Source organism: Arvicola amphibius, chromosome 12, assembly GCF_903992535.2.
Source record: "Arvicola amphibius chromosome 12, mArvAmp1.2, whole genome shotgun sequence".
In the NCBI taxonomy this organism is placed as follows: domain Eukaryota; kingdom Metazoa; phylum Chordata; class Mammalia; order Rodentia; family Cricetidae; genus Arvicola; species Arvicola amphibius.
Window position 1 is genome coordinate 115,493,958 of NC_052058.2, and position 72,089 is coordinate 115,566,046.

A 72,089-nucleotide genomic window follows, 5' to 3' on the forward strand; every position below is an offset into this window, starting at 1 on the left:
CTGGTTTTGAAGTTGGACAATGGCTCTGTACTTCCCTAAATCCAAGTGTGTTGTTAAAAGTAATATTCAGAGTTTCTGTCTCATATTGGGAGCCATCTGGTATGGGACAAAAGAAAGACTTTGGGAAAATTCTTTACTTCTCCATGCCTTCTTTGTCTATATCATATTCTTCCTTGAATGTATGTATATATGAATGATGTTTAAGTTTTTCATGATGAGAAATAGGGTTTGCTATTGGATCCTTTTCCTGCAGTAATCTTTGAAGTTTCCAGGAAGAAGATGGGGCCCCACAGCAACTCTACCTAGTTGAGATGACATCATGATTCATACAGCACTACTATAAGACTGCTTCTTTGGGAGGGGGTACCAGCTGCTTAAATGGTGCACCTTCTCATGACATTCTGGCCAGAACTCCATATAAGAACTTTGAAAAAAAAACCTTATCTATCGACTGCTCGAAAATTGTTTGCAACTATATTGGACAGTAATTTTGAAACTTGAACCATCACTTTAATTTTGCAGGATCCCATTAAGAGAACATCACCCCCATGACAGCAGGAGGAAATTCTAGAAGATGATGCCTCCAACCCAAAAAAGTTTGTTCATAGGGTTGGGAACACTGTTTAGGGGTTGTTAATTATTACTTGTATTAGATAGAGGGTTGAGGTGAAAACTATGTTTGTTAAAAACAGGGGGATAGTAATAGTAGGTAATAGAGTGAATACTTGTGAGCTATTATACATGGATAATTTACATTGGTATAGCTTTTGTATATTGATACAAGTTCAAATTGTATTTGTTACTTTTTAAAGGAATCTATTGGAAATTAGATTAAAGCCTACTGTAGTAACAGCCTCATCAAGAGCTTCACTGAGTATGCATCCTAAGATTTTGGGTAAACTTAGTTTATTTAGTAAAAGACATGTTTTTTGTTTTTGTTTTCCAAGACAAGGTTTGTCTAACAGCCCTAGCTGTCCTGGAACCTGCTCTATAAACCAGGTTGACTCCAAACTCAGAGAGATCTGCCTGCCTCTGCCTCAGGAGTGCTGGGATCAAAGGTGTGCAATATCACACTTGGCTAGTAGATGACATTTTAAAGCAAGAAGTCATTCAGGCTGAAGCATGAATATCATAGGCCATCTTTACTCAGAATTATTTTGACAGCAAGAAGCAAAAGGAAACAGAATAGAAAGATTTGGAAAACCCACAGCTTTGCCCAAGCAGCAGCAAAGAATAAGACATCTAAATGAGTATATGCCATGTGTGGGTGCCCAGAGAGATCAGAAATATCAGCTCACCTGATCTGGAGTTATATGTGGTAATGAGATATCTTTTGTGGGTGCAGGGACCCAAACTTGGGTCCTCTAGAGAGTTCCAAGTGTATTTAGCTATTGTGCCTCCAGCTTGCTATTTCAACATTCTCTGAGGCTGTTTCTCCTACCACAGTGTTAGGAACGTTCAAAGGCAGAATTGTTTCAGGCAATTCCAGGGTGCTTGTCCATCAATATCCAGTCACAGGACCATTCTGGGATTTTAACCCAGTAGTAAACTTGTACAAAGAAAAGCTTAAGGTCTGACCTCCTTACTCAGAAATTTCTATCAAATATTCAAAGATATAAAAATCTTCAAGAAAGTATCAACAAGTTGATTCCAAGAGCATAGACATCATAGTCTGGTTGGGTTTATCCTAGGGCCAAAAGGCTTTTCAACATACAAAAAAACAATCAATATACCATAGAACAATGTTGCAGGAGGCCACTAGTTAGATCCCAGCTGCTCAGTCCCGAAATAACCACACAGAAACTGTATTATTTGCAATAATGTTTGGCCAGTAGCTTAAATGTATTTCTGCCTAACTCATATCTTAAATTAACCCATCTCCATTAATCCATGTGTCGCCACGAGGCTGTGGCTTACTAAGTAAAGTTTTGGCATTTGTCTCCAGTGGGGCTACATGGCTTCTCTCTGACTCTGCCTTCTTTCTCACAGCATTCAGTTTAGTTTTCCCTGCCTACTTCTATTCTGCTCTGTGCAGGTCAAACACAGTTTCTTTATTCATTAGCCAATAAAAGCAACATATATACAGAAGGACTTCCCACATCAGAAAAAGGGAGGAAAAAGGCAAACAACAACCTTGTAGTCATCAATAGAGGCAGAAAAATTTAACACTCAAGAAGGGGAGAAGGGGAGGGAGGAGGAGAACTTGAGGGAACAGGATAGTCAAGATAAAGGAAGGACAGAGATGAGAGCAAGGAAAGAGATATCTTGATTGAGGGAGCCATTATGGGGCTAGCAAGAAACCTGGCTCTAGAGAAATTCACAGGAATCCACAAAGATGACCCCAGCTAAGACCCTAAGCAACAGAGGAGGGGGCCCAAACTGACCTTGCCCTGTAGTCAGATTGATGAATTGTCACCATAGAATCTTCATCTACCAACTGATGGAAACGAAGGCAGAGACCTGCATCAGAGCACTTGTCTGAGCTCCCAAAGTGGGAGGAATAAGGCTATGAGCAAAGAGGTCAAGACCATGATGGGTTCACCCACCTGGGCTAATGGGAATTCACCAACTCTAGTTGGACAAGGAAGGAATAAGCATAGGACCAATTAGTCCCTTTGAATGGTGATAGTTGCATGGCTGGGGCAGACTGGGGGGCCACTGGCAGTGGCACCAAGATTTATTCCTACTGCTTGTATAGGATTTTTGGGAACCCACTATCTTTGGATGGATACCTTGCTTTGCCTAGATATTAGTAGGGAAGGCCTTGGACCTTCCCCAAAGCAATGTGCCTTACCCTCCCTGAGAAGTGGATAGGAGTGGGGTGGGAGGGTATGTGGAGGAAATGGGAAGAGGGGAGGAAGAGGAAACTGGGATTGCTATGTATAATGAAAAATATAGTTTTTAATTAAAAAATTTATGGTTCTTTTATGATAAAAATACTCAACAATATAGGAATTATAAGAGAGCTTTCTCAAATAAGAGGTGTTGCGGGAGCTCCTTCCGCTCCTTCAGCCAATAGCTGCTGAGATACCAGCCCATTGGGGCATGATCTCTCTTTAAAAAGGCAGCCACTACCCTCCACTCGCTCTCTAGCTTCCAGCTCTGCTTCCAGCTCCTAGACTCCTTTCCTGATCACACAGAGGGCTGTTGTCTGGGATGGTGATCTGTAAGTTTTCCCCCCTTAAATAACTATTCTATTAATCATAATTCCAAACTGGTGTGGGATCATTTGTGACTTACACCTTCAAAGAGGTATATATATTAAAAACAAAGCAGCACCCAGAACTAACATTATAATGTTGGAAGGCTGAAAACTTTCCCCTTAGACCAAATGCAGGGACATTTTCTTAGTTATGGCTTATTACAGCTTCTACCTAGAACAATTGGTAGAGAAAATGAAGTGTGTAGGTATGTGCATGTATACAGATGTACATGTCAACTTTGGGGATTGCTCCTAGGAAGCCAACTACTTTTTAAAATAGAATTTTATTATTCTATATTTGTATGAATGTTTTGTCTGCATGCCTGTGAAACACTGTGCCTGGTGCTTGTGGAATCCATAAGGTTGACCCCCTTGGAATTGGAGCTACAATGAGTTGTGAGCTGACATGTGGGTGCTGAGAATCTAGCCCAGGTACTCCGGGAGAGCAGTCAGTGCTAACTGCTGAGTCATCCTTCCAGCCCCCAACAATATATTATTATTATGATGATGATGATGATGATGATGATGATGATGATGCATACCACCACATGAGTGGGGAGGTCAAGGGACAGCTCTGTGGTATCAGTTCTTTCCTACCTTCACATGGGTTCTGGAAACCAAGCTTAGGTTATCAGTCTCAAGAGACAAACACTTCACTTACTGAAACATCTTGTGGGCCTTATCACAGTTTTTTGAGACAGACTGTCTTACTGGAACCCCAATCTGTAGAATAGGATACACTGGCTGTCCAGAGAGCCCCAGTACTGGAATCATAAGTGTGGTGGCCTACAAGTGACTCGGTTTCCACCTGGAGTCTACTCTGACTTAAGTCATTTGGGTTTGAGCTTGCTTGTTTCAGTCTCCTTGAGAGCTGTGAGAAAGTTCTCATTAAGCCCACAAGAGAACACATTATCTATTAAGGCACAGGCTGGTAAATGCCAGCTGAAGGCACATCCAGATAGAAAAAGAAACTACTTGCTGCTGGCAGAACTCACATGGTAGATAGTGAGCTCACTTGTACTTTCTCCCTAGGACAGTGCAGGAAGGTGGTTAACTGATTGTACTGCTTTGTTCTTCCTTCTGCCTTTAATCTGTGGTAAAGAATTGTCTGTATTCTGTCAATCATGTTTTAAATAAATGCTGACTGGCCAGGCAGGAAGTATAGGCGGGTCAACCAGACAGGAAGTAGAGGCAGGGCGATGAGAACAGGAGCATGCTGGGAAGGAGGAAGCACATTCCTCCAAAGTCCAGCCCAGACCACCGAAGAAGCAACATGTGACCTGCCCTGCTGTGAAAGGTACTGAGCTATGTGGCTAGCATAGATAAGAACAATGTGTTAATATAAGCTAGAAGAGCTAATAAGAAGCATGAGCTAATGGGCCAATCAGTTTATAACCTAATATAGACCTCTCTGTGTGATTTCTTTGGACCCTGCCAGCTCCTTAAGAGGTCCTGCCATGAAACACTTAAATGGTTTTGATGAAAAGCTGACCGCATGCTTTTCAGTTTTCAGCCGTAGCAGGTAAAATGCTGCACCGTTTTAAAATGCTGCCTTTCTGGGCTGTCCTGCCAGGGCAAACTCTGACTCTTTCAGGCAGGCATCCGACTACAGACCATTTGTCTGTGAGCAGAATGCTGCAGCTTGCTTGCTGGTAGGGACCTCAAAATGCCATAGAGTTGTGGCGATAAACATGGCTACAGCCGGTACCACCGCCATGAGGCTGGAATTGCAGAAAGCTAAGGAATGGGCTGGATATAGCTGTCAAAGCCACGGCTTTAATCCTACCCATATTGCTTGGTAAATTAAAGACTCACGTGGTCACAAAAAGAGAGATATACAGTAAAAGAACGATTCAAAGTCGAAGAAAACATCTAAATAGTTTACAGTGTGTCAAAATATATGCAGGATAAAGGTTAAAGGTTTTAAAAAATAAAGGTTTTAAGAATAAAGGTGTGGTGGTACACACCTTTAATCCCAACACTTGGGAGGCAGAGGTAGATTGACCTCTGAGACTTCAAGGAGCAGAGGTAGACTGACCTGTGAGACTTCAAGGTGTGGTAGCACATACCTCTAATCCCAGCACTTGGGTGGCAGAGACAGAGAGATCTCTGTGAGTTTAAGGACAGCCTGGTCTACAGAGTTATTCTAGAACAAAGATATACAGAGAACCTGTCTAGAAAAGCCAAAAGTTAAAAGTAAAAATAAAATAGAGACTTTCTCCCTCATGTTCTTGCTCCTTCTGCTCCTCATCAGGACCTTGGGAGCTCAGTCCAGTGCTCCAATGTGGGGCTCAGTCACCTTCCCCATCTGTCGCCAGCTGGAGGTTCCCTCACGGTCCTGACTTTCTTTCTCATGTTCTCCCTCCTTCTGCTCCTCATCAGGACCTTGGGAGCTCAGTCTGGTGCTCCAATGTGGGGCTCTGTCATTTTCTTCATCTATCGTCAGGTGGAGGTTCTATGGTGATATGCAAGAAATTCATCAGTATGGTTATAGGAACTGGCCTTTTCAGGCTCCCTCTCCTCAGCTGCCCAAGGAACTAACTGGGGGCATCTCCCTGGAAACCTGGGAACCCCTCTAGGGTCAAGTCTCTTGACAACCCTCAGGTAGCTCCTTAAATTAAGATATATGCTTCCCTGCTCCCATATCCACCCTTCCTATATCCCGAGCATCCCATTCCTCCGAGCTCCCCCCATTCTCCCATTCACAATTTTCTCTCCCCATCTTCCCTTGGCCCAGTCTCGCCCAACCCTCAAGTTCCCAATTTTGCCTGGCGATCGTGTCTACTTCCAATATCCAGGAGGATTACTATATCTTTTTTTGGGAGTTCACCTTCTTATTATCTTCTCAAGGATCCCAAATTTATAGGCTCAATGTCCTTTAATTATGGGTAGAAACCGATTATGAGTGAGTACATCCCATGTTCATCTTTTTGGGTCTGGGTTACCTCACTCAGAATAGTGTTTTCTATTTCCATCCATTTGCCTGCAAAATTCAAGATGTCATTGTTTTTTACCGCTGAGTAGTATTCTAGCATGTATATATTCCACAGTTTCTTCATCCATTCTTCCACTGAAGGGCATCTAGGTTGTTTCCAGGATCTGGCTATTACAAATAATGCTGCTATGAACATAGATGAGCATATGCTTTTGTTGTATGATTGGGCATCTCTTGGGTAGATTCCCAATAGTGGAATTGCTGGGTCCTGGGGTAGGTTGATCCCGAATTTCCTGAGAAACCGCCACACTGCTTTCCAAAGTGGTTGCACAAGTGTGCATTCCCACCAGCAATGGATGAGTGTACCCCTGACCCCACAACCTCTCCACCAAAGGTTATTATTGGTGTTTTGGATTTTAGCCAATCTGACAGGTGTAAGATGATATCTCAAAGTTGTTTTGATTTGCATTTTCCTGATAGCTAGGGAGGTTGAGCATGACCTTAAGTGTCTTTTGGCCATTCGAACTTCTTCTGTTGAGAATTCTCTGTTCAGTTCAGCGCCCCAATTTATAATTGGGTTAATTGGCATTTTACCGTCTAGTCTCTTGAGTTCCTTATATATTTTAGAGATCAGACCTTTGTCAGTTGCAGGGTTGGTGAAGATCTTTTCCCAGTCAGTAGGCTGCCTTTGTGTCTTTGTGACAATGTCCTTTGCTTTACAGAAGCTGCTCAACTTCAGGAGGTCATGAGGGAGAAAGTCAGGAATGTGAGGGGTGCGTTCACTCATGGAGACGGCGGGACAGAACTAAAGGGAGATCACCAACTCCAGTTGGAATGGGACTGATGGATCATGCGACCAAACCCGTCACTCTGAATGTGGCCAACAGCGGGGGCTGACTGAGAAGCAAAGGACATTGGCGCTGGGCTCTGATTCTTCTGCATGGACGGGCTCTGTGGGAGCCTTCTCAGCTTGGTCGATCACCTTCCTGGACCTGGGGGGAGTTGGGAGGACCTTGGACTTAGCATAGAGTGGGGAACCCTGATGGCTCCTTGGCCTTGAGAGGGAGGGAGGGGAGGTATGGGTGGAGGGAAGGGGAGGGAAGGGGGAGAAGGAAGGGCGGGAAGGGGGAGGAGGAGCGGAGGGAGGGGGAGGAGGAGGGAAGGAGACGGAAATTTTTAAATATAAAAAAAAATAAACCATGAGAAATAAAATAAAATAAAATAAAATAGAGATTAAAAGACACATAAAGATGGAAAATACACAGAGAATCTTGATACTGTATGATATTATGCTCTTTGAATTGTTTGAATGCTGAGGAAGGAGCAACAGCTGCTAAAAGATATTTGCTTATACATGCTGCTGAATTAATCCAAGATAGGTATTTTGAAAATACCTTGACTTCAAAATTAAAGTCAGAAGATATGTTACTTTGGAGAAGAGACTTTGCTTTTGTTTTCACAGGAAATGAGAGGCTGTGGATTCATTCTGAGTTAAGAAAACTCAGGATTGATCAAGGAAGACCACCTGAGAAATCTCTGGTAGGAACAGATAGCCCAATATCAGAGTTCACATTCAAAACAGATTCAAGACTGCTGCCTGAGGTGATCAAGACTCACTGGATACTCCAGTCAGGACTTGATGATAATTCTAAATTTTCTTTAGGTCCCCATAAGATTATCAGCACCCCCAATCAGCTGAAAGTAGCTTGGAATACTATGCCTACATTCCCAAAAAATGGACTATGGATATTTTCCTTTGGGATAAAAAAAGAGGGGGAAGTGGTATGGGAGAATTGTCTGTATTCTGTCAATCATGTTTTAAATAAACGCTGATTGGCCAGGCAGGAAGTATAGGCGGGTCAACCAGACAGGAAGTAGAGGCAGGGCGATGGGAACAGGAACATGCTGGGAAGGAGGAAGCACATTCCTCCAAAGTCCAGCCCAGACCACAGAAGAAAACAACATGTGACCTGCCCCGCTGTGAAAGGTACTGAGCCATGTGACTAGCATAGATAAGAACAATGTGTTAATATAAGCTACAAGAGCTAATAAGAAGCATGAGCTAATGAGCCAATCAGTTTATAACCTAATATAGACCTCGCTGTGTGATTTCTTTGGGGCTTGCTGGCTGTGGGGTACCAGGTGGGATAGAAACCCCTACAAGCCGGCCCTCATGTTACAAATCTGAATTAAAGTTCTGAAATAAACTCTGGGCTGCCTGGCACTGACCAACAGCCCTCCTGAATCTTTCCTGTGTCTGTTTCTTCCATCTGCCATTTCCTCAATCCTCGTGCCCCCTCCAGGTAACCAGGTTGACTCGTCAGTGGGCTCCAACATGTCTTATGACTTTTTATTTTAGTAATATTATTTTATATAATAATAATCTTTTTAATGTGGGTGCTGGAGATTAATGCTTGCGGACTGAGCCACATGCAGCACATAAAACTGTATTTGCTGATTACATGATCTCACACGCAGAAAAGCAGAGGAAACATGTACACATGGAAGAAAATTAGTGCTGATAAACAAGACCAGAAAGTTGCAGGATATGACTGATATAGACAAATCACTTGTGCTTATATATTAACAATTAAGAAAACAATTCAGCATTATTATAGAGAATACCCTGGGATAAAGTGCTGAAAGCAAGTGTTGAAAAGTGGTTTACACCTAACTACAGAGCAAGGACCTCACGTTTATGGGTCCAAAGATAAGACTTACTACTGTGAAGAAGCCAGCACACTCTACGTTGGTCTGTAGACTCAGTGTGTAGATTTCTGGGGTCTTTTTGGCAGCTAGAAAAGCTGATCCCAATATTCATAAAGAAAGGTAAAAGGTCTAGAGTAGACAAAATAATTTAGGTGAAAGATGAATAAAATTACATGACTCAAAAATAGATGTAAAAACACCCTACAAGCCTCCACTATACTACCCCAAATGTGCTTGATTTGTCTGATCTTGGAAATTAAGAACAGAATATAAAAGGGAATAGAGTTAAGTGCATAGGAAAAAACTCATATCCATAGATTAGTGAATTTAAAAAATTCAACGAAGAAGTCTTATTCTGTGATATCTTGGCTATTTACATGAAAAGAATGAATTAAAAACCCTATTTCTTACATGTATTATAAGAACTATAATTTCACTTGTTGCTTTGATAGTTTTTTGAGGAGGGTTTCTCTGTGTATCCCAGGCTGTCCTAGAATTCACTCTGTAGACCAGGCCGGCCTCAGACTCAGAGATCTGTCTGCTTCTGCCTCCCAAGTGCTAGGATTAAAGGCACGCACCACCACTAAACTGAAACAATGAATTCAGTCAATTCAACGTCTGCTGCCCCAGAGCTTCTGGGTCCCATCTGATCAAGACTCAAAGATACCAGGCTCCATGACCTGGGTAACAGGAGCAGCGCCGACAGCCAGTCCCGAAAGTCCCCTGCTTTGCTGCAGTGCTCTGGTACTTAGTCTCATAGGGACTTATATTTTGCCTTTCTGTGCATCTCCTGATCTCAGCAGACACAGGCCCACCTGGCTAGTTGTCCTATTGGACAGTCCATCAGCTGCTCCTCATTTGGTCATCAGTCTAACAGATTTTACTTCCTGTCAGTCACAGAATTATCCTGACTCACCTGAGTCTCTTTATAAGATCTTGGATTCAGTACTCTATAAAACCTGACACCTACAGTGCTTGTTATTGTTAATCTTACTTGCACTGTGACTGAGTATACTTTATGTGACTTCTATTCCTCTCTCTCCCTTTCTCTGTGTAGCTTTGGAGCCTGTCCTGGAACTTGCTCCTTGTAGACCAAGCTGGCCTCGAACTCACAGAGATCTGCCTGCCTCTGCCTATCAAGTGCCGGGATTAAAGGCATGTGCCACCACCACCCAGCGTAACTTCTATTTCTAAAGAGTAAGTCTGCTGTCTTGTTTTATGTCAGTTTGACACAAGCTAGAATCATGTCAGAAGGATCCTCAGTTGAGAAAATGCCTCTATAAGATCCATCTGTAGGCAAGACTGCAGGGCATTTCTTTAGTGATTGATGGGGGAGGATCTGGTCCATACTGGGTGGGGCTACCCCTGGTTTGGTGGTCCTGGGCTCTATAAGAAAGCAGAGGGAACAAGCCATGATAAACAAGCCAAGCCAGTGAGCCACTCTCTTCAACGGCCTCAGCATCAGCTCCTGCCCTGACTTCTTCCAATGATGAACAGATGTGGCAGTGCAAGGCGAATAAGTCCTTTCCTCCCTAATTTGCTTTTGGTCATGGTGTTTCTCACAGCAACAGCAACCATAACTAAAACAGTGTGTGTACACGTTTGTAATTTTAGCACTTAGGAAACTGAGGCAGAAGGATTCTAGGTTTGAGACAAACCTTGGTTGAAAACCAAAACCCCAAACCAAGAAACACCCTTCCTTTCCCCCCACAAAAACCCAAACCAAATACATACACACAAAAACAAAGCTGGTGGTACACACCTTTAGTCCCAACATCTCAGAATTTGAGGTTAACCTGGTCTACAGAGTGAGCTACAGAACAGTGAGTTCCTGGAACAAAGAAACCCTGCCTCAGAAAACCAACTAAATAAAAAAGCCAACCAAAAAAAAAAAAAAAAAAAAAAAAAACCCAACCCAACCGAAACAAACGTCACATCTATTTCATGCACAAAATCTACACACTACCTTGATGAATGTGTTATATAAACTTAGGAAGGCTGATCAGTTATGGGTGGATGAGGACTGTCAGTTTGACCTAGCTGGCTAGAGTTCAGTTCTATGTCCTTACTGAATTTATCTGTCTACATTATTCATCTGTCCCAATACAGTGTCTACTGAGCAACACATGAAAAATGTGGAAAACTGAATGTAGACATAATTTTATTTGACACAGTATATACATGGTTAGATATTATATACATTGGTATATGACAGATGGCCATAGTAAAATTAGGATTGTACACTGATATTAGTTGTTATTTTCCTTTGGGACCTTTCTGTGCACATAAAAGTTTAATACTTTAAGGATAGTCAAATCTAGGACACCTTTAGGGACAGATAAATGTAAAGCTTGCATGGCAATCTGCTGCCCTCTCATTGCCTCTGGGCACCCAGTATGCACATGGTGCACATATGTATAAGCAGGCAAATACTTTTATATATAAATTAAAAATAAAACAAATGAGTAGATAATCTACTTTTATATAATACATATATATATATAGTGCAATTAGATACAAAACCTTATATACATAATTCTACATACCTGCAAACAATCTCTAGAGAAAATCCCTATAATTCATTTGTCTAGATAGGATAGTAAATAAAAATAAAAAGATTTTTATTTCTCAGCTGCAAATGGTGAAAATGTACATGGACAATGATGAAGTCTAAGGTACTTGTTACGTTAGAGATATTTAACTTTGCTCCATGCCGGCCATGAGGGACAGTGCTAGAGATTCCACTGTAGAAAGAAAAAAAAAAAAGTTAAAAGTTAATTCTAAATTTGTTTAAGTGTTTAATTAAGGCAGTGAATTCAAAACTTAAAGTGTTCAAAGATCTATTATTGTTTTAATTAAACCATCATTTGTTTTAAATGTTGACTCATTTCACTGAAGCAGCACAACTCCCAGGAAAGCTCTTAATGCAGTGTCGTATGCTAATCTATGGGTGAACAAGGACAAATGCATGAATGTTTCCGCCTCAGCAGGCAGATCACAGCTCACATCTGGCTGTGTTTAGTAGTGTACTGCAGTCAGAGCATGCACAAATGGAGAAGAGATTCAAAGTATATACGGTCTTTACTAAAAAAAGGGGAGAGCGTGGATGCAGACACCACTTAGACTGTCTCCACAGCCTAAAGCCTCCTCAACCATTCTCCTCAGAAATCACTCAGCTCCCTCACACCCTAGATTCTGAACTGTAAAATCCACATGTCTTTGCAAGAAGAAAGTCTTGTAAGTTCTGAAATTGATAAGGGTCTGTATCTTACAGTGGCTTTACATGACAGTCAGGAGTGAGAAACTGACTCTCCAAGTTCTACATTTCCATGTTAGGAACCCACGGGAATAAAAGGCATACAAACGAGCAGGACCTTCAGGTTAGTGCCAGCCATCTGGTACTTACCCACCTTATCACAGTTCTATAACACCAATTCAAACCATGGCTTAGTACTTTCCAGTTTTGAAATGGGAGAAATGCAAACTCTCCATAGGATTACCAACAGTTACCGAAACACAGATTTAGTTACAATAAGATTACGACTTGGTGACAACATAGGACGGTGTACTCACAATGGGGAAAGGATCCTCTACAGACAGCCTTATTTAAAATGGTTACGAGGAACATGTGGCAGTTTTTAAAATCAGATTCCATTTTCTCTATAGACTCCATCCTAAGGAAGAAAGGAAATTTTGATTTATATTAAATTCAGAGAAACTAGTAATAGACAGGCTGTATTATCAATGAAGTAATTTCTATAACCCTAAACCTAAATTATGAAATATGCAACATCATAGTCTATATTAGTCTGCATTAGTTTTCACAGACAAGGTCTCATTATGTTGGCTAGGACTGACAGGAACTTAAAATCTTAATGCCTTAGCTCCCAGGCTTCTGGAACTCCATCCTGCCTTTCTTTAAGATGAAAAGTCCTTAGGGGCTGTCACTTGCCTCATGTCTGACGCCCTGGGTGCTCTCCTGAGCCACATGAAACTGGGTGTGGTGCACTCTAGTCCCAAGCTCTCGAGAGGCAGAGGCAGGCTGGAGAGGGCTCAGCAGTTAAGAGCAGTAGTAGCTGCTCTTACAGAGGACCCAGGCTCTTCTCAGCACCCACATGTAATTGCAGGACTCTCTTCTGCCCTCACAGGCATAGCATAGAGACGGTGCTCAGACGTGCATATAGGCCAGACCCCCGTACACATAAAGTAAAACAAATAAACCTTCCAAAGTTCAAGATCACCCTCAGTTACACAGCAAATCTGAAGCTAGCCTTGGCTATATCAGACATTGCCTCAAAAAAGAAATCCCAAGGAAAGATTCAGTTAAGATATAAAATCAACCATTTTCTGGTTAGCACTTAATTCTGGAGCCATGACTGAAGATATTCCCTTTTCCTTTATTTAGTTCTGAATAAGTATTTTTATAAACAAATATTATTTATAAAGTAAAGCATACACTAAGGATATAAAACTCTTAAAATCTGAAATAATTAAAGAGACCTTTAGAAAATGAAGTACGTAGCACACAAGATGTTCCATTTTAACTATTTTCAGTGTGAAACACGGGCAGTAATTTTGCTTAGTGTTACACAACTATCATCATATTTCAGGAGTGTTTTGTCTATGTGCTGTGTGGGTACATGGGCATAAGTGTTCACGTGATGTGGGAGTCAAAGGTTAACCACTGGTGTTATTCTTCAGCACTGTCTGGTTTGGTTGTTTTTTTTTTTTTTGCTTTTCCCCCCAGGACAGAGTTCCATTGTGTAGCCCTGGCCATCCTGGAACTGTCTCTGTAGACCAGGCTGGCTTCGAATTTGGAGATTTGCCTACCTGTCTCTGCCCCCTGAGTGCTGGGATTAAGAAAATGAGCCACCTAGTCTTTTTTTTAAAAAAAAAAAAAAAACAAAAAAACTGAGTATTTCCTACCTGCATATGACGTGTTTTGATTAGCCCTGCATCCACCTCCAACCTCCAGCTTTCCTGTTCTCCCAGCCCTTTCCTTTCCTAAACTTTATGTACTCATTTTTAAACCACTTTAGTGGTATGTACATGCCACCTTGGTTTTTGAGATGAGGTCTCTCCCTGAACTGACAGCCAGCATGCCCTAGGATCTGTCTCTACCTTCCATCACTAGGATTACAAGTGCATACAAGCACACTTTCCATTCTTATGGGGATTCTGGGGGCTGAACTCAGGTTCTTATACTTGCACACAGTATATATTCAATGAATGAGCTTGCAGGCCTTCTTAGGAAACAGTTTCCAATACCCAGGGTCACATTAGACCACGTTCATGGAAATATGTTCCCCTGACAGTTTAGCTTTTACTCTCATGTCATCAGTAGATATAACTTTGTCTTTTTAAATAGGGAAATAAGCAATATACATAGGAAAATACTTCATTCATAATATGCTCATATTGTACAGGGGTTTCCTCTAAGCTGACACATTTCCTGGAATCAGCACCCTCCCAAAGCAGGAAGGGAGATGCTAGGAGACTCATAATAGGTCACATGTCTGGCAGAGTGGAAACTAGGAAGCTTTCTGCTGTCCCCTTCCACGTTACATTAGGTAAATAACTGCTGGGGAAGGAGGCTTCCCAGAGGAGGTGAGCGGAGGTTCTGTTAAGCTGCCTGGGGCCCTGCAAGAGCTCCAGGGAAGCTCTGATGAAGCACTACCCATGTCCTGGTGGGCTCTTCTAAGTAACCTTCATCCAGATCCCTGTTAATATCCCAGCGTGTACTCACTGTTCACCAAGTTGGAGTTGGATGCATCCATTACTTTGGTCTGTCATGGGTTCCCTTTCTGGGGTGAGCAGGTGTGTGTGTGTGTGTGTGTGTGTGTGTGTGTGTGTGTCCCATACAAGAACTCATCAACTATCTTTGTCACTTACCAAGAGCCAACAAGTTTTTCTCAGCCTTACCACAGTATTTACTTAGAAGCAAATTTGATACATTAAAAAAATTTTTTTTCAATATGCATTGGTGTTTCGCCTGCCTGTATATCAGTGTGAGGGTGTCAGGTATCTGTCCCGGTACTGGGAATTGAACTTGGGTCCTTTGGAAGAACAGTCAGTGACCCCCCAACTATTGAGCCATGTCATGTCTGCAGCCCCACACTAAAACATGCAAACATCCAGCAACACTGGTGTGCAGAATCTCTATGTTACCCAGGCTAACCTTCACTCATGATCTTTCAGCCTCCACTTTCCAAGCAGGCCAAGACTTATGTCCCCACACCAGCTCTGAGGTGCTGAAGTCCTCCCTTACTGCTACTTTTGGCTGTCATTTGTCATAGAAATTTAGGAAAGCATAAGGAGTAGCCATTCTCTCACCTGCTTCAGGGTTACAGAGAAAAGGAGTTTTGCATACTGTGAGAGGACAGCACCAAGTGAGGAAGGCATTGCCAAGAATGGAACTCAGGGCATGGGCCACCATGGACAAGTGCTTCACAAGCAAGCTACATTCCCAGCCCCTGATTTTCTTCTTGGGTGTACTACTACTGAACATGTCTGTGAGTAATGTGTGTGTGTGTGTGTGTGTGTGTGTTTGTGTGTGCCATAGCATGCATGATGATATCAGGACACAACTTTAGGCAACACGCTTTGTCTCTCCCTTGAGGGTTGGATTCAGGCTGTCAGGCTTATGTGGCAAATCCCTTTACCTGCTGAGTCATCTCACCGGCTTGCGACTGATACTTTCACATATTTGTGTAAATATACTCCTCAGATAGGCCCAGGCACACAAACAAAACCTCCAGTCTATCAGACATGAACTTTTATTTCAGCAAAGTGAAATACCATTGCATATAATTCATAAATGAGACAGAGGCTAAGCACTGAAATTTATATTCAAATTAACATATGAAGATATCCGGGCTAGTAGTATAGCTCAGTGGTAAACCACTCACACAGCACACGAAGGTTCCGAGTTCAACTCCTAGCATAGAAACAGGACAAACTGAAGATGTTCCTGTGGTGTAGGAGGTCCTTTCTATCTATGTGTTGCTTTCATTGGTTAATTAATAAAGAAACTTCTTGGCCTGACAGGGCTGAACATAAGTAGGCAGGGTAGACAGAACTGAATTCTAGGATGAAGAAAGCAGGGTCAGAGATTGCCACCATGGAGCCAGTCACCAGGTCAGACATGTTCAATCTTTCCCGGTAAGCCAAGACCTCATGGTGACATACAGATTATCAGAAATTGCTTGAATGAAGATGTGAGAGTTAGCCAATAAGAGGCTAGAGTTTATGGGCCAAGCAGTAATTTAATTAATACAATTTCTGTGTGGTTATTTTGGGGGCTAACCTAGCCGGACTGCGGGACACAGCCCACTTCAGCCTACAACATTCCTGCCAGACTGGAAGAAAGACTCCTGGCCTCTTCCTGTATACTGACTTTAAGCCATTTGCCTTTCTATATTACACAGGTGAAAACACTCTATAAACACACACTGCCTTTTAGAGCCTACAGACATGGAGGTCTGGACAGCACCCAGCACGATGCCCACAACTCACTTTAAAATGTCTCAGTGAGTGTGAGGGGTTGGAGCACGACCCAGAACTGATCAACCTCAGAAACTACCGTGGTTAGTCACAAAGGCTTTACACTTCTCCATACATTTGGAGCATCTATATAAAATCAAGTCTCTGAGACTGTTCCCTCATTTTAATTAAAAGACTTCATTAAAAAAAAAAAAAAACTCTTGCCTCTTATAAGAAATCTAACTTTATGCTATCTAGTTTAACTAAATAAATTCTATTATTGGTTGCACATAGGATTCAATTTCAGGCCTTATGCATGGTAGGCAAGCCAATAAACTATACTTCCATTCTTCAAATTAAAAACTTGAATTCTTAGTTACAATGGTATGTGAACCATTACCAGGACTGGGTGTGGAAAGACTCTTCAAACGAAGCCTGTCAGAAGGGCGCTAACACGGTCCAATATGGTCGTCACATAGCACACACTTACCGCCAAGCTCCTAGGCCCGCCTGCCAGCCTTCTGCGAACATGAGCGCCAAGTTCAGCACTTTCATGATGGCTTCTTTCACGAAGCTGACCTGAAAATCAATGTTTGAGACACAATATGGGCCTGGTGACTACGTTTGGACAATGACACCGATATTTTCTCCTAACTTACATCACAGAAAAAGCACATCACTATGACTGTCTTTTATGTATAGGAAGGTACATGGGACATCAACCTGCATTCCAAGACGGCACACAAGCTTTCACTCCTGAAAGCCATTTATATTCATCAGAGGCCATGAGACACAAGTCCCAGTGGTTGTAAAACTATCAGTTCTACATACTCATAATGTATTGGTGCACGCCCACTGCCTAACTGCAGACTGAAGTTTTCAGTTCTGTACAGCTACGTTTTCTTTAATGTAACTGCTGGTAGTGGGCACACATCTGTAACCCATCCAACCTGTCCTTTCCCAAGAGATGACTGCACAAGGCAGCAGTTTTAGAATTCAAAATCCCACAGCAGGAAGACACAGCCCTTTCACCCCACTGGTACACACCTTTTCTCTCAGCAGACACCGATCATGGATGGTTGACAAATACCTGTAGTGAATTTTAATCAACTGATCTAAATCCTTGGCTTCCTCAACTTGATGCTGAAACTCCAGCCCTGTACTGTGGAGAATCTTGAAAGAGAAAGACAAGAAGCTTAATTAGCACTTACCCATTTATCCGTTTGTCCTTGGCTAGCAAGCCCCAGGATTCTCTTGTCTCTGCCTCCTTCCTTAGGTGTGTGATACCTGGAGTGGTGTTTTTTTTTGTTTTTTGTTTTTTTTTTTTTGCTTTTTTGAGACAGGGTTTCTCTGTACAGTCCTGGGACTCACTCTGTAGACCAGGCTAGCCTGAAACACAGAGATCTGCTTGCCTTTGCATCCCAATTGGTGGGGTTAAAGGTGTGCGCCATCACTGCCAAGCCACAGCATTTTTTATGTAGGTACTGGGGATTCAAGCTCAATCATCAATGCTTTTTTAGCAAGTACTCTACCAGCTGAGCTACCTGCCCTTCCTGTCAGCCTCTTCTCTCTCAGTGCAGGAGGAAATGAGGAGACAGTTAAAGTCAGGTGATGAGACAGGGCAGAGCAAACAGAGTCTGACGGACAGGATAGGACCGCTGCCTGCAGGAGCTTGCGGCAGCTGTGGGGCTGACTGATGATCAAGCCCGTCAGCATTCTAGCAGAGTGTGAAGGGAGTCATGAGTTCCCATATCTGAGCAGCTATGCACAGCTCATGCCTTTTGGGGGAGGGAGAGTCAAGATTTTTAGGAATATGGCTTGTAATAGGCCAAACATGCTGCCCATGGATGGTGCCGCCAACCAGGAATGCATGGACAGCACAAAGTGGAGTTCATGTGTTAAGTAAAACTAAACAGGACATAAAGCTGTGGGTAGGGAAGTAGATCTGGGAGTAGTTCAAGGGAGGGACTGAGATACATATGACCAAATACATTGTATGAAATTCTCAAACAACAAAAATATTTATTGAAAAATATATTACCATTCACTGCCATGCTATTTTATGATGAAATTATGTCTAGCTTTCACTTTTTTCAATCTCTACGTGTTCTATGGCTCTTCTGTAGTTGTAAAGACACGATCAGTGTTTTCTTTGAACTACTGCCTACATGGGACAAAAGAACCGAGGAGACGGACAGACACCAACCCTGGTCATGATGTAGTTGTGCAGGCTATTCACAAAGTGCATGAGCTTCACACGTAAAAGAAACATGCGATGGATCTGCTGCCTCAGTGACTCTTTCGGTGCTCCAAACTGGGAGAGTGTATCTTGTTCACGTAGAGAGCTTTCTTTTGCTTGAGATCTTTCAGCAGCATTAGCCAGTTCTATAAAACATTGAAAGGAGAAAATGGGCAGAAAAAGAATTAAGGGAAAGCCGCCATACAAACCCTTACATGAAGAGATGAGCGGTGCAGATCAGCAGGGCGGGAACCTAAAGGGCACATCTGTGCCTTGGGAAGATAAAATACCAAATTTCATTCCTGTAGTAGGGTTGGTAAAACTGCTGCCATACTCCTGTGCCAGGCTGGTATTTGTTCACATATAGAAAAGATGAAAACCTATACAAAATTTTCCAGAACCAAAATCAAATTAGAGTTAGTTTATTGAAATCAAATCTTACCACCGAACAGTAGAACATCCAGGCTGTATTTTGCCCATTTTATTTGCAATAGTAGAAGGAAGACCTGATTATAAATTTTTTGACATTCCACACTTATAACAATGTCCACAGGCCATGGGACCTAAAAAAACAAAAATAAAATTTTACATGCACAACTTAGTTTCAATAAAAAACCAATTTTTATAAAAAAATAATTAGTGCTTACCTTGTAGCTCAGGGTAAGACCATCTAAGATATGAACAGGTAGTTTCTTCTTAGTTGTATCAACATTTTCAAATGATATAGATAAACTAAATGAAGAAGTTTCAGATTTAGTTTGTGATAATAAAACTCATATAAAGTTCATATAAAATGTTCTAACACTTTTCGTGGATTCAGGGGCAGGGAGCATCCCTCGGGAGTACAACAAGTGGGTACTGTGACTGAGGTCCTGACAATAATAGTTCCACACAACAACCAATCCCCCTAGAACTTCCATTCAATATAAATATGCAGACGAACTTACATTTTCCAGCATCACAGAACTAGAGTTTGGTTTTAGAAATGAATGGCAGTTGTTTTTGGTCCCCCTTATCTCTGCGCCCACTTTTTGAGACAGTGTCTCCTTGTAAAGCTCAAGTTTGCCTCAAGTGTATGGCAATCCTCCTACCTCAGTCTCTGGAACATTAGAATTACAAATATGAGCTACTTTACTTCAACTAGCAATTTTGTTTTCAGAGACAAGATCCTGGTATGTATCCAACCTGGAATGCAAAGACCTCCCTGCCTCAGCCTCCCAAATGTTTGTGCTACCCTGTCTGGTTTCCAAGACAGTCTCTGACTGAATTGTATGCTGCCCTGAGATCCCCATGACTCCCAACCTTTGTCATGCAAGATTATAGGTATGTGTGCACCAACATCCAATTAGTTTTAAAATAATGGGTTTTGTTATAAAAAAAGATACTTGACAATGTTAGCCACTTAATTAAAATTAAAAACAGCTTGGGGATAGACTGGAAGCTTAATTCTCATCAAAGTCAGGCTAAAAAGACTGAGCCTTAAGTGCTGAACACTGCTCCTTGGTAAGCCTCCATGAGCCATGCACCATGGGGTCTGCATTTGCTCAGGTACTAGCACTGTTCTAACTGCGCACCTGGACAGGTGTGAACACTGCTGTGCACTGCTCTATCTATGCGCCTGACAGGTGTGAACACTGCTGTGCACTGCTCTATCTGTGCACCTGCATGGGTTTGAACACTGCTTTCCCAAGAGAGAAATATCCACGTGCCAGTCAAGAAGGTGTTCTTTCCTCATGTGAGTTCCAGGTCCTGTAGCGATCCATTTCGCTACTGTTACTGAGATACTAGCAGATGATAACCCAGATACAGGTCATGGAAGATTTAAAATAGGAAAGCCAGGGAAGAGGCAAGGGCAGTATGTGAATGACAGCCAACGTATTCCACAGCACAGGAACTTGAGGAAACTGCTGTAGTTTTCAGCGGTTTGCTCCATCAACATTCACTTAACTGCTTACTATGCAGATGATGGAATCTGAGGTCAACAGAGTTACTTGCATGGCACAGAAAACAAAAGGGTTAGCTAGTGAGTAAACAGACTAACTGCTAGGCCATGAGAGGGAGAGCACACCACAGAAGAAGGCCTAGAAGTGAGGAACAGCAGCACACATTTGCACACACGTGCAGTGTGAGATGCAGTGCAAGGCTGAACATGGTTTAAGCGTGTAAGACAGGAGGCTGGGAAGATGAAGTCAGACAGTACAAAGCTTTTTCCATCTGCTATGAGGCCTCTGTGAGTAATGGCTACCATTCTGAGGGTCAAGTCCCTTGTGGTGGAGGCCTGCCAGAGAGGCTATGGATGTCTTCAAGGAGGGAGGATTGGTGAAGATTGGCAATAGGAATGTAGAGGATGCCACACAGAAAGAACACAGAGGCCACCATCCCTAACAAGTCGGCAGGCAGCTCTCCACCCACTCACCCTCTCACTGAGCAGTCCATATCAGCTGCCATTTTTTTTAAAGATTTATTTATTTATTAAGTATACAGTGCTCTGCCTGTATCTGTCCCTGCAGAGGGCACCAGATCTCATTACAGATGGTTGAGATGGTTGTGAGCCACCATGTGGTTGACGGGAATTGAACTCAGGACCTTTCTAAGTGCAGCCTCTGAACCATCTTTCCAGCCCCCTCAGCTGCCAATTTAACTCACCCCTCCCCTTCTTCCATTTTTGGGGAGTGGGAGGGGCATATATGTACCATGTGTGCAATGAATGTGTCTGTGTATATAGGTCAAAGGCTAATCACTTTTTACTCCAGTGAGGCAAGGCTCTCACTGACCCTGACCTTGATAGCCAGCTTGCCTTAAAGATTCTCTCCCTACCACCTGAAACCTCCCAAGTGCTGGGATTATAGCTGGAACATCATGCCTATACGACCATTTTGTGGGTGCTCCTCATGCTTGTGCAGCAAGTCCTGTACCCACTGAACCACCCCCTTAGCCTCTTCTGTTTTGTTTGGAGATAAAAGCTGGCCTCAAATTCCCAGGCTCAAATGAACTCGTCTCAGACCTCAAGAACCTGGTACCACAGGAATTCCCAGCTTCTTCTTCTTCTTCTTCTTCTTCTTCTTCTTCTTCTTCTTCTTCTTCTTCTTCTTCTTCTTCTTCTCCTTCTCCTTTTCTTCTCCTCCTCCCCCTCCCCCCCCCTCTCCTTCTTCTTCTTTTTTTTTTTTTTTTTTTTTTTTTTTTTTTTTTTAAGACAGGGTTCCTCTGGGCAGCCCTGGTTATTCTGAAACTAGCTCTGTAGACCAGGCTGGCCTTGAACTCAGAGTTCTGCCTGCCTTTGCCTTCCAAGTGCTGGAATTAAAGGCTTGTGCCATCTCTGCTTGGCTCAGCTTTGAGTTTCTAATCTGCAAAGTAATCTGTAGGGTTAATGTGAAGATAAAATACACGTAGTGAAGTCTTCCATATATGTGTGGCTTAATCTTTAGAAAGTGAGAGCGAATTTGGGAGAGTCTGGAAAGCTAGGAGGTGGGCTCAGCGGGAACAAGCAGTTCACTGACATGTCTTAAGGAGTATGTTATCCTTGGTGCTGTTTCCTATCCTCCCCACTATGGTATTATTATATTCCTTTGTTCAGGACAAAAATCGCTCTGCCATGAAACACACAAGTCTTTCAATCTGTGAGCTGAAATAAACTACCCTGGACTTGCTTCTGTAAGGTATTTTGGTCACTGGTAATTGAGCTGATTTTTTGGCAAATGGTTCACTTTTTACTTCTTAAAGTGAGAGGTGCCCCCATAGTTACCGTAAACTATCTTCAGGATAACGCTGTCCTACTGCTTCTTGGAGCTGGACATTCAGAAGAGACACATTCTGCCAGGTTTCCTTTTCTCTAATTTTATCGAAAATTGAAGTATAGAAATCATACATGGTATCTCCACCTTCCATCAAGAAAAAATTCCTCATGGCCTGTAAATACTCCACCAACCTTGAAAAGAAAGACACGGAAGAGCACACACATATGTCTGTACTGTAGAGTTCTACAGCAATGTAAGGGTCATGCCTGACAGTCATTTGTCAGACATGGAAGAGAACACACGTATGTCTGTACTGTAGCGTTCTACAGCAATGTAAGGGTCATGCCCAGACAGTCATTTATCAGACAGGTGTGCCTAAAAATGTCACCAAAATTAGACATAGTCATTCCTCTAAAAAACTTTTGGCAAATCATGAAAATTGAAACAAATAATTAAAATTCCATAACCCAAAGTATTTACTTAGTTACTATTTGGAATATTTCATTTCAGCTTTTGCTGAGCATTAGGGAAAAATATAGATCCTACCATATTAAACGCCCTGCTTACTAAGCTCTGTATTTAACCTAATATGCTGGTTAGTTTTCATCAATGTGACACAGCATCGTCCTGGAATAGGAAACCTTAATTAGGAAAACCCTTTCATCAACTTGGCCTCATAAGTCCGTGGGCATTTTCTTGAATCATAATTGACAAGGAGGGCCCAGCCCACTGTGGGTGATGTCACCTCTGCCTGGGCTGGTTATAAGAAAGCAAAGTGAGCAAGCCTATAAAAAGTGTTCTTCTGTGGTCTTTGCTTCAGAAGCAAAGCCTGACTCCAGGTTTCTGCCTTGACTTCCTTCCCTCAGGGATGAACTGTTGTTGTTATCTTATGTATATTTCATGTGTGAGCACTCTGCATGTGCACTTGAACAACAGAAAACAGCATCACATGCTATTACACATGGTTGTGAGCCACTGTGTGGTCACTGGGAACTGAACTCAGGGTCTCTGGAAAAGCAGCCAGGGCTCTTAACCGCTGAGCCATCTCTCCAGCCCCTGCAATGATGAATTCTAAGCATAAGCCAAATAAATCCTGTCCTCCCTAGTCGCTTCTGGTCACTGTTTTTATCACAGCGAGAGAAAGCAAATAAGGACACTTAATTTTATGAACTTTATGGAGATTGCACATGAACAAGAGTAAGTCAGAGTTAGAGCTAGTCATCTACTAGAAGTAAGTTTATGTTTTTCTCCAAAGAGGACAGTTCATGCATATGTTTTGAGGGTTTCTTTTATTCTTCTGGTGTGTCTCTTGACACAGATTATCACATAATGAACTAGTTACAACATATTTAAACCTTGATGGCTAACTGATCTTTAGAAAGGAAGACTGTTAACTGCATCTCCATCCTTTAAAAAACCAAAAAGAAAGAAAGAAAGGAAATATAAGGGAAGCAGAGGGAAAACATCCACTGGTTATTAACAACTGATCACTTCCAGAGCTAAATTACTTCTTTTTACCTGAAATCTCTTTTTAAGGTTTGCATGAGGTTTCCACAGCAATGCAGATACTGTCTATCAATGTGAGGGTAGAGGCAAGACCTTAGCGTTAATTCAAAAGTCTGGCACGTCACAGACTCTGATGATCTATCCACGCAAATGTCACCACCAGCAAACTTCTCATGAAAGTCGCTCTGCTCCAAATACAACCTTCAATATTAAAACGTGAATAAGCATTGATTGTGTGAGCTGCTGTTGACAGAATTCTAATAAACCAAACCTAGAGCCCCATTTTCACCTTTAGCCTTACACTATCAGTTATTACAGAAAGAAATCTTTCCCCCCAGCACATCCTTTCTGGGTCAGTGCTGGATTAGCCCTTCCGATAGTGCTTTGCCGTGAATGGTGATCAGATATGAAGTCACAAGGGCAGTGTGGCTGGTTCCACTGGAGTTAGTCCTAGAAGGATTCTAAGGCCCTTTCCTGTGTAATACAGGAGACAGTGCGGACCCTGTCCAGACTTTCGGCAGCATGTTCTAGGTGAGCTACAATATTCTTAGGGGCAGGGTAAAGAGATGTCAGCTGGGTGACATCTGTACACATCCATTAACGAGGTCTATACAGCTGGCACAGGTGAACACATCGTCTAACACCCATCTGTTAGCAATGACAAGGGTTTGTTTCTGAGACGGAAAGACCCAGCTGGCAGAAGTAATGACAAAGAACCACTCACTCTGCACTACTCAAAGCTTATCTCAGTCCCTGCAAACACTGTATCCATGTATCACCTCGCAAAGTTGATGGCCAGCAGTGGGTCGTGAGCATCATCTAGCTCCAGATGCCTTTCAGCAATGGACTGCATCTTTATTAGGTTCTCTTTGGTTGTCTGCTGTTCCGTAAGAATGTGTGGAGTGGAATCTTCTCCATGTTGAAGACGCAACTGTATAGATTCCAGAAAGAGGGTATATAAGCTTTTTCTTTCTGCATCTGAAATACAAACACATATGATGGATTTTGTTCTCAAAAGCAGTCTAGGTATGTCTCAAGGCTGGAGGGATGAGCGCGCAGTGCTCCCACTGCTCCTGCAGAGAGGATCAGTTTGGTTCCTGGTGACCACATCAGAATGCTCACAAAAGCCTGTTAATTTAACTACAGAGCATCTGCCATCCTCTCCTGTCCTCCCGCACCAACCTTACTCACATACACTCACACAAACATATAAAGCTGGGGGTGGAGATGAAGAAGAGACTCAGGGGCTAAGAAAGCATACTGCTCCTGCAAAGGACCAGAGTTTGGTTCCCAGAACTTGCTTCAAGTGGCTCACACTGCCAGTGACTCCAGCTTTAGGAAATCCAATGCCCAATCTGGCCTCCACATACATACATGTCATACAAAATACAGAATCATTAGGTCTTACTACAAAAGCCTGTATGCCACAAAGTTGGCAAATGTAAAAGAAATGGACATTTTTTAGATAAGTACCATATACCAAAATTAAATCAAGACCAGGTGAACAATTTAAACACACCTATAGGTTGTGAGGAAATAGAAGCTGTCATTAAAAAACCTCCCAACCAAAAAAAGCCCAGGACCAGATGCATTTAATGCAGAAATCTACCAGAACTTCCAAGAAGAGCTGATAACTATACTCCTTAATGTGTTTCACATAATAGAAACAGAAGAGTCATTGCTACAGTTACCGATACCAAAACCACGTAAAGAATCAACCAAGAATGAGAATTACAGACCAATCTCACTCATGAAAATGGATGCAAAATTCTCAATAAAATGCTGGTAAACCGAATCCAACAACAACAACAAAAAATATCCATTATGATGAAGTAGGCTTTAACCCAGAGATGCAGGGCTATTTCAACATACGAACATCTATCAATGTAATCCATCATATAAATAAACTGAAGGAAAAAAAACATATGATCATTTCATTAGATGCTGAAAAAGCATTTGACAAAATTCAACACCCCTTTATGATAAAGGTCTTGGAGAGATTAGGGATACAAGGGTCATACCTAAATATAATAAAAGCTATTTACAGCAAACCAACAGCTAACATCAAATTAAACGGAGAGAAACTCAAAGCCATCCCTCTAAATTCAGGAACGCGACAAAGCTGTCCACTCTCACCATATCTCTTCAACATAGTGCTTGAAGTTCTAGCAATAGCAATAAGACAACATAAGGAGATCAATGGGGATTCGATTGGAAAGGAAGAAGTCAAACTTTCGTTATTTGCAAATGATATGATAGTGTACATCAATGACCCCAAAAACTCCACCAAAGAACTCCTACAGCTGATAATAAATACTTTCAGTGATGTGGCAGGATACAAGATCAATCAAAAAAATCAGTAGCCCTCCTATACACAAAGGATAAAGAAGCAGAGAGAAAAATCAGAGAAACTTCACTATTCAAGATAGCCACAAATAGCATAAAGTACCTTGGGGTAACACTAACCAAGGAAGTGAAAGCATCTTCAACAAATGGTGCTGGCATAACTAGATGTCAACCTATAGAAGAATGAAAATAGATCCATATCTATCACCATGCACAAAACTCAAGTCCAAATGGATTAAAGAGCTCAATATAAATCCGACCACACTGAACCTGATAGAAGAGGAAGTAGAAGTAGACTGCAACACATGGGCACAAAGACGACCTCCTACGTATAACCCCAGTAGCACAGACAATTAAGAGCAACAATGAATAAATGAGACCTCCAGAAACTGAGAAGCTTCTGTAAAGCAAAGGACACAGTCATTTGTCAAAAAGACATCCTGTTGAATGGGAGAAGATCTTCACCAACCCCACATCAGACAAAGGTCTAATCTCCAAAATATATAAAGAACTCAAGAGCCGGGCGGTGGTGGCGCACGCCTTTAATCCCAGCACTCGGGAGGCAGAGGCAGGCGGATCTCTGTGAGTTCGAGACCAGCCTGGTCTACAAGAGCTAGTTCCAGGACAGGCTCCAAAGCCACAGAGAAACCCTGTCTCGAAAAACCAAAAAAAAAAAAAAAAAAAAAAAAAAAGAACTCAAGAAACTAGACATTAAAATTTTAAATAACCCAATTAAAAAATAGGGTACTGAACTGAACATAGAATTCTCAACAGAAGCCGGGCGGTGGTGGCTCACGCCTTTAATCCCAGCACTCGGGAGGCAGAGGCAGAGGCAGGCGGATCTCTGTGAGTTCGAGGCCAGCCTGGTCTACAAGAGCTAGGTCCAGGACAGGCTCTAAAAAAAGCTGCAGAGAAACCCTGTCTCGAAAAACAAAACAAAAAAAAAAACAAAACAAAACAAAACAAAAACAAAAACAACAAAAAAATTCTCAACAGAAGAAGTTCAAATGGCCAAAAGATACTTAAGGTCATGTTCAACTTCCTTAGTGATCAGGGAAATGCAAATCAAAACAACTTTGAGATACCATCTTACACCTGTCAGAATGGCTAAAAGCAAAAACACCAATGATAGACTATTGCTGGAGAGGTTGTGGAGTAACGGGAACACTCATCCATTGCTGGTGGGAATGCAAACTTGTGCAACCACTTTGGAAAGCAGTGTAGCAGTTTCTCAGGAAATTGGGAGTCAACCTACCTCAGGATCCAGCAATACCATTCTTGGAAATATAACCAAGAGATGCCAATCATACTACAAAAACATTTGTTCAACTATGTTTATAGCAGCATTATTTGTAATAGCCAGAACCTAGAAACAACCTAGATGCCCCTCAATGGAAGAATGGAATATATACACATTAGAGTACTACTCAGCAGTAAGAAACAATGACATCTTGAATTTTGCATGCAAATGGATGGAAATAGAAAACACTATCCTGAGTGAGATAACCCAGACCCAAAAAGATGAATATGGTATGTACTCACTCATTAGTGGACTCTAGCCATAAACAAAGGACATTGAGCCTATAGTTCTCAAGCCTAGAGAAGCAAAATACCAAGATGAACCCAAAGAAAAACCTATATAGATCCCCCTGGAAACTGGAAGCACACAAGAACGGTGGGCAAAGTTGGTAGCATGGGAGTGGGAGTAGGGCTGGGGGTAGTGTTGGAGGAAGGGGAGAGGGGGAGAGAGAAGTGAGAAGGGAAGGATTAGAGAGAGCTTGGGGGAGTGGGAGGGCTGAGATGGAGGAAGGGCAGATATAGGAGCAGGGAAGAAAATATCTCCATTAAGGGAGCCATTTTAGGATTGGCAAAAGACTTGGCTCTAGAGGGGATCCCAGGTGTCCACGTGGATGCCCCCAGCTAAGCCCTTAGGCAGCAGAGGAGAGGGTGCCTGAACTGGCCTTGCCCCATAATCACACTAATGATTATCTCGAGTATCACCATAGAATCTTCATCCAGCGATAGATGGGTACAGAGACAGAGACCCACATCAGAGCACTGGACTGAGCTCCCAAGGTCCAGTTGAAGAGCAGAAGGAGGGAGAAGATGAGCAAGGAAGTCAGGACCGTGAGGGGCTGGTCCACCCACTATAAATATACCGTTGTCTGTAAAGAATTTAATCTCCTCATAAGAAAAATTTTGGCATTTTTCTCTTGCATGTATTTCTTCCAAGGCATGATTTTTATTTCTCACATCTAACTGAGAATATAAGTATTTTCTCTTGTGTTTATAAGGCAGTAAACCATGTATGGATACTGATCAAATTATTTAATGGTTAAAAGGCATCTATTGAAAATAAAAATTTTTATAACTTAAAAAAATGTAGAGTTCAATTAAAAAAAAGTGGAGAGCAACAAGTCAAGCTAAGACCTGACATTAATAATTAAAAAAAAAATAAGGAATTTCGTATCTATAGAGCCTGACAGTTTTCCCTCATCCATGAAAGTCTATCGCTGTTTTTGTTTCACTTTTATCTTTACAGTACAGCCAAACCACTTTTCAGTCTCAGTTAAACCGAAACATTTCTCATCACCTATTCTGTTATAAAAGATAATTTTAATCTGAACAGGATAATAATTGAAGAAGAGTACTTAAACTTAAATTACTACCATACTGTTTAAGGAAGACTTACTGGAGTCAATTTAATTGGGAAAAAAAACACTCCTAGCACTGGCCCAGTGAAACTCATTATACTTTATTAGTTAGTTAAAAAGGAAATCTTTCACAAAGCAAAAATATATAAGGAAGATATGGCAAAAATAAGATAGAGCACTGACTTGACTTAAAATAATGTGGACCCCATTCAAGATCTTTCAGCCAGTTTCCAAAGCTTTAAATTACTTAAATTGTATTTTTACAACAGTTTAAAAAAAATCCTTCAAATGTCTGAGCATTGCATGAACTGAATTACCATGTTCAGACATGCCAGGGCCCATCTAAAAGCAAAATTGTACCACACTGAAAATGCCAGAGGCGCTGGATCCACTGTCAGATACTGGCTCTATCTTGGACCAAAAGGACAAACAGTGGGACCATGGCCAATTTACTATGAACCACAGCCAGTGTGTGCCAGAGGGCAAGGACAAGGTCATTAGGAAGACTGGGGGCACTGGAGAGTTAACAGCTTACTGGCTAAAGTACTTGTTCTAACAGAGGATCCAGGCTCAATTTTTAACACCTTCATGGCAACTTACAAGTTCAGGGAACACAACACCCACTCCTGACCTCTTGGGGTCACAGACATATAAGCAAGCAAAACACTCATACACATAAAACAAAGGGCAGAGGCCACCAACAGCAGGGACAGGCTGCATTTCTGTGTGGCCTGTGCCACCCATAGCTAGGTGGTCAGGAAAGTGTCTGATGAAGCCCTAGAGAACCAAAGCACTCCATGATTTAAATGACTGGTGCTGCCCCATGACCTCTACTCAAAGCCCATGGAGCCATAGGACAGAAGAACAGAACAAATAAAATCAAATGGAAATTATATTTTCAAGAACAAAAAGAAACGGCAGAGAATTCAATCATGGTGACACAGATTACTACCATTGCTGTTGGTCATTCAACTGAATGGCAAGGCCCCACTGCTGAAGAAACTACAGACTTTGCATGTGGACATATTGAAACCAATCTCAAACTAGCTGTCATGGCAGCAGGAGGGGCTGGGGAAAACAAGCTATCAGACATGCACAGTGGTACAATAGTGGCATAAAGTCTGTGCGGTTAGCCAACTGCCTTTGAGTGATCTGAGGCCTGCTCCACAGGAAGCCATTCATGCTGGCAATGTAAACCTGGTCAGAGACCCGCAGGCCCAATGAAGAACTACCATTTGTTTTGCTAAACAGTCATGGTGTCAAAGTGCCTTGTAAACATTTTTGTTTATACTCATATGCCTTGGTTAGGGTTTCTACAGCTGTGTTAAATACCATGACCAGAAGTAACTTGGAAACAAAAGGGTTTATTTAGGTTATAGCTGTAGTCCATCATGAAGGGGGCTCAAGGCAGGAACTGAAGCAGAAGCTACGGCGGAATGCTGCTCACTGGTTTGTTCCCCAAGGCTTCCTCAGACTGCATTCTTCCACAACTCAGGACCATCTGGTCAGAAGCTGTGCTCCGTGTCAATCATTAATGATAACAATAAGAGTCCCACAGACTTGTATAAAACAATCACATGAATGAGCTTTCTCAAGTTAGAGCCTATTTCTCAAATGACTCTAGCTTGTGTTAAGCTGTCAAAAATCACCACAACACCATAGATCTATCTTACTCTCAACCTTGGTCAAATAAGCTTCTTTTTCCTCAGGGTAGAATTCTTTTTTGATAGTATACTGGATTTGGATTTCATCTTTTTTATTGACTTTTATTGAGCTCTACATTTTTCTCTGCTCTCCTCCCCTTCAACCCTTTCCCATGGTCCCCATGCTCCCAATTTACTCAGGAGACCATGTATGTCTCTCTTAGGGTCCTCACTGTTGTCCAATGTGCCATGTGCTCAGCCACTGATGGGACATCGGTGTCAATCTCACCTCTCTGCCCATGGCTCAGAGAGCTTCCAGAAAGAGGGGCGGAGTGAATGTAAGAGCTAAAGGATGCAAATGATGTGACATGACATGGCCCCGCAATTATCAACTCACAGGAGCAGTGGTTACCTGCATGAAACCCACCAGCTAAACTGAGGGAGAGGCTCCTGAGGCTACACTCTGAGTGGATGAGCTACTGAAGGCCAACGGTTACTGAGGGGTGTGGTCAGTGTTAGGGTGCCCATACCCATGGGCCTATGAGCAGAGCTAATCGGACTTAGTGGGTTATAAAAGCAATACTAATAGGACACAAAACTGGGAAGGAGATGTGCTGGGGGAACCCAAGGAAGAGCTGAACAGGGAAGATTCAGAGGTAAATGGATGTAAAATATATTGCCTAGAAGTATGAAATTTTAAAAGAAAAATATTATTAAAAAAAAAAAATCAGAGTGATGTGTGAGTGTGACAGCCAACACCTTTAATCCTAGCACTTGGGAAGCAGAGGCAGGAGGATTTCTGAATTCCAGACCAGCCAGAGTGAGTTCTAGGGAGCCCTGTCTCAAAAAACCAAACCAGACAAAGAAGCAGGTGCTAAGTCCCACTGACATAAACAGACAGTTTTGGTCCGTGTGTGGGGCCAACAACGGTGAGTTGGACAGTGAGACCAGCCAAAGGGACACAGACATAAAGAACGGGCTACCTCTGGCTGCTGCCTGGCATGCAGAGCCTTCGGCACAGTTCAGGTTCTTCAGCAGCTGCATGGACTTGCCGGCCATTATGATCTGCTTCAGGACAGGCTTGAGGAAGGACACCATGGTGTGCTGCCGGCTGGAGGGACCCTGGTCACTGCCAGAACTGGCGCTGGCATTGTCACTCATTTTCTCTTCGTTTTCCGTCTTTTCTGACACACTGTACAATGTGTATGTTGCGTACCAGAAGTCTCTGTGGTTTACTGGAACATTTTTGTTCCTATGGAGATTCAAAAGAATTTTAAGTGTTAATATGTTCTTTTAAAACAATAGTCTACTTTGTTTTAGTCTAGGGAATCTAGCAGTAATATCAATGCTAGTAAAATGATCTTCAGAAATAATAAGAGTAGTTTTCATTGAACCTCATTCTGTTTGATATTCAAAAATAATACTCTCAAGTTAAATAAAATTTAAGTGAAATATTTTCCTGAATTGGAATTAAACAGAATATGACTATTTAGTTCCCTTTAAAACATTACAAAGTTTTTCATTGTCGTTTAGAGAAGTTTAGAGAAGTCAACTAGAGGGAAATTGTTATAAATGGATTAAGATATTTATTTGTTTTATTTAGTGTTAAGAAGAAGATAATATGCTGCTTATTTTAAGAAATAAATGCCTTAAAATACTATACTACTGTCATATGTTCATAACTTAGAATGAAATAGTTGTTCATCTTATAGAAGAAGCATAAACTTCTATGAAAAGATGTGAACTATGAAAAGATAGTACTTATTGGTTGGGACCTGGGATCTTTCTAAAGATGCTGCAGAGTGAGCCATTGTTATGGTAGCAGTACACCTCTATCACCAACCACACTCTCAGTTCTGTGGGAAACTCCCCAAAGATTCAGTTTTGATGTGGTGTTAAACCCATGTCACCACCCAGCATCCCCTGGACTCAACACAATCCTCACCTCTGTATGATGAACTCCCTTGCACCATCCCACAGGTGTCCATGCACGATCCATTCATCTACAGTCTGTAGGTAGGGCCGCACCGTTTCCACCCAGAGAGAGAACAGGAGCGAGACCTAAGGATGAGAGCTTGCCTGGTCACTCTTCACAGCTCCTCTCACTAGGCTAAGACTAAGTTTAAACATTTCAAAATGCCTTTTAAAGTGGCTTTATTTCTACCTTTTTTTTAAAACAAAAAAAGCTGAAATTCTCAAACATACACTTTAAGATTCTTACTAAGAAATCCATCTAAATATGGGATAAATGTAAACTTCATCATTCCTAGGAGAAACCTCCTGTGCTGAGTTGTTTTTTTGTCAACTTGACACAAGCTAGGGTCATCTGAGAAGAGGGACCCTCAGCTGAGGAAATTCTTCCATCAGGTAGTCTGCGGGGCACATTGCCAGAACATCTTGACTGGATTTGCAGGACCCACAGAAAAATGACTGCTGAACTTGCCTAAAGGTGAGACCATACTTTGGGGTTCCTGCTTCATGAAAGAGTCTGCTAGATATTAGCAGGACACAGAAGAAAGTAACGGACAAACTGCCTTTAGTCAGAACTGTCTTTTAAATTTCCTGCTTCATGGAAAAGTCTGCTGGATACTATGGGCCTGTAGGCTGAACATGGTTGCTCCAAAGATACTGAAGAACTTTGGGTGACTATTCAGGCAGCGAGAAGTCTCTGTCAATTCTAGAGTGTTCTAAGGTGCTTACAATGCACTTCCTATTTACTTAGGTAATTATATCCTTCTGGAGTCTTTGATGGAGTTGAAGAATAGACAGCTATAATTATAGTTTTCCTTAGTTATGATAAAAGATAGATATAAATGCTGTAACTGTAATTCTTGCTTGATACCTGTCTTGTTAGATTTAATTTTACTATGTTAAAGTTAAAAGCTTCCTTTTTATTTAAACAAAAAATGGGAAATGGTTTGGAAAATCCTACTGTCTATGTATTGCTCTTATTGGTAAATAAATACAGAAACTGCTTCATCCTCCCCTCTTCGGGTTCATAACATCTCCAGCTCAGCCCAATCGGGACGCTGGGACTGGGTAGGGAGGGCAACCAGCAGGCAGGAGTTTCTTTGTTTCAATAGCCTGCCTGCAGCAAGGTAGGCCCTTTGTCTGTGAGCTCCTTGGCAAGCCAGGACACCTGATCCTGTAAAAGAAGATCCATAGAGGAACATTTGGAAGAAGAGATGGGCAGGCGCCAATACAAGAATTCCTCCAACAATCTGAAAAACAACATGAAATCACCAGAACCCAACAATCTTACAACAGGAGGATATGAACACCTCAATCAAGAAGAAGTAGAAAAAACTGACCTTATGAAAGTGATACAGGCCCTTAACAGGAGGTGAAAAACTCCCTTAAAGAAATGGATGACTGGACCAGGGGGGAGTTGGGAGGACCTTGGTCTTAACATAGAGTAGGGAACCCCGATGGCTCCTTGGCCTGAAAAGGGAGGGAAGGAGGGTATGGGGGGAGCGGAGGAAGAGGGGAGGAGATGGAAATTTTTTAAATATAAAAAAAAAAGAAAGAAATGGATGAGAAGAATAACAGAAGTTTGAAGAATTGGGTGAATCCGTAAATGATATCCTAGGAAACCAAGAAAAAAAAAATAAAACAGATAAAGGAAACAGTGCAAGACTTGAAAACTGAAAAGGAGCCAGAAAGAAAACACAAACCAACCGAGGGCCGGCTGCATATGGAAAATCTACGTAAATGAATAGAGACAACAGTAACAAGCATAACCAACAGAATACAAGAGATAGAAGAAAGAATCTCAGATCCTGAAGATACCATAGAGAAAATAAATGCACTGATCAAAGAAAACACCAAATCAAACAAACTGTCATCACAAAACATTCAGGAAATCTGGGACAAAATAAAACGACCAAACCTAAGAATAATAAGGATAGAAGAAGGAGAAGAATTACAGCTCAATGGTCCAGAAAATATATTTAATAAAATTATAGAAGAAAACTTTCCCAATCTAAAGAAAGATATTCCTTTGAAGGTTCAAGAAGCATACAGAACACCGAATAGATTGGATCAAAAAAAAAATAATAATCCCCTCGTCATATAATAATCAAAACACAAAACATACAGAATAAAGAAAGAATATTAAGAGCTACAAAGAAAAAAGGTCAAGAAACCTATAAAGGTAAACCTATCAGACTTACACCTGACTTCTCTATGGAAACCATGAAAGCCAGAAGGTCCTGGATAAAAGTACTGGAGAAACTAAGAGACCATGGATGCAAGCTCAGACTACTATACCCAGCCAAGCTTTCGTTCACTATAAATGGAGAAAACAAAATTTTCCAGGATAAAAACAAATTTAAGCAATATGTAGCCACAAATCCAGCCTTACAGAAAGTAACAGAAGGAAAATCACAAACCAAATAGTCCAACAATGCTGACAATAACTCAGACATCTAGTGACCCTTCACTAGCACATCTCAAAGAAGGGAAACACACAATCTCTACTACCAAAAAAAACAAAAAACCGATGATGGGAGTTAACAACCACTGGTCATTAGTATCACTTAATATCAATGGACTCAATTCACCTATAAAAAGGCACAGGCTAAGAGATTGGATACGAAAACAGGATCCAATATTCTGCTGTTTATAAGAAACATACCTCAACCAGAAAGACAGACATCTACTCAGAGTAAAGGGTTGGGAAAAGGTTTATCAAGCAAATAGACCTAAGAAACAAGCTGGTGTGGCCATACTAATTTCTAACAAAGTTGACTTCAAACTAAAGTCAATCAGAAGAGATGGAAAGGGACACTTTATACTCATAACAGGAAAATTCCATCAGGATGAAGTCTCAATCCTGAATATCTATGCCCCTAATACAAAAGCACCCACTTATATAAAAGAAACATTACTAGAACTCAAGGCAGCCATCAAACCACACACACTAACAGTAGGAGACTTCAACACTCCTCTCTCACCAATGGACAGGTCAATCAGACAGAAACATAACAGAGAATTAAACGACTCAATGAACCAAATGGACTTAACAGACATCTATAGAACATTCCACCCAAACAGGAAAGAATATACCTTCTTCTCTGAGGCTCATAGAACCTTTTCGAAAATTGACCACATACTCGATAACAAAGCAAACTTCCACAGTTACAAAAAAATATTAGTAACCACCTGTGTCTTATCGGATAACCATGGATTAAAATTAGAATTCAACAACAATGCTACCCCCAGAAAGCCTACAAACTCATGGAAACTGAACAGTCAACTACTGAACCACACCTGGGTCAAGGAAGAAATAAAGAAAGCAATTAAAGTCTTTCTTGAATTTAATGAAAATAAAGACACAACATACTCAAACTTATGGGACACTATGAAAGCCGTGCTAAGAGGAAAGTTCATAGCACTAAGTGCCCACTTAAAGAAAACAGAGAAAGCACTCATTGGAGACTTAACAGCACACCTGAAAGCTCTAGAAAAAAAAAAAAAAAGAATCAGACTCACCTAGGAGGAGTAGAAGACTGGAAATAATGAAAATGAGGGCGGAAATCAACAAGAAAACAATCCAAAGAATCAATGAAACAAAATGCTGGTTCTTGGAGAAAAATCAACATGATTGACAAACCCCTAGCCAAACAAATCAAACGGCAGAGAGAGAACACACAAATTAATAAGATCAGAAATGAAAAGGGGGACATAACCACAGACACAGAGGAAATTCAGAGAATCATTAGATCTTACTACAAGAGCCTGTATGCCACAAAATTGGAAAATGTAAAAGATATGGACTTTTTTTTAGATAAGTACCATATACCAAAGTTAAACCAGGACCAGGTGAACAATCTAAATAGTCCTGTTAGTCGCAAAGAATTAGAAACTGTTATCAAAAAGCTCCCTACAAAAAAAAAGCTCAGGACCAGATGGTTTCAAGGCAGAATTCTACCAGAACTTCCAAAAAGATCTAATACCTATACTCCTTAAGGTATTTCATAATATAGAAACAGAACAGTCATTGCCAAATTCCTTTTATGAAGCTACAGTTACCCTGATACCTAAACCACACAAAGACTCAACCAAGACAGAGAATTACAGGCCAATATCACTCATGAACATCGACGCAAAAAATTCTCAATAAAATACTGGCAAACAGAATCCAAGAACACATTAGAAAAATTATCCACTATGATCAAGTAGGCTTTAACCCAGAGATGCAGGGCTGTTTCAACATACGAAAATCAATCAATGTAATCCATCATATAAATAAACTGAAGGAATAAAACCATATGATCATCTCATTAGATGCTGAAAAAGCACTTGACAAAATTCAACACCTCTTTACGATAAAGGTCTTGGAGAAATTAGGGATACTAGGGTCATTCCTAAATATAATAAAGGCTATTTACAACAAGCCGACAGCTAACATCAAATTAAATGGAGAGAATCTCTAGGCCATGCCACTAAATTCAGGAACACGACAATAAGACAAAATAAGCGGATCAAGGGGATTTGAATTGGGAAGGTTAACTTTCGCTATTTGCAGATGATATGATAGTGTACAGGAGCAACCCCAAAAACTCCACCAAAGAACTCCTACAGCTGATAAACTCTTTCAGTAATGTGGCAGGATACAAGATCAACTCCAAAAAATCAGTTGCCCTCCTATACACAAAGGATAAGAAAGTAGAGAGGGAAATCAGAGAAGTATCACCTTTCACAATACCAACAAACAGCATAAAACAGCATAAAACATGCACAGTTGTCATTATGCTTTCTAATAGGGTAAGGGGTACGCTAATCCATTGCTGGTGGGAATGCAAACTTGTGCAACCACTTTGGAAAGCAGTGTAGCAGTTTCTCAGTAAATTCGGGATCAACCTAGCTCAGGACCCAGCAATTCCACTCTTGTGAATATACCCAAGAGATGCCCTATCATATTACAAAAGCATTTGTTCAACTATGTTCATAGCAGCATTATTTGTAATAGCCAGATCCTGGAAACAACCTAGATGCCCTTCAGTGGAAGAATGGATGAAGAAACTGTGGAATATATACATATTAGAGTACTACTCAGCAATAAAAAACAATGACATCTTGAATTTTGCATGCAAATGGATGGAAATAGAAAACACTATTCTGAGTGAGGTAACCCAGACCCAAAAAGATGAACATGGGATGTACTCACTCATAATCGGTTTCTAGCCATAATTAAAGAACATCGAGCCTATAATTCATCATCTTAGAGAAGATAAATAAGGTGAACCCAAAGAAAAATAGATAGTTATCCTTCTGGATATTGGAAGTAGTCAAGATTGCAGGGCAAAAATTGGGAACTTGTGGGAAGGCTGGGATGGGGGTAAGGGGAATTGGGGAGAGAAAAGTGTGAAGGGTAGGATGGGGAGAGCTTAGGGGAATGGGATGCTTGGGATATAGGAAGGGTGGATATGGGAGCAGGGAAGTATATACCTTAATTAAGGAAGCCATTTTAAGGTTGGCAAGAGACTTGACTCTAGAGGGGTTCCCAGTTATCCAGGGAGATGCCCCCAGCTAGTTCCTTGGGCAGCTGAGGAGAGGGAGTCGGAAAAGGCCAAATCCTATAGTCATACTGATGAATATCTTGCATATCACCATAGAACCTTCATCTGGCAATGGATGGATAGAGACAGAGCCACACATTGGTGCACTGGACTGAGCTCCCAAGATCCAAATGAGGAGCAGAAGGAGGGCGAACATGAGCAAGGAAGTCAGGACTGCGAGGGGTGCTCCCACCCACCGAGATGATGGGGCTGATCTAATGGGAGCTCACCAAGGCCAGCTGGACTGGAATTGAAAAAGCTTGGGAAAAAACCGGACTCCCTGAACATGGCGGACAATGAGGGCTGCTGAGAAGCCAAGGAAAATGGCACTGGATTTGGATCCTACTACCCATACTGGCTTTGAGGGGGCCTAGCCTGTTTGGATGCTCACCTTCCTAGACCTGGATGGAGGGGGGTGGCACTTGGTCTTCCTACATGGCAGGGAACTCTTACTGCTCTTCCGACAGAAGAGGGAGGGGGAGTGGAGGAGGAAGGAGAGGTAAATGGGAGGCGGGGAGGCGAATAAATAAAAACATTAAAAAAAAATAAGAAACTGCTTGGGCCTATGACAGGACAGAACAGAGCTAGGCAGGTAAAACTAAACTGAATTATGGGAGAAAGAAGGTGGAGTCAGAAGAAGACATGAAGCCGCCAGAGGAGAAAGATGCAAGCTGCCAGCTGGAACCTTGCCGGTAGGTCATGAGCCTCGTGGTAAAATGTAAAACAATAGAAATGTGTTAAGCAAAAATACAAGAGCTAGCCAATAAAAAGCTAGAGCTAATAGGCCAAGCAGTGAATTAAATAATTAAAAAAAAAATGTGTGGTGTCTGGTCAGGTCAGCTAGTGCTGAAGAATCAGTTGTGATTAAGAGGAGACCAGCATCTTTGAGACTGAATCTTCAGGGTCAGAACATAGAAGCTGTGGTCCAGAGAGGGCTAAGGTTGCACTGAATGCTGGCAGCTGAATGGCAGCTGAATGTTGGCACCATGTAAAGATGTACTGGCTTTAAAGGTATGAAGAGGACATGGAGAGTAGCTGAGACTTGCACCACAGAAGCAAGGAGAGGCAACTAGTGACGGTATAGCTGTAGTGAAGACTGCAGGATGGACAGAGTTTGTGGTAGGGTCAGAGTCCCTGAAGGCAGAGAGGCCAGGAGCCTATTGGTGGAGGTGCAGCCGGTAGAAACCCCAGCATACCAGAGAGGCCAGGACAGAGGGACAGCTACCAAGCACAGTGGCAGCTGTGAGTGAAGCTAACTTGAGCCTATGAGACGAGCTGTGTGCTTTAAATGGACAACCCAAGAGCTAGAGAGGCCCACGCTCTTTGGAGCCCAGAGAATTTTAATTGAATGCAGGGCACTGAGCCACAGGGTTTACTGTAAAGTTAAGAGCTGGAGTTTACATGGTTCAGATTATCCCTGTGCCCTTGTTCTTCTCTTTTGGAATAAGAAGTAGCTTATTTTTGATCATACATGAAGAGACCATAGTTAAGAGATTTTGGATGTTTAGAGATGCTTTGTTTTAAAGGGACTGAACTTTTAAAGCTACACCGTTTTATATTGTGACAATAACATGAGATGCTAGGGATAAACAAGAACGAAATAGTCATTGTTAAGTAGTGATGTATCTGTGTGTCAAACTGATAAGGGGTCAACTGGGAAGAGGAAGCCATACCTTGGGAAGGTGCCTCCATCAGACTCCCTATAGGCAAGCTTATGGGGCATTTTCTTGATGAATGATTGCTATGGAGGGCCTACATTGGGGGTGATTTCACTCTGGACATGGGGTCTTAGGTTGTTGAATAATGCACACTGAGTTGCTGTGGGACAATGGTTTCACTCTGTAAAGATTATTTTTTGTACTTGTTTAATAAAATGCTGACTGGCCAGTTGGCCAGGCAGGAAGTATAAGCAGGGCGACCAGGCAAGAAGTAGAGGTGGGGCAATAAGAACAGGAGAATTCTGGGAAGAGGAAGTGCGGTCTGCAGTCATGACCCAGCCACAGATGAAGCAAGATGAGAATGCCTTGCTGAAGAAGGTACCAAGCCACATGGCTAACATAGACAAGAAGAATCAGCTAATTTAAGATGTCAGAATTAGTTAATAAGAAGCCTGAGCTAATAGGCCAACCAGTGTTTAATGATGGAGGAAGGCCTTCTATCTATCTGTTGTTTCATTGGTTAATTAATAAAGAAAACTGCTTGGTCTGATAGGTCAGAACATAGGTAGCGGGGAAGACAGAACAGAATGCTGGGAGAAAGAAAGCAGGGTCAGAGAGTCGCCATGATTCTCCAACCCGAGACGGACACAGGTTAAGATCTTTCCTGGTAAGCCACCACCTTGTGGTGCTACACAGATTACTAAAATATGGGTTAAAGCAAGATGTGAGAATTAGCCAATAAGAGGCTGAAACTAATGGGCCAGGCAGTATTCAAACGAATACAGTTTCTGTGTAATTATTTTGGGTAAAGCTAGCAGGTGGCCAGGAGCCAGGCTATGGGAAGCGGCCCGCCACTCCTACTACAGTTTAATTAATATAGTAGACCTCTGTGTATTTCCTTGGGACTGAAAGTGTCAGAAACCTCAGTCAACAAATGGTGCCCAATGTGGGGCTAGAACCCATGACCCCAAAATTAAGAGTCTCATGCTCTACCAAGTGAGCTGGCTGGGCAGTAAGCAGCATTCCCCTATGTTTCAATCTCTGCCGTCAGGTTACTACCCTAGGTTCCTTCAATGGTATACTACTTTTTTGTTTGGTTTGGTTTGGATTTTCGAGACAGAGTTTCTCAGTTTAACAGTCCTGGCTGTCCTGAAACTTGCTTTGTGACCTCTTTCTTTAGTTTCCTTTCTGTTTTTAAGACAGAATCTCACTATGTAGCTCCTGATGACTTATAACTTGCTATGTAGACCAGGCTGGTCTTCAACTCAGAGATCTGCCTGCATCTGCCTCCTGAGTGCTAGGATTAAACACACCATTTGTGGGTGTGTTTTATGTAAAAAGGGTTTTTTATAAATATCTATATTAGCAAAGTAGGTATTTTTTGCATCTTGTTTCATCCTTCTGTTTTTTTTTTCCTTCTCTTTTGTTTGTAATTAAAACTAATAAGCCAGACATTAATTTGGAAGCTAACTGTAAAACTCTGAAAAACTGTCTAGCATACCATGACTTAAACCTCATTTATCAAGGAATTAGGACAGGCTCTCCACTACCTTTTTATCGTGCACTTCAGATAAGGCAGAAATACAACATACCGTTTGTTCAGAGGCTTCTCCCACATTGTCATACTCAAGAATGGCCTTGTAAAGGGTGTTAAGCAGGTGAGATGCCCGGACAACATTCCGAGTGTCAGGAGGGACTTCTGCTACTCCAGTACTGAACACTTTGTGCAGGACTTTTAGCTGAGCCAATCGAGGGGCCAACTTGTTCACCACAATTGCAAGTGTTACCGTGGTATCTGTTATATAAATCAAACAACATATATACATAAATCAAACAACAGCACAGAAAAACATCTGTGACCAACATATAACAATGCTAATAAGATTATTTCTTTGACATATGGCAAGGCATAGCCAAATGGAGGATGGTAAGTTTTAGTATCATATCATAATACCTTATCTTTAACATTACATTTTCCTTAAAGAAGCAACTCCAATAAGACAAGGAGGAAAAGATAATTCAGACAAAAATAATGTATAAGGTAACTGACAGATCTCAGAAAAGGAAAGACAATGACTTTTAATGTAAAGGAAAGGTACCCAACTTCACTTAAAAGAGCATAAACTAAAATCACACTATATAAAGCAAACTCCCCTACCACAAGCCTACTTCAGTGAGGGGCAAGGAAGCTACAAAGGGGGACTCAGTCAAGTTCTTGAACATCAGGGCAGTTGTTCAGGTCTATCCGTGTGGCAGAGTAGTAGCACATCACAACGATACTACGCTGCCCCATACTGCTGGGCCTGACGTCTGGCTACTGTGCTGCAGTGACATTTGGGTGTCCTAGCTGATTCTATAATTATGGAAAATTTTATCACTGAGAGAACAAGGGAATTTGTGCTACTACTCAGTCTTTAGTTAAAAAAAAGTACTAATAATAAAATAGAAAATTAAAGATGGAAAAAAAAACCCACACACTGGTTGACCACTTATACCTTTCATATTCATGAGAACAAATTTGTTTAGTAACATATAACAAGATCCTGCTCACAGAGCACAAATGTACCTATATTTAATTGTAGAGAAATACATAAAAATCTAGCAGAAGCCACATATATGATTATATATATTCTCTTACTTATTAATTCCATTATGCATATGTGTAATTACTGTAGTGTATATGTAGTAATCATTGCAGCTAAACTGATAACAGCAGAGGGGAAAACTGGGCTACAGTATGAAACAGAACAGGTTTTTTTTGTAAAAAGAAATAAGGGAGCTCTCATATGCACACACAGTAGCCACTAAAAGGATGCACAAGAAGCTGCTTGTCTTGGGAGGGGGACCTAGAGCAAGAAAAACTGTTTATTGGAAGTTCTGTATTTTTTAGATTTTTAGAGAGACAAATGGTTTAAAAATAAAAATTTAAGACAGCTTCAAAATTACTTAACATTTTTGTTACACTTACGTATTTGTGTGTGTGTGTGTGTTCATGTGTGCACACGTGGGCATGGGTGGTGGTGGGGGAGGTAGGTAGATATGTGTGCCACAGGGCACATATGGAAGCAGGACAAAGACGACAGGCACTGGTTTTCTCCATCATGCAGGCCTACAGACTGGACTCAGGTTGTAAAGTTTGGAAATACCTTTATCAGCTGAGCTAACTCCCCCAACCGAAATCACTTTTAAAATGAATTTTAAAATTCATGAGGATTACTGATTTGCAATATAATTTTGAAACCCTTTATCAAAAATAAATAACTTCAATAATATTCAAAACGAATTAGATAGCTTATGAATTAAATGAAATTTCCCTACCACTACTGATGATGCACTTCTCAAACTCTGTGAGCTCCTCCTTGAAGTTGATGAAATACTTGTAGAGGGCCCACATGAATGCCTGGTACGTTCTAAATGGAGCTTCAGGCGGTTTCTTAGATCCAGAGTCATTTCCGGGTGACAGGCTCTCAGAGCTGTGCCCCATGACTTCATCAATGAACTCCTGGAGCCGAAACACAACCTGGCCATATGCTGCTATCTGCTCAAGCACAGATCGCAAACAGCTCTGCAACAAAAGCCAGGTATAATTATTCATATCTCATCTTCCACAGATGTTTACATTAAACTCTCTTACACTGAAAAAGACTGCTTCTACAACTGTTTAAAACTTTGGTACAGGACAGAGTAACATGATGAGTTTAGCTCATATTCAAAAGACACAATGAACGTCAATTATGGCTTACACCTTTTAAAAACACACACGAAGTACAGGAAAAATCATTACACTGTACAGCTTTCTCAGTACAGATTAAAGAAAGTAGAGAATGAAATGAAACTTAAATGTCACAAATAATACTTAAGAACCGGCTAAGCCCTGCAATGATGCAAGACTTAATTTTGATTTTTAGAGTTTTTACTATGTTTAATAAATGTGATATTGTATAATGTTCTAAAGTTATATTACCATTTATAATACTGCTTAATCATAACTTTTAAGTGATAGTAAATACAAATACTTACATGTGTCAAATGAGCTACAATAATATTGTTTCTCACAGTTACCTTTCCATCTATCAACTGAAATATAAACAGCTTTTTTACCCCTGAAAGTAACCTGAAATGAAATAAAAAGATCAATATACTCGAATTTTACTAAAACCGTCACTAAAGTATGGCTGAGAAATTTATTTTGAAAACCCAGAACTGGAAAACAAAATAGCTTGATGACAAGATCATAAACTTTATGGGATTAAGCTAAGACTCAAGGTATTCTAGCATTACTCTTCAAGTTCAACAGTTAGCTGTGCGGCAGTGGTGCACACCTTTAATCCCAGTACTTGGGAGGCTGAGGAAGAAGCATCTCTGTGAATTTAGGGCAGCCTGGTCTACAAATTGAGCTTCATAAAGAGAATCCCTGTCTCAACAAGCAAGCACGCAAACAAACAAACTTCAACAGTCACCCCTACATACACAGATGCGCGCACACCCCCCCACACACACATTCCTGAGGACACAAAGAGACCACTGCATGCCTACAACAGTCAGAATGCTGGCAGAACGTGAGCAGTACAGCTCTTGGCAGGAGCCCCTGGACCCAGGGCTATCATAGGCTGCATTGGACTTGTAGTGTTGGGGAACTAGTACAGACAACCCTCACAGACACATTTCAGATCAAAGCACTAAGCAGCAAATCCTGCTTTGAATTCAGATATTCAAAAATGATGGTCTAACTCAATCCCAAATTATTTAAAATGTGAAAGAATATATCAAAATCACACAACTGACACAGTGAAATCTGAAGTCTGAACTTCATCTTTAAGGCCTGTTTCTAGCCAGCAGGTGGAAATTCTTGGTTATAGTCCTTAAAAGCAAAAGAATATTATTTTACTTCTCAATAATAAAATCTCCCAAGCTAATGAATCTTACCATAGGGTTTCCCGAATGACCTGTGTCTCAGTAACCACCACCCTGTCATCTGGAACATACAGTGGATCACTGCTGTACAGGTGTTGGTCCCTATTAAAGAGCAAACACCAAAAGGTCAACAGAAAAGTTTTTAGGTAACACTACTTGCCTCAATGAATATCTGCAATTTGATACTCAGCAATCAGCAAATAAACACAGGAAATGCCTTCAGTGCACTCCACATTAATGCTCCACAGTCAACGAAATCTTTTTAGTGAAGCATGGTCAGAGCAATCACAATTGTTTATCATTCAATCAAGCAAACGCTTAAAACTATGCAATGCATTTTTAAAAATCAGCGTATTTTTATAGAAAGTACACTAAAATGGAAACTAGATATACATTAGCACACACCAGTCCACTTACACTAATAATAAAAATACTATCAAGCACTTTCCCCGTACTCAATACTAATTACAAACTGCTCAAGGGAGCAGGACTCAGCTCAGCGAAACCGTGCGTGTCTCATGTGTCTAAGGCCAGCGACCACATTCATGCACGCGTGTGCATGTTTGCATATGTACTCCACTGCAGCTGTTTAAAACTAACGGACTTACAATTCAAGGACAGACTTGATTACATCACAAATCAAAAACAAATCGTTAAACATTTATCATTATATTAAACAAAAAGTTTAGCTTACCAGACAGCAGCTAAATTGGAATGCAAATGCAGACTGTGTGGGATCCGGGAGCGCCTGGTTGTCCAGTACTGATGGATGACATGCTGCTCCAGCCAGCTCCGGCTATCTGGCTCATCTGCTAGAAGAAGTGGACTAGGTATCAGTTTTCATAGTGTGCTAGGTCCTTTCATCTTGTGATGGGAAGTGCTCACTTGGGATGAGTCCCTGTCTACGAGGACTTCCCATGGCCTCTACCTGGACTGTAAGTGAGAGGGCTGACCTGTGCTGTCACAAAGAAGACGCAAGGTCTAAGAATTACAAGGAGGGGATGAAACTAGGAGGTCTGTGGATTAATACCAGTCACTTATATAAAAAAAAAAAAAAAAAAAACTACCAAGTTTAAGATGAAGATTTACCAAGAATGTCTAACAGACAAACTGCAGAAACCAACAGTATTCTCCTATCCCTATATAAACAAAGCAAAACAAACTGCTCAAGATTCTCAGCAATAAAAACTGTAGCACACGCACAAATCACCAGATGAATACTTGAAAATTTAGAAAAGAGTATTAACCAATAAACAAACAAAAAACCCAAGAAATTTCATAGGACTGGAATATAGCTCAGGGTATAGCATTTACTCAGCATTCACAATGCTCTATGTTTAATTCCCAAGCAAATAATAATTAACTTTTCTAAGTTTAATATAATTAGAAACACTCCCCAAGCTAACTCTACAAATTTAAGCTAATCAAAAAATCCAGTTGGATTTGTCTAACACACTGCTTCTAAATGTCCATGGAAGATCTAAGTTCACAAAGAGCAAAGTATGGGATACATATTCTATGTATTACGACAGAACAACAAAGCCACAAAAGAAGTCTGTTCCTGTGTAGACGAACACTAAAATAACAAACAGAAGAACTGTAAAAAAAGTACAAATGAAAGCTTGAAATACAATCAAGATAAAACCACCAAACAACGATGTTGCTGGAAAAACTGCCTCATTGGACAGTAAGTAAATCCTTTAACCTCGTGTCATATAAAGAAGTAGACCTCGTACCTAACAATCCAATTGTGATCCTTTCCAGGGTCTAGCCAGGTGAGTGCAGCCTTCACCCTCATCAAGGAAACCTCTCTGAAAGAGACAGAAACCACTACAGAAAACCACAGCCAGTCAAAAGGCAGGTCTGTGAAGCCCAATCCCAACTGATGCATCTACAAGCCTCCTGCATCTAAGGCTCAGAGATCATTGCAGAAGAGAAAGTTTGCTTTGAGATTGTGTCTCCTAGGAATGTCTGAAAATATATACATAAAGTCCCACCAACATGGTTGCCTAAACATGACCTGAACAAGGACAACACCAACAAACATGCTAATGTGGATTCAAGAGAGCTCATGAGGCCTCAATCACACACACAGAACTCTAAGCAATTAAGGAATGAGATGAGAGCTGGAGAGGATAGTCTTCTCCAGGGAAAAGCACACCAATTGGTCATCCCCTAAATGGTTAGCCCTGGAAACACACATACAAGAAACATACAGAGTAGGCTGTATTTACATATGTAATGACAATGAAAAAAGCTATGGATTTGGAAGAGAACAAAGGGAAGGCTTGTAGAGAGAAAGGGAAGGGAAAAATGATGCGATTATATTATAATCTCAAAAAATAAAACCAAAAACCATACCCAAATGCAACAATAATAAAACAAACATAGAAATACAGGAAAATGTTGGTTTTAAGCAAAAATCCCAAGACCACACACTGACCATCTGAAGTGTTTTTTAAGATTTTAAATTTTATTTATGTGCATGTATATTTGTGTATATATGTTTGTATGTGCATGTGTGAGTATGTGTGTGCATACATGCATGTGGCGTACCCAGGGAAGCTTGAAAAGGGTGCTGGGATTCCATGGAGCTAGATTACAGGTGTTGTGAGCAGTTCACTGGATGCTTAGAACTCAGGTCCTCTGGAAGAGCAGCAAGCTCTCTTAAGTAAGTGCTCAGCCACTTCTTCAGTGGCTCAAATTCACATTTGATTTTTTTTTTTTAAAAAAGAACAGTTTCTCTTTTTATCTAAGTCAGAAGAGTAAAAGCTATTTGCCAAATGTCTAAGGCCTAAGAACTGACACCTGATGTGGGAGGTCCTTCTGTATATGTGAAACTCTTATTGGTTAACAAATAAAGCTGCTTTGGCCTATGGCAATGCAGAATATAGTCAAGCTGGAAGAGATATAGAGAATAGGCAGTGTCAAGATCAAATGTAGCTGCCCAAGGGAAGGACAAGCTGAGAACTTACCAGTAGGCCACATCCTTGCGGCAATACACAGATTAATAGAAATGGGTTAATTTAAGATGTAAGAGTTACTTAAGAAGCTTGAGATAATAGGACAAATAAAATTTTGTCTTTTCAAAGTTTCCATAATAGGAATAAAGTTTTGTGTGATTATTTGGGACTGGATGGCTGGGAAACAAACAAGCAGTTTCTGTTTACAGACACAACAAAGAGCTCTGGGGAAGAGGGCAACAGATAGGAAACCCAGATGAAGCTAGGCATGATGGTACACTTCTCTAATCCCAGCACTCAGGAGGAAGAGGGACGAGGATGAGCTCAAGTTACAAAGAGACCCTATCTAGAAACAACCTAAACTCCAGTGGAACAAATACACAATAGCAGTTATCAAGAAATACACAGAAAAGTCAACAAGCACATGAGTCTTTAAATAACCAGTCAGAGGAGCAGACCTAGTCCAACACTTGGGAGACTAAGGGGGCAGGAATGTGGATCACAGCCAAATTCTCACACAAGTCCAGACTGTGCAGGTAACTTGAGGCCTATCAAAAGGGAACATGAGATGAGATCATGAAACTGCATCTTCCACACTTCAGGAAGTTTAAGAACAGAGGAAGGAAAGTGCCCATATGAATGTGGGCAAGTCTCAGGAGAGAAACCCTAAGAAAAGGTCGGAGACAAGTTACTGGTAATCATGTAATTTAACACACTAGCCAACATGTTTCACAATGCAGAAACAACGGCACATATAGACAGCAAACACATTAGAACAAGTGTTAAAACTAGCTGACAGGAAAGAGGAAATAAAACTGGGAATCAGAGAAAAGCTAACAAGGTATGTACAATAGAATGACTTTATAATCTTCCAGTTTCCTAAAATTTCTACCAATTCATATTGCTCACTGACAAAAAGATAAGCATTCAAGTAAAACATAAACTCTCCTCTTTCTCCTCTTGCTGAGAGAGGTTTCACAGCAACAACAAAGAGAACATTCAGATTAGGCAGTTAGAACTACTTCTGAAAACCTGTCTTTTAGAGCTGGAGAGAGGACTCAGTGATTAAGGGCACTGGCTACACCTGCAGAGGACCCAAGAGTGACCCCCCAGCACCCATATGGTGGATCACAACCATCTGTAACTCCAGTTCTAGGCCCTCTGATGCCCTCCTCTGACCTCTGGATACCAGGCATGCACATGGTACACAGAAGAACAAGAAACACCCCCACATAAAATAATAATAAAAATTTAGAAAAACCCTACATTATACATTTCATAGTGCTGTTTTTCTTATTTGAAGTGATATAAGGTATAAAAGCTACAGTGCTACTCCTTAGGCATGCACTTAAGACAGTTTAGGGTTGTTAACAATGTCAGGGCTTATTAACAGCCTCATCAATGCCCTCAGACTTAAACCTGTCACTTGTCAGGGCTTATCAACAGTCTCATCAACACCAGCAGTCTTAAAACTGTCACTTGAGACCTCTAGTGAGGCAACACCAGCCTTCAGCCATGTAGAATACCTTCCCAGGCAACTTGAAGTCCTCCCTTTCTGCTGGGGTCTTGTTCCTCCAATGGGGTCCTGTCTACCTGTATCCCTGAGTCTTCTCTGCTCAAGGGCTGCTGTGCGTCTTCATCACCACTGTCTTCAGACCAGTTCTGAGTGAAGGAGAAAGAGGTATTGAGGTTGTGGCAATTACAGTGACTTATGTGTAAAAACAATGAAGAGTTCCATAGAGAAACAAAAGCAAAATAAAATTTTGTCTTTTCAAAGTTTCCATAATGGGAATAGAATAGTTTGAGGTGATAAAAATCCCAAGACTTAAGTATGACATCTACATGTATGTGAGTAGTGCAGATAAAGGTGAATCTCAGAATAGAGACAAGGAAGGACAGAGTGCAAACAAAAGTGTCTGTGAGTCAGTCACAAAGACTACAGAAAACTCAATTTTCCCTAGTTTGAACTTCATCAGTTTTATTTTATTGTGCATATGTGAATTCGAATTTCTGTGACTAGAAATAGCAAGAAATAATTCTGAATTCTAAAGAATCCAGCATGCACTATTTCTTTGAGGCAGTGTCTATGAGAGTAAGTTTTGCTTTTCAAATTTTCTTGACCAACAGTACAGTACAGTAGGACCTAAACATGATCAGTCACTGGGTACAGCTATTCTTTGACTTACAGTACAGTAGGACCTAAACATGATCAGTCACTGGGTACAGCTATTCTTTGACTTACAGTACAGTAGGACCTAAACATGATCAGTCACTGGGTACAGCTATTCTTTGACTTATAGTACAGTAGGACCTAAACATGATCAGTCACTGGGAACAGCTATTCTTTGACTTACAGTACAGTAGGAACTAAACATGATCAATCCCTGGGTACATTTATTGCACTGACCTATCTACACACATCTGTTCTAGAGAAGGGTACTGTAACTTGAGAAGTTTTCTTTTTTCTTCTGTTTAAAAACACACCAAATAGCTCTACTACAGTATTACATAATATGTAAACTGTATTGACATACATTGATTTGGCCTAAAATCCTAGTAAATCTTCCATAGTTAACTTTTTAAAGCATGACTTTATTAAATTTTACTCAGAGATACTGAATATTATGCACACACACATGAATGAGCTGCTCACCATGGCTCACATGTGCAGGTCAGAGGACAACTTGCACAAGTTGCTTCTCTCCATCCAACTCAGGTGTTCAGGTTTGGCACTAAGCCCCTTTACCTGAGAAGCCAAACTCACTGGCTTAGTGAAGAGAATTCCTGTTTAGATAGCATGTTCTATGGCAGGGACATGATGTGGGAGGGTCTTCTGTTTTGTGTTGATTTCATTGGTTAATAAAGAAACTGGCCATTTGATAGGCCAGCCCTTAGGTGGGTGGAGTAGACAGAACAGAATGCTGGGGGGAAGAAGGAAGTGAGGCAATCGCCATGCCTCTCCTCTCTGGGTCAGTCGCCATAGAGCCAGCCACCAGGTCAGACATGCTGAATCTTTCCCGGTAAGCCACCACCTCGTGGTGCTACACACATTATTAAAAATGGGTTAATCAAGATGTAAGAATTAGCCAGTAAGAGGCTAGAGCGAATGGGCCAAGTAGTGTTCAAATGAATACAACTTGTGTGTTGTTATTTTGGGTATAAAGCTAGCCATGCAGAAGCCAGGCAGGACAAAAAGCAGGCCTGCTCGCCTCATCACTACAGAGACACACTAAGTCTACTGCTGCCAAATGGACAGGTACTTATAACGTGCAGTGTCAAAACCACAGCCACTTACTGGTGTGTCGACATCTGGACCAAGGCCAATCTCTTCACCTTCCATCAAGTATTTCCCCCAGTCAAAATCATCTTTCTTTTCTAAAGTTTAACAAAGGAACCTCGTTAGCTTTATCATAAATATCTGGCAGAAAAAAAAAAATCCTAAGCACCACAAAAGCACAGGAAAAGAAATCCACATGAAACTCAAAATACCTTCAAAAAAACCATGTTAACAAATATTGAGATACTTCTGACTGGGGTGGTGTCTGATGTTTGCCTCGCATGCACGAAGCCATAGGCTGGCTCTTTAATACTGCATTAGCTCGGCACAGCAGCAAACACCTGTAATCCTTGAACTTAAGGAAATTCAAGGCCATCCTTGTCTACATAGTGAGCTTGAAGCCAGTTTGATGTGTGTGAAACTTTGTCTTAAAAAGAGAAAAAAAAGAAAAAGAAAAAAGAGAAAAGCAATAAATCCGAATTTAACGCATCTTTTATCACTTCAATTAATTCACCATAAAAAGTTCTACCTGCATGTATGCCTTTATGCCAGAAGAGGGCACCAGATCTCATTACAGATGGTTGTGAACCACCTTGTGGTTGCTGGGAATCGAATTCAGGACCTCAGGAAGAGCAATCAGTGCTCTTAACCACTGAGCCATCTCTCCAAGTGCACAGAGCTTACATTTTAAGTGAAATTTTGCAAGTCCATCCAAAGCAACAGAAATAATTTAATTTCCAGATTTTACAATTTTTTTGGTTTTCAAGATAGGGCTTCTCTGTTTAGCCCTGCAAAGGATTTTTTACAACTTTAAATAAAAATCCAAACAATTACTAGGAAATGAAATCACTCTGATAACATACCCACTTCTTTGTCTCTCGGCGTCTCCACATAGCTGCTGTTGGAGGGAGAATCAGACAGACACAGGAGGAGGGACAGTATGGAATAATGGGTATCTGTCTGTAAAAAGAAAGTGAGGATGGCTGGTGAGCGTTTCTCAGAGTAGACTGAGTAATTTACACTTGCACTTTCCTTGTTTCAAAAAACATGAGTTACCATCAATAAATTCTTATCTCTAAACATTCTTCACAGTCCAAATGTTTACACAGATATGAAATCTAAGTGGCATTAAGTCTGGTTCTCCTTTTCTTTTCTCTTTGGTTTTCCATGACAGGGTTTCTCTGTGTAATAGCTCTGGCTCTGGCTGTCCTGGAACATGCTTTGTAAATCAGGCGGATCTTGAACCCAGAGATCTGCCTGCTATGCCCACGGCTGTCACGCCTGTGTAGCAGAAAAATGCCACTAAGGTGGAACTACGCTGAAGGGTTGGGGTCTGTGCTCCCAGGAGCTGAGCCCCAGGCGGTTCCCTGGCAATCAGCCACAGCCATGATTCCGGATCAGCAAACTCACCCTCGCTAGCCCTGGCGCTGTATTTGAGCTTTCTGTTCTTTGTTTCTGTATTCTGTGTAGTTCTTTTATCTTGCCAGCGGATCGAGATGTTCCAGGATATTACCAATAATAATCAAACTACTGAGGCATATTGGACTCTGGCTCACTCTCTGGGAAAACTTATGAATACCCTAGAACAAAAGGAGCTCAAGATAGGAGAGGCTAGCCAGAATGAGAAACCCCAGGTGCATTTTAGATAAGAGAGAAAGGCAGGATTCTTGACATTAAGAAACCAATTATTCACTATCTGAGCAAGACTTGGGAGTAAAACCCTAAAGAATGGTGTTTTGGGTTACCATGAGAACAGATATGATTTAGGGCTATGAGAAAGCAGTTGGTTAATGGTGTGAGACGGATTTCAAAGAAGAGCTCTGCCCACCTGGCCCTAACCACAAGGCATACTGGAAACAATCAATTGTCCGTAATCATTTCTCTCATGTAAGGCTTTTTGATTATTGCCTGTAATCATTCTTCTCATGTTAAGCTTTTTGTTTGCCAACTTCCTTCTGTAATCCTATAAAACTAATGCTTGAACTTCAGTAAATTTGCAACAGCATATTCAACCTTATTGAGTGTGTCTGTCTGTCATTTCCTCGCCGATTCCTGATTTCTCCTAGCCTTCACCCCTGTTCTCCCGCGGTCGGTGGTCTCCACGAGAGGCGGTCTGTGGCATCTGCCTGCCTCTGCCTCCCAGGTGCTGGGATTAAAGGACTGTACACTATCACTGCCTTAGGAGTATTGCCAGCAGGCTGACCATGTTCCAGTGGAAGGCCACACACCCACGACTACATAGACAGCACAACTAGATTGGATGGGGGGATTCAGATGGCTAAGCAGTTAAGAGCACTGACTGCTCTTCCAGAAGACCTGGGTTCAGTTTGCAGCACCCACATGGCAACAACAAGATCTGACACCCCCACACAGACATGCATGCAGGCAAAACACCAATGCATATGATATAAAACTAAACAAATTATTTTTAAAAATTAGCTTTGATGGGTTAAAATAAAATAGGACACAAAATTGGGTGGGTAGGGAAGAAGGGATGAATCTGGGAGGATTTGGTGTGGGGGTGAACATGGTCAAAACTCATTGTAGGAAATTCTCAAAAGACCTAGTAAACACCACCAACAACAAAAATAAGGGAGAGCACGCAAGAATACACAAACACAAACACACACATACACATATACACATCCTCATTCTAGCAAACAAACGATGTAATCTCAATTTCACCAACCAAGACTCACTTAACATTTTGAGAAGTACATCATTAGGTAGTTTTTTTCTTGGGTGAGCCTTACAGAGTACACTCACAGAAACTCAAGGCACAGCCTATCACATACATGCTTCATTTCTGCTTTATTCACCTCCACAGTCTCTCATGACTGCAGTCTATATTTGTAAATGGTAATAAACCGCAACAATGAAAATACCAGACTTCGACATTCTGAGAGTACTTGTAGCAAATCACTGCACCTTGGGGATCCTGACAATTGGGATGTAGCAGGTGCTATCTGAAAAGTTTAAGGCAACCAGGCAATGTTGAAAGCTATGCCAACCGCGGATTTCATAACGGCAGCAAATACCAAGTGAGAAAAGCGAACAAGAGCACACTGCTCACTTCACAGCAAATCTGAGGCAACAGCTAACTTGTTCGAGCCAGGGGATGTCTGGAAGAGGTGCCGAGTTGATGATAACCGCACCGCAGAGAACAAACACAGCATGGAGAGAATGAACACAGCACAGAGAGCACAAGCCTGAAGGCTCACCTTAGTTTTCTCCACACCGGGGAGTGACGCATTTAGAAACTCTGTAGTTAGTCTCTTCCAACTAGCAGCTTTGCCGAGGTCAGAATGAATGGTGAATTTTTCATAAATCCTAAAATATTTTTTAAAAAAATCAACTGATAGCAAAGGATCTTGATGAAAACATTAATAAATATATGAAGATATACAGAGACTCAACATACCCTTCTATTGTTTTTTGTATGTTGTGACTGTTGACATCCAAGAAATGATGAAATCTGGTGAAGATAAATGCAGTTTTTAATGCCAATTCTGCCATATAGCTCAAGCATAGCTTGAGCATAGGAATGCTCTCTGCATTCCTACATATGCCCGATACTCCTCACAACCCTGTTCTCCAGATCCCACGTTCAGTATAACAAAGTTTCCTAGGGTTTTTGATAGGTCTTGTTATGTGGCTAGGCACTCACTGGGAAGCTAAGGATAGCCTGAAACTCACAGCAATCCTCCTGCCTGAGCCACCTGAGTGCTGCAATGACAGGCATGCATCATTATGCCTGGCTTTCCTTTGTCTTTTCAATATAAGAGAGAAGTCCTGTGGAAGTCTTAACACCCATCCTCTGATTAATTTTGCGTTATAAACACACAAAATGAAATACAAAGAAAAGCAAGCATATTCAAGTACAGTTACCAAATATTTAAAAAGCTTTGGTAAGGGGTCTGGAGAGATGGCTCAGAGGTTAAGCGTTCTTGCCATTCTTCCAGGAGACCCAGTTTCCATTCACAGCACCCACAACTGTCTATAACTCCAATTCCAAGGTAGCTGCCTTCTTCTGGTCTCCACGGGCACCAGGCACATACATGGCAATGGCACACACACACACACACACACACACACACAAAGGCAAATCACTCATAAACAATAGAACCTAAACAATAGAACCTAAACATCAGCAGTGGGATCAAAGACTGTCATTAATGTAATAATAAAGAACACTTGGGAATAACCTGAAGTAGTTGTAATACAACGTGAAAGACAACTTTTCTCCTGGTGACAGATATGCTTTTGGTACTGTTGTTATACCATGCAACATCTTAATTCTTTCCCAACTCAAACATCAACACCTGCCTCCTGCCGCTAGAAGTATGAGAAAAATTGCTAAAGACACAATTACTTTTTGAGTTCCATGACTTATGAATCATTATAGATTACAACTAAAAACTGCACTTGTGATTTTGGACACTTGGCATGCTTTCCATGTCTGTATCCTCACAAACTAGGAAGATACTCATGTCTGGGCTTATAAATCCAGATCGCAGACTTTGACAAACTGTTCCGTGTTCAATGAGAATTTTACTGGGCGTGTGACGCGTTGCTCAGCAGTAGAATCTGAGTCTGTTTTATGCGAAAAGAAAGGAGGACACAGAATCAGGGGAATCTGCAAGCGGCCTGAGCAAGAAGAGGGGAGTTGGTGAGACTTAACATTCATTTTCTCAGCAATTAACAAAATACTTTTGATGTACAGTGGACTCCGTTAGAGAGAGCAGAATCAACCAACAGCTGACTCCGTTTTCAAAGCACGTTTCTCGCAAGGGCACTTCGGGGAGACCGAGGCACAGCAGCAGCCGGCGGCTCCCAGGAGGCCGCACCCCTGCCCGCCAGCCCGCAGCCGCGACCCCACACCTGAAGTTGGACCACACGAAGTCCAGCGCCAGTCGGAAGTTGGGGTCCGCTTGCTCCCGCAGGCCAGTGACCCGCCGGACGAGCTCACACACATCGCGCTCAAGCAGTCGGTCCATCCGGCTCCCGGAAGCCCAAGGCCGGGCCAGGCCCGCCACCTACCTATCAGGAGTCTCCGCGGCCTGGCGGCTGCTCTCGCGAGACTTCCGAATCGCGCGGCCCCGACGACGCCGGAAGTGGAGGCTGTGCCTGCGGGAGTCCCTGCAGCTGCCGAACTGGGTTCGGGGGTGACGCGGGACCAGCTTGTAGCTGCGTCTCGGCTTGCGGGATGCAGTGCGTCCCTGTGCGGTGAGGATGTGTGCTCTTTCTGCTTGCACGTTGGGAAATTAGTGTCCTTAGGGTTTTTAACGTTATCTCTTATGATCATTGTATTTAATAAGGGTCTCTGGATAGCCTTGATTCATGCTTTGCGTTCTGACGTATTGTGAGGGCAACCAGGTTTTCATTTCATTGTACGGTTCCCATCATATTTCGAGAGAAATAAATAAAAATTATTTATTTACTCATGCTCCGAGCTTCGGTTTCTCCGCCAGATGATCCAAATTGGGTTCTCGGTGCCACCCATTAAAATACACGGTTCTGATTAAACCAGGGACACGGTTAAAACAGAAATAGGATCCGTTTATTACAGGGGTTCTCACCCCTACTAAAGCTGGGACCCTTTAATTCAGCTCCTCATGTTGTGGTGAGCCCAACCAAAAAATTATTTCATTGCGATTTCATAACTGTAATCCTGCTTCTGTAAGGAGTCATAATGTAAATTATCTGATAGGTGATCCCTATCAGAGGAAGGACTAAGGTACCTCGAATTGTATAATACAGGTTTTTCCACATACACTGTGCATTGCCCTAAGAGGCTTTTGACTTCATTCTGCTGCTAGGTAGACCCAGAAAAATCATCATTGCACAATCACCCCTATCAAGCAAAGGCTGTTAACTTATCCCTGGGAATAGAGAGGGAGCCACCCTGTGAATCCAATTGGGGAGAATTGGAACTGTTAGGGCACATGGCATAGTCCAACCATATCAGGTAAACTAGGCCCAAGGTCTTGTCAGACACTAGATGGAGAAAAGCAAAGCATATCTCTCCCTTCCATGGACCCCATAAAGTGATAAATTCTGACATTGTGGAAAGACACAGCATATGCACTCAGGACTCAATCTTTGTTTTATAAAGATTGGATGGGGAAGATTCCAGTTTCCCTAACTTTGGCTTTATTCTTGTGTTAATTTGGATGCTACAGTCTCCAGGCTTTACTCTCTTGTCTTATCCTCATCCCCAGCTCTGCTCGCAAAACTTCCTTGGGGCATTTGTCTTAGTTAGGGTTTCTATTTCTGTGAAGGGACACCATGGCAACTCTTATAAAAAGGAAAAACATTTAATTGAGGTTGCTTAAAGTTTAGAGGCTAATTCATTATCATGGTGGGATATGGTAGGGTGCAGGCGTTTATGGTGCTGGAGATGAGAGTTCTATATTTTGCACGCTATAGGAAGTGAACTGTCTCACTGGATGTGGCTGGAGCATATATGAGTCCTCAAAACCCATTGCCACAGTAACATACTTCCTTCAACAAGGCCACAACTCCTAATAATGCCTCTCCCTTTTGGGGGCCGTTTTCTTTCAAACTATACAGCATTAAACTATACAGCATTAAAAGGGTGAATCCTTGCCTACAGTAGTTTACTGGAATCAGTCAGCAGTACAGGTTTGGTTTGAAATTGTCTTGTGTCTATAAAAACACAGATTTTAAGCTAGAGTGATTGGCCCCAGGCTTGCAGGGTACAAGGACACACAGGTCCTTCTGTGATGGAGGAGAGTTATCTGTCTATGTTTCTTTCATTGGTTAATTAATAAAGAAAACTGCCTTGGCCCTTTAAGAGAACAGAAAATTAGGTAGGTGGAGTAGACAGAACAGAATTGTGGGAACAAGGAAGTAGAGTGGGGCAGACGCTTCAGGCATTCACCATAGTGAGTCGCCATGATTCTCCTCTCCGAGATGGACGCAGGTTAAGATCTCTCCTGGTAAGCCACACCTCGTGCTACACGGATTACTAAATATGGGTTAAAGGAAAATGTGAGAATTAGCCAATAAGAGGCTGAAACTATGGGCCAGGCAGTGTTTTAAAAGAATACAGTTTCCATGTAATTATTTCGGGTGTAAAGCTAGCCGGCGGCCGGGTGGCGGGTGGTGGGAACAGCCCGCCGCTTCACACTACAGATTGGCGCTCCAACGTGGTCACTAAATCCACTTAAAAACCTTGCCCGCTTGGGATCGGAAAGAAAGTACTCTGAGACCATGCCAATGACTCACTGCTCCCTTCCTGCACCTGGGCAGATGGCGGAATCAGGCTTAGGCAGGACAGCATTTGCGGATTCCTGCCGCCCTAGAGAGAGAGGTGTTTTCAGACTGCGCGGTGCTCTGCGCGTCAGATTCGGCTGTGACTTGGATTAAAAGAGTTTCTGTGCTGCACGCTCAGTATCAAAATTAAACTGCTGAGTGCAGCTCCAATGTGGACTGCTGTGTACCTGTAACTGTGTGCAGCTCAGGGACACCAAATGACTGAGGCAGTAGCAGCTCTGGCTCTGCTCCGCCATGCTGAATTGTGCCGAGCTCAGACAGGTCTATCGCAATTACCATAATAACAGCGCAGTTAAGGTTTAGACTTGGCTGTAAACAGGCGGTACCGTATTACCTCTACCTGGCACAACTTAAGATTTTAAGAAGTGGTTAACCTTTTAAGAAGTGCTCCTGGATAGTAAAAAATTACAGATTCACAATAGAAAAGATTCAGACATAGAAGGCCTTTAAATGGCTCACGTAGGCTTAAAAGAGAGAAAAAGAAAATATAGAGAATAAAGTTAATGCCTTAAAAAAAAAGGTTAAAGTCTTTAAAGAGACAGAGTACAGATAGTTATAGATTAAAAGAAGTAAAGTGATAGAGTAAAAATAAGCCACGTAAAAATGGAAAATTCAGAGAGTCTGGATTATGTATTTTATTGTGTTTTCTTTGAAATTTTTGACTGTAAAGGAGCTAAATACAGAGAGACATTTCATTATATGGGCTGCCAGTCTAGACCAGAATGGACATTTTAATGGTATGACTTCAGGATTTGGATCTAAGAACATGATGCTTTGGAAAAGAGTTTCTTCTTTTGTTTTCACAGAGGACGAGACTCTGTGGATTGCTTCTATTCCAATATGGTATGATAGACCACGCCCTCCTGAAAGGTTGCTATGAACATCTTCAAAAAATTACTTCACTCAACTGCCAACTGAGAGGAACCTAGCACACAGGTTACACCATGAAAGACCTAAATAACAGCGCCCCCATTCAGCAGGAAGCAGTTTAGAGAGAAAAAACTGCGCCCATTTTCCCAAATATTGTTTATAAATGTTCTTTTACATTTAAAGGGGGAGATGATATAGATATGAATAATTTGCATTGGTATAGATTTTAAGGTCAATTTTGTTATATGTATATGTATTTCTGATCTTGATTAAGCTATTGTGATTGTAGTTCATTTTAAAAACTGTAATGTATAATTAAGAAATATAGGTTGTTAATGGATAATCATTGATAATAGTTAAGCTTGTAGTCATGTTATTAGATTTTCTAGATATGTAGAGATATATTTCAGTTAGATAGACATTCTTCATATCTTTCAAAGACTACAGAATATGGCATTTAATGTTTTAATAACTTAGGGTTTTTCATGACAATGAGACACGTCTGCTCCTGGCAGCACCAATCTACTTCGAGAGGAAGATGGGCATCGAAGAGGCTACTTATGGAGTTTGCTAGCCATTTGGGCAAGAAACTGCTCTTGGCTGGACTGTTGCATAAACTGGACACAAAGAACCCACAGAGAGAGGACTGCTGAACTTGCCTAAAGGTGAGATGGTCTCTCAGGGTTCCTGATTCATGAAAGAGTCTGCGAGACATTCTGCAGGACACAGCAGAAAGTGACTGAACTGTCTTTGGAATTTTCTGCTTCATAAAAAAGTCTGCTGGACATTATGGGCCTGTAGGCTGAAGATGGATGCCCCAACGGTACAGAGGAACTTTGGGTGACTGTCCAGGCAGCGAGTTGTCTCTGTCATTTCTAGAGTTTTATAAGTTACTTATTTCTTGTTTACTTAGGTAGCATTATATCCTTCTGGAGTCTTTGATGGAGTTGAAGAATAAATAGATAGTTATAGCTTTCCTTAGTTATGATAAAAGATAAAATAGATTTAAATATTGTAACTGTAATACTTGCTTGATAACTGTTTTGTTATATGTAATTTTGCTATGTTAAAGTTGAAGCCTTTCTTTTTTGTTTAAACAGAAAAAGGGGAAATGATGGAGGAGAGTTATCTGTCTATGTTTCTTTCATTGGTTAATTAATAAAGAAAACTGCCTTGGCCCTTTAAGAGAACAGAAAATTAGGTAGGTGGAGTAGACAGAACAGAATTGTGGGAACAAGGAAGTAGAGTGGGGCAGACGCTTCAGGCATTCACCATAGTGAGTCGCCATGATTCTCCTCTCCGAGATGGACGCAGGTTAAGATCTCTCCTGGTAAGCCACACCTCGTGGTGGTGGTGCTACACGGATTACTAAACATGGGTTAAAGGAAGATGTGAGAATTAGCCAATAAGAGGCTGAAACTATGGGCCAGGCAGTGTTTTAAAAGAACACAGTTTCCATGTAATTATTTTGGGTAAAGCTAGCAGGGTGGCAGGACACAGCCCCGCCGCTTCCTACTACACTTCTGCACCCTCACTTCCCTTTCTCCTCAAGGTATAACTCTTCTTGGCCTCACCCACCACCCCATCACCCCCCAGAGCAGCAGGAGCAATAGCAATGGGGCTACCAAAAGAAGTCTGTCTCTGTCTCTTTGAAGAACAAAGAGATGTAAGGCCTACCTGAAACGGGGTGAGGCCAGCACAGTGGCTGCCTCAGGAGGAGGAGCATCTGACCCAGGCACTGTTAGGCTCCTTGAAGATCAGTCACCTACCATGGGTTACTTCTGGAACCCTAACACCAACATGCTCCATAAATGACTCTGCTGCTGTCCATCCTTTACCCCATCATCCCCTGTGGGTGACATTTTCTGCACAGTGAAAAAAGGGGTCCCCTTTTGATGGAGGAGCGTCATCTGTCTGTGTTACTTTCATTGGTTAATAAAGAAACTGCCTTGGCCCTTTGATAGGACAGAAAATTAGGTAGGTAGAGTAAACAGAACAGGATGCTGCAAAGAAAGCAGTGAGGCAGACGCCTCAGGCAGTCGCCATGCCTTTCCTCTCTGAGTCGGATGCAGGTTAAGATCTCTCCTGGTAAGCCACTACCTCGTGGTGCTACACAGATTACTGAATATGGCTTAGTCAAGATGTGAGAGTTAGCCAATAAGAGGCTACAGATAATGGGCCAGGCAGTGTTTAAATGAATACAGTTTGTATGTTGTCAGTTCGGGTGTAAAGCTAGCCTTGAGGGAGCTGGCTGGTAGGACACAGCTTGCTGTTCCTTCTACACCCTTTGACCACACCCAAGAGTTTTCCTTGACACTGTGGATGTTGGAGAGGATGGGGTAGGTGACAAACAATGGGGTGGAGTGCCTGAAGGAAGACCACATGATGATGGACAATATAGGACCAGAAACAGACCCCTGGTGTTGCATTCTCAGGGGACCTGGAGTGGAGACTCCCAGGCTGGGAATGACTAACTCTTGCTGCTATAGGGGGAAATATTTTCTAACTGTGTAGGTAATGGCTCTGTTTCCATGGATTTATTGCAAATTCTCCACGTTATGATAAGTGGGCAAGTTGGGACCTTGGCTGATGAGGGACAAATATGGCATACAGATAGACCTTGAGTGTGGAATTTACTGAGACAAAGGGAATGGGGAGGAAAGAGGGAATGGGAGGGGGGAGAGAAAGAAGAAGAGAGAGACAGAGGACAGAAAGCTGCCTCCTCAGACAAAGGAAAGGAAGAAAGGAGAGCAGGAAGACAGCGGGAGTAGGCAGGGCTTGTCTCTTAAAGGGACAGTACTGTCTGCCAGACATGAGGCAGGGCGCAGGGCTTTATGCACTGTGCCAGGTTCCCAAGGAGCAGAGCCGGTGGTGTGCCTCAATGCTGATAGTCATGCAGTTCAAAATTCTCTTGACTTTTTTTCTGCTTTATACTCTATAAGCATGAGATTTAGCTTCTCAATTTATAGCTGTCTGAATCTCTGTGTGTGAAATCTTTTATTGAAATATTGTCTACAATGGCTTGAATTCATGGACCCACTTTTTGGATAATGGGTGCTTTGATTATGTCATGTCTTTTAGTTCATTGACATGCTGTAATATTATTATATCATGTATATTATGATATCATGTACATGTATAATGTTAAATAGAATTCATGTTGATTTCCTTGGATTCCTCCATTTCAACAGTTCTTAGGTGCGTAAGATTATTGTTGTTGGTTTTTCTGTTTGTTTCTTTGTTTTGTTTTTCAGGAGAGGGATTCTTTGTGAAGCCCACTCTGTAGATCAGGCTGTCCTTAAACTCACAGAGATCTACCTGCCTCTGCCTCTTGAGTGCTGGGATTAAAGGCATGAGCCACCACCAAGGCTGTAAGTCTATTATTGCCTTCAAAAATTTTCTTTGATTTGAGACCCTGGAACACTTGAGAGGGGAGAGCAGGCACAACCCTAGTCAAGAAGTTATTTCCAATCGAAAACAACTTATAAAGGAAAGAATAATTGTCTCCAATAGTTTCTCACGGGGTATATAAACTACCCTTAAGGGCAGGCCCTGTGCTCACCAGTTGACAGCCAACTCAAACTGAACTCTGATATTTTTGGAGATTTTTCTCATATTGCTTTGCTTAAGCATTTTTAACTTTAGCAGTCCTTTTCTCATATATAATGATTTCCAGTTTTGTGTTTTTATGTATTTTTTTTTATGTGTGTGTTTCTCATACCTTTTCTTTTTAAAAATTCTGGCTAGTTTGTTTTATTAGCCTGCTTGTTTTCTGAAGAGAAAGAGAAAGAAGGAATGGGGTTAGATGGGGAGGGAGGTGGAGAGCATTTGGAGGACATGAGGGAGGGAAAACCATGATCAGAATATATTGTATGAACATTTTTTAAAGAAAAAAATTATAATAAAAATTTTTCCTGACTTTAACAGTAAAATTGAGTCACTTAAAGTCTGAATTTCCCCAAATATCCATCATTATCTGAAAGGGCAGTAGTGATATTTTTTTACTTGCTATTTCAGTCCCTGTTTCTCATCTGTGTCAGAAAAATATACGATTGGGGTCAGAGGAGATGGATGAGTGAAGTTGCTGCTACAATAGCAAGCGACCTGGGTTCAGATCGCCAGAACTCACATTAATATAAAAAAACGGATGAGGTGGCATGCACCTGTCACCCTGATGCTTGGCTATGGGCATGGGGCATGGAATCAGTCAGATATCCAGAGTTTGATGGCCTCCAAATCTAGCCAAAGTGGGGAGCTCTAAGGTCAACCAGAGACTCTGTCTTGAAAACAGAATGTAGAAAGTGAAAGGAAGATATCTAGTCTACGTCTGGCCTCCATATTCACAGGTCAGCACCCCCTACACACACCAGTGTGCACACATAGATCACACACAAATATATATAAGACCAAAGCAAATATGAATTTCTACACACATATATTCATATATACATGTACATTGATATGTGTGTGTGTATTCATTTCGTATTTTCCAATTTGTTGACAATTAGAAATATTCCTTTCCCACAGTAAAATCTTTGTCACCAATATGGTTTCCCCCAACTGGTTACATAATCAGGTAATAATCTGTCTTCCTCAGGTTAAATATCTTTCATTCAGAAGTTTAAAATCTAAAATACTTCGAAACCTAGAACTTACTGAGCAGTTTCAGGTTTTACATGTCTAGATTAGTTGTGCTACCACACCTTCTTGTCTTTAATTCTATGTTTACGAGCATTTTGCCTACACGTATGTTTTAAATCACATGTGTGCCCAGTGCCCTCAGAAATCAGAAGAAGGCATCAGATTCCCCGGGAACTGGATTTATGGATGGTTTTGTACCACTGTGTGGGTACTGGGAACTGATCCTGAGACCTCTGCTAGAGCAGCAAGTATCTTAGCATCTGGGCCATTTTTCCTGTCCCTAAAGATTTTTGTTATTTATTCATGTATATGCATGTATCCATGTCATTGAATGTCATGTGTGTTGGGGTGTGCCCTCATAGGCCAGAGGAGGAGAGGATATCAGAACCCTTGGAGGTGGAGTTATAAGCAGCTGTGAGCCACCCTACGTGGTGCTGGGAACTGACCTCAGGTTCTCTAGAAGAACAGCAAGCACTCTTTTTTTTAAATTAAGACACTGCTTGGCCCATTAGCTCTAGATTCTTATTGGCTAACTCCTACATCTTTATTTAACCCATTTCTATCAATCTGTATATCACCACAAGGTTGTGGCCTACCAGAAAAGTTTCAGCACATCTATCTCCAGCCACGGGTCCATGGCGTCCCTTTGACTCTGGTTTCTTCCTCCCAGAATTCACTTCTGTCTTCGCCTACCTAAATTCTGCCCTATCAGGCAAAGGCAGTTTCGTTGTTCATTAACCATTACAAGCAACACACAGAAGGGACTCTCATATCACCTCCCATTTTCTGTTTAAATAAAAAGGAGGTTTTAACTTTAACATAATAAAATTACATGTAACAAGTATCAAGCAATAATTGCAATTACAATATTTATAACTACTTTATCTTTTATCATAACTAAGGAAAACTATAATTATAACTATCTATCTATTTCTCAACTCCATCAAAGACTCCAGAAGGATATAATATTACCTAAGTAAACAGGAAGTACATTGTAAACAACTTCCAAAACTCTAGAATTGACAGAGACATCTCACTGCCTGGACAGTCACTCAAAGTTCTTCTGTACCATTGGGGCATCCATCTTTGACCTTCAGGCCCATAGTATCTGGCAGACTTTTTGACAAAACAGGAGATTTCAAAGACAGTTCAGTCACTTTTTTCTGTATCCGGCAGAATGTCTTGCAGTCTTTCATGAAACAGGAACCCCAAAGGATCATCTTATTTTTAGGCAAGTTCAGCAGTCATTTTTCTGCAGGTACTGCATGCCCAGTTCAGCAGTTCAGGCAAGAGCAGTTTCTTGCCCAAATGGCTAAGGAGCCTCTTCAATGCCCATCTTCCTCTAAAAGTTATTGGTGCTGCCAGGAGCAGATATGTCTCAATGTCATGAAAAATCCTAAATTCTTAAAACATTTTAAATGCCATATTCTGTAGTCTTTGAAAGATATGAAATATATCTATGCACATCTAGAAAATCTTACTAACATGACTACAAGCTTGACTATTATAGATGATTATCTATTAATCTGTATTTCTTAATTATACATTACATTTCAAATGAGCTACACAATCACAATACCTTAAGATCAGAAATATATATACATATAACAAAATTGTTCTTAAATTTGTATCAATAAGCCGGGCGGTGGTGGCGCACGCCTTTAATCCCAGCACTCGGGAGGCAGAGGCAGGCGGATCTCTGTGAGTTTGAGACCAGCCTGGTCTACAAGAGCTAGTTCCAGGACAGGCTCTAAAGCCACAGAGAAACCCTGTCTCGAAAAACCAAAAAAAAAAAAAAAATTTGTATCAGTAACTCAAGATCCATATCAATGCAAATCTCTATAGCATACCCCCTTTAAATGTAAAAGAACAATTATAAACCATATTTGGGAATATGGGCATAGTTTTGTCCATACTGCTTCCTGCTGACTGGGGGGGGGCGCTGTTAGTCAGGTCTTTTATGGTGTATCCTATGTGCTAGGTTCATCTCAGTTAGCAGATGGATGAAGTAATTTTTTGAGGGTGTTCACAGTGACCTTTCAGGGAGGCATGGTCTATGAAACCATATTTGCCTGGAAGCAATCCACAGGTTCTCATCTTCTGATTTAGTTGTCTTAATTCTGTAGAGAGGATCTCAAATCTGCTCCAGGGGATAAACTCAGATGTATCCAGTTTTCAGCCTACCTCCCACCATGTTCAGAATTGTAGCCAATGCATGGCCCTGTTGAGTCACAGAATTGATCCTTTTTTCCTTTTCCATATATATATATATATATGATTTCGAGTTACATTTAGGATGCTTTTAGACATCAAATCCTGTACATTGAACACACACTGTAGTCCATGCACCTATGCCACGTCTGCCTCTCCATCCACCAGGCCCTTTCTCAGTCACTCCCAAGGCCTCCTCACACTCCTCCTGCCATGGCAAGGCTCTCTGGATCCAGATTCTGCTTTTAGCAATAACTCTTGACTATTGAGCCATCTCTCCAGCCTTGACCCTGTGATATTTGGATGTGATGATCATCACACATGTCCCAAACAGATGAACTACAGTGTGTCTGATTGAAAAAAAGGTTTTTAAAAAGTGTGATTAACGGGCCAGGTATAGTGATGTTCACCTCTAATCCCAGCACTCAGGAGGCAGAGGCAAACAGATCTCTGTGAGTTCAAAACCAGCTTGGTCTACATAGTGAGTTCCAGAACAACCAGGACTATGTAGGGAGACTCTGTCTCCGAAAATCAAAATAAATAAATATCAGTTCCTCAAAAGTGCAAAGATAGAGAGAGTCCTATGTTAAATAACAACATGAGGAAGGATTTGAGCCAAATCTAGACTGTCATAATCTTAAAGCAAATAGGTCTGGTGACAGACAGAAAACAGCTCAGTGACAATTCCAGAAACTTGACATAAGCAGCATGCTGCCCAAATCCTTAAACAGACCCCCTCCACCATGTGCAAGGGATGTCTAAGTAGTTCCTAGTGCATATCAAAGACTATTCTTGCATGATTCCTTCACATGACAACAGGTAACTTTGAGTTAGCTGCTTGTGGAGGAAGAGTCAGCGTTCTCTAAGAACATAGCCCCTGAGAAGCTGATCACAAACCTGTACAAAACCACATGTTCAAGAATATTTGAGCAGCACAAATTGGTTTTAAAGGATTAAAAATATAAAAAGGACCAGGGCTGGAGAGATGGCTTAGCAGATAAGAACATTGGCTACTCTTCCAGAGGTCCCAAATTCAATTCCCAGCAACCACATGATGGCTCACAGTCATCTACTGTGGGATCTGATTCATATACATAAACAAATCTTTTTTAAAAGCATGAAGGGTACAAACTTGGGTAAGTAGGGAAAGGGGATGGATCTGGAAACAATGAGATGGGGAGATCTGATCAAAATACCACAAAATTATCAAAGAACTAATAAAAATGTGAAAATAACCTTGAAGGTCAGATGGGTTCTCATGTCACTCAGCACAGGCTTTAAGGTCTGACTTCTCTCCAGCATAGCAATGGAGGGTCGCCCACGTAATTCTGTGATGTCTCTAGCATGGCCCTTTGTGTCACTGAGAGCCTTGTTCCGGTGATTCCCTTTGTGCCCAGTCACAGGTAGGTTTAGGGATCTCTGAACTAAGATTGCTATAAACATGAACAAGCCGGAGTCAGTTGGCCAGTGAGTCTGTTTCAGTTGGGTAAATAAAAAAGTTAGATTCTAAGTTGCTCATGCATGCTCCAGCAGGTCTGAGTTTGTGTGAATTAGCAAACAGCTCCCCAGGTCACTGCACATTTGCACCCCCACTAAGTGAGCTTTTGAACTCTGTATGTGCCATGCACACCAGCATTTGGAATTATGAAGATATTTAACTGTTCATCTATTCAGTCACTACTTTCAGCAATCTAATTGGTATCTGTTAGCGTCTCACACTGGTTTTCCTCTGTAATTTTTAACAGCAAACTGTATTAAAGGTATGTTAAATTTAACGTGTTATTTTTTTGAAAAGCTGCCAGCAATGTATTTGAGGGCTTTACCTTGTCATGGTAACAATTTGCATTACACAGTTGCCAAAATTTTCTGTTTTAGCTTGTCAGTAGGTGACCCAAAATACATATTCACCTATGTCTTAGTTAAGGTTTCTATGACTGCGCTGAACACCATGACCATAAAGCAAGTAGGAGGTGAAAGGGTTAATTCGGCTTAATCTTCCACACTGATGGTCACTATTGAAGGAGGTGAGAACAGGAACTCAAACAGGACAGGTTCCTGGAGGCAGGAGCTGATGCAGAGGCCGTGGAAGGGAGTTCCTTACTGGTCTGCTTTCCATGGCTTACTCAGCCCACCTTCTTATAGAACCCAGGACCAACAGCCCAGGAATGGCATCACCCACCATGGGCTGGGCCCTCCCACATTGATCACTAAATGAGAAAATGTCTTACAGCTGGGTCTCACTGAGGCATTTCCTCAACTGAGGCTTCTTCTGATGACTCTAGTTTATATCAAGTTGTCACTAAAGACCAGCTAGTAAACGTGAAATAGCCTTTAAGACTGGCCATCTCCTATTTGACAAGAACTTTAATTCTCTGAAGAAAGAAATTGTAGAGGATACCAGAAAATGGAAAGCTCTCCCTTGCTCTTGGATTGGGAGGATCAACATGGTAAAAATGGCAATTCTACCAAAAGCAATCTATAGATTCAATGCAATCCCCATCAAGGTCCCAACAAAATTCTTCACAGACATTGAGAGGACAATAATCAACTTTATATGGAAAAACAAGAAACCCAGGATAGCCAAAACAATCTTATACAATAAAGGAACTTCTGGAGGCATTACCATCCCTGACTTCAAACTCTATTACAGAGCTACAGTATTGAAAACAGCTTGGTATTGGCATAAAAACAGAGAAGTTGACCAATGGAATCGAATAGAAGACCCAGATCTTAACCCACAAACCTATGAGCACCTGATTTTTGATAAAGGAGCCATAAGTACACAATGGAAGAAAGAGAGCATCTTCAACAAATGGTGCTGGCATAACTGGATATCAACCTGTAGAAGAATGAAAGTAGATCCGTATCAATCACCATGCACAAAACTCAAGTCCAAATGGATTAAAGACCTCAATATTAATAGGAACACACTGAGCCTGATAGAGGAGAAAGTGGGAAGTACTCTACAACATATGGGCACAGGAGACCGTTTCCTTCGTATAACCCCAGCAGGACAGACATTAAGGTCAACATTGAATAAATGGGACCTCCTGAAGCTGAGCAGCTTCTGTAAAGCAAAGGACATTGTCACTAAGACACAAAGGCAGCCTACTGACTGGGAAAAGATCTTCACCAACCCTGCAACTGACAAAGGTCTGATCTCTAAAATATATAAGGAATTCAAGAGACTAGACTGTAAAATGCCAATTAACCCAATTAAAAAATGGGGCGCTGAACTGAACAGAGAATTCTCAACAGAAGAAGTTCAAATGGCAAAAGACACTTAAGGTCATGCTCAACCTCCCTAGCTATCAGGGAAATGCAAATCAAAACAAGTTTGAGATATCATCTTACACCTGTCAGATTGGCTAAAATCCAAAACACCAATAATAACCTTTGCTGGAGAGGTTGTGGGGTAAGGGGTACACTAATCCATTGCTGGTGGGAATGCACACTTGTGCAACCACTTTGGAAAGCAGTGTGGCGGTTTCTCAGGAAATTCGGGATCAACCTACCCCAGGACCCAGCAATTCCACTATTGGGAATCTACCCAAGTGATGCCCAATCATACTACAAAAGCATTTGCTCATCTATGTTCATAGCAGCATTATTTGTAATAGCCAGATCCTGGAAACAACCTAGATGCCCTTCAGTGGAAGAATGGATGAAGAAACTGTGGAATATATACATATTAGAATACTACTCAGCGGTAAAAAACAATGATATCTTGAATTTTGCATGCAAATGGATGGAAATAGAAAACACTATTCTGAGTGAGGTAACCCAGACCCAAAAAGATGAACATGGGATGTACTCACTCATAATCGGTTTCTACCCATAATTAAAGGAAATCGAGCCTATAAATTTGGGATCCTTGAGAAGATAATAAGAAGGTGAACTCCCAGAAGAAGATATAGTAATCCTCCTGGATATTGGAAGTAGACACAATCGCCAAGCAAAAATTGGGAACTTGAGGGTTGGGCGAGATGCGGCCAAGGGAAGATGGGGAGAGAAAAGCGTTAAGGGGAGAATGGGGGGAGCTCGGAGGAATGGGATGCTTGGGATACAGGAAGGGTGGATATGGGAGCAGGGAAGCGTATATCTTAATTTAGAGAGCCATCTGAGGGTTGTCAAGAGACTTGACCCTAGAGGGGTTCCCAGGTTTCCAGGGAGACGCCCCCCAGTTAGTTCCTTGGGCAGCTGAGGAGAGGGAGCCTGAAAAGGCCAGTTCCTATAGCCATACTGATGAATTTCTTGCATATCACCATAGAACTTCCACCTGGAGATAGATGAAGAAAATGACAGAGCCCCACATTGGAGCACTGGACTGAGCTTCCAAGGTCCTGATGAGGAGCAGGAGAGAGAACATGAGAAAGAAAGTCAGGATCGTGAGGGGTGCGTTCACTCATGGAGACGGTGGGACAGAACTAATGGGAGATCACCAACTCCAGCTGGAATGGGACTGATGGATCATGCGACCAAACCCATCTCTCGGAATGTGGCCAAAAGTGGGGGCTGACTGAGAAGCAAAGGACAGTGGCACTGGGCTCTGATTCTTCTGCATGGACAGGCTCTGTGGGAGCCTTCTCAGCTTGGTCGATCACCTTCCTGGACCTGGGGGGAGTTGGGAAGTTCTTGGTCTTAGCATAGAGTAGGGAACCCTGATGGCTCCTTGGCCTTGAGATGGAGGGAGGGGAGGTATGGGTGGAGGGGAGGGGAGGGAAGGAGAAGAAGGACGGGAGGGAAGGGGGAGGAGGAGGGGAGGGAAGGGGGAGGAGGAGGGGAGGAGATGGAAATTTTTAAATATAAAAAAATAAACCATGAAAAAAAAGAAAAAAATAAATAGGTAGATATATAAATAAATAATAAATAAATAAATAAATAATAAATAAATGGAGCAATAAAATGACAAAAAAAAACAACTTTGAGATACCATCTTACACCTGTCAGATTGGCTAAAATCAAAAACACCAATGATAGCCTTTGCTGGAGAGGTTGTGGGGTAAGTGGTACACTAATCCATTGCTGGTGGGAATGCAAACTTGTGCAACCACTTTGGAAAGCAGTGTGGCAGTTTCTCAGGAAATTCGGGATCAACATACCTCAGGACCCAGCAATTCCACTCTTGGGAATTTACCCAAGAGATGTCCAATCATACTACAAAAGCATTTGTTCAACTATGTTCATAGCAGCATTATTTGTAATAGCCAGAACCTGGAAACAACCTAAATGCCCTTCAGTGGAAGAATGGATGAAGAAACTGTGGAATATATACATATTAGAGTACTACTCAGCGGAAAAAAAAAAAAAAAACAATGACATCTTGAATTTTGCATGCAAATGGATGGAAATAGAAAACACTATTCTGAGTGAGGTAACCCAGACCCAAAAAGATGAACATGGGATGTACTCACTCATAATCGGTTTTTAGCCATAAATAAAGGACATCGAGCCTATAATTCGTGATCCTTGAGAGGATAATAAGAATGTGAAACCAAAGAAAACCATATAGTTATCCTCCTGGATATTGGAAGTAGACAAGTTTGCCGGGCAAAAATTGGGAACTTGGGGGTGCGGTGGGTTGGGGGCAAGGGTAGATGGGGAGAAAAAAGCGTGAAGGGGAGGAAAGGGAGAGCTTGGGGGAATGGGATGCTTGGGATATAGGAAGGGTGGATATGGGAGCAGGGAAGCATATATCCTAATTAAGGGAGACATTGTAGGATTATTAAGAGACTTGACTCTAGAGGGGTTCCCAGGTATCCAGGGAGTTGCCCCCAGCTAGTTCCGTGGGCAGTTGAGGAGAGGGAGTCGGGAAAGGCCAGATCCTATAGCCATACTGATGATTATCTTGCATATCACCATAGAACCTTCATCTGGCGATGGATGGAGATAGAGACAGAGCCCCACATTGGAGCACCGGACTGAGCTCCCAAGGTCCTGACGAGGAGCATAAGGAGGGAAAACATGAGAAAGAAAGTCAGGACTGTGAGAGAACCTTCGTCTGGTGATGGATGGAGATAGAGGCAGAGCCACACGTTGGTGGACCGGTCTGAGCTCCCAAGGTCCAAATGAGGAACAGAAGGAGGGAAAACATGAGCAAGGAAGTCTGGACTGCGAGGAGTGCTCCCATCCACTGAGATGGTGGGGATGATCTATTCGGAGCTTACCAAGCCCAGCCGGACTGGAACTGAAAAAGCATGGGATAAAACCGGACTCCCTGAACATGGCGGACAATGATGGCTGC

The 72,089-nt window shown here is 41.6% G+C and overlaps 1 protein-coding gene across 2 annotated transcripts; it reads right to left on the reverse strand.

The window, feature by feature from the left end:
* Window positions 1-10,990: 10,990 nt before the first annotated feature.
* Window positions 10,991-55,835, reverse strand: Tubgcp5 (tubulin gamma complex associated protein 5). Of its 2 annotated transcripts, none has more exons than XM_038313782.1 (23): window positions 55,706-55,835; window positions 54,246-54,299; window positions 54,046-54,154; window positions 51,688-51,784; window positions 50,843-50,922; window positions 49,074-49,209; window positions 45,279-45,396; window positions 44,597-44,686; window positions 43,691-43,784; window positions 42,989-43,235; window positions 41,263-41,465; window positions 32,396-32,460; window positions 31,434-31,702; window positions 24,587-24,785; window positions 23,820-24,008; window positions 22,310-22,492; window positions 19,215-19,299; window positions 19,010-19,130; window positions 18,535-18,713; window positions 17,376-17,501; window positions 16,819-16,907; window positions 12,420-12,520; window positions 10,991-11,590 (listed from the first exon to the last, which is right to left on the reverse strand). In XM_038313782.1, exons 1-23 carry the CDS (start codon window positions 55,819-55,821, stop codon window positions 11,544-11,546), a joined length of 2,997 nt encoding a protein of 998 aa, XP_038169710.1. In that variant the 5' UTR covers window positions 55,822-55,835; the 3' UTR covers window positions 10,991-11,543. The 2 variants fall into 2 exon arrangements, with proteins under 2 accessions (XP_038169710.1, XP_038169709.1); XM_038313781.1 differs by having other exon boundaries at window positions 32,396-32,511.
* Window positions 55,836-72,089: the final 16,254 nt, after the last annotated feature.

Excerpts from the sequence above, each read along its gene's own strand:
- Tubgcp5 (XM_038313781.1), bottom strand. The coding sequence starts at position 55,821 with ATGGACCGACTGCTTGAGCGCGATGTGTGTGAGCTCGTCCGGCGGGTC. Across the intron at positions 51,785-54,045 it reads CCGGTGTGGAGAAAACTAAG|ACAGATACCCATTATTCCAT; the intron begins GTGAGCCTTCAG and ends TTCTTTTTACAG. Across the intron at positions 24,009-24,586 it reads CTGGCCATCAACTTTGCGAG|GTTGTATTTGGAGCAGAGCG; the intron begins GTGATACATGGA and ends TTAATATTGAAG.